This window comes from Bos indicus x Bos taurus, chromosome 26, assembly GCF_003369695.1.
Source record: "Bos indicus x Bos taurus breed Angus x Brahman F1 hybrid chromosome 26, Bos_hybrid_MaternalHap_v2.0, whole genome shotgun sequence".
Lineage (NCBI taxonomy): Eukaryota > Metazoa > Chordata > Mammalia > Artiodactyla > Bovidae > Bos > Bos indicus x Bos taurus.
Genome location: NC_040101.1, coordinates 13,637,112 through 13,709,200, shown reverse-complemented (window position 1 = coordinate 13,709,200; position 72,089 = coordinate 13,637,112). Strand labels below are relative to the sequence as shown.

Below are 72,089 nucleotides of genomic sequence, written 5' to 3'. Positions count from 1 at the left end.
ATTGTTTGCTCAATGCCAGACCCCACAGCCCCACCCTGGAAGCCCCATGAGAACAAGGACTTTGCTCTCATCTCTAGCAGTAAAACCTCAAAGTCCAATAGCATGCCTGGTCCACATAGTGGGTCTACAGACATTTGCTTCACAAATGATTGTACGATCCTAGAAATGGCTCTACTCACAAATATGGGTGGCTCTATGAAGCATTAATAAAGCTGACAAAGCAAAGTAGCTTTTGACTAAGAAAATAATAAGGTCAAAAATGTAGAAAATTATGAGCTCATTACAAAGAACAGATTCATCAAGGATTTACTCTCAAGGATCTATGACAATATTGTATGCAACCATTTCATACTTGTTTTAAAGTACTTGTAATAATTCTACAGGAAGTTCTTCAAGAGAAATGGACATATTAGAAGGAAAGTTGGGTCCTCAGGAAGAAACACAAAGCATTAAAAGTAGTAAAATTATTTTTTCTCTTCATTTCCTTAAAATACATATGAATTTAAAAAGCAGAATATAATATTGCAGTTTATAATGTATATAAATGTAAAACATGAAAATTATAGCTTGCAGGTTGGCAGTAGGAGAAACTAACAGATAAAGTCCTCTGTAAGTAAGATTTCCATATTTTATATGTAACCGCACAATAGTACGCTCAGTAGACTGTAAAAAATAAAAAAAAGGATTTTGTAAGCTTTAAAGCAATCATTTAAACAATGCAGAGTTATAGCTAGAACTAATAGACTATAGTTATATAACTATACACTAGTTAATGAAAGGGAATTCTCAAAAATATTTAAGTAAATCAGAAGAAGGCAGGGAGAAACTGAAGTAAAAAAGGGGGAGGTGACAATTAGAGAACAAATAAAGGAGAAAATAGACCTAATTTCAAGCATACTGCTATTTACATTAAACTTTAATGTTTGTTTAAATATTATTTTTGTGGTTTGGTTTGCTTATTTTATTTATTTATTTATTTGTGCTGGGTCTTCACAGCTGCAAGGGATTTTCTCTAGTTGTGGCAAGTGGGGGCTGCTCTCTGGTTTCGGCACGTGGGCTTCTCATTGCAGTAGTGTCCCCTGCTGTGGAGCACAGGCTCTAGGGTGTGCAGGCTCAGTAGTTGTGGTACTGGGCCTTAGTTGCTCCAAGTCACTTGGGATCTTCCCAGATCAAGGATCAAATCCATGTCTATTTCATTGGCAGGTGGGTTCTTCACCACTGAACCACCAGGGAAGCACCTAAATGTTAATGCTGTAAACATTCCACTTAAAAGAGAGACTGTCAAAACGAGACTATCAAACCGAGTTAAAAAAAGAAAGAGCCAACCATGTCCTATGTGCTTTACATGTGCTAACTCACTCAAGTCTTCTTATAACTATCAGGCTCTATGAGGCTGTGAAAGATGAAATATGCTACTGCCCAGCTCACACAGCCACTGAGGGGCAGAACTGGTTTTGAACCCAGAAGTGTGGCTCCAGGACCCACTAATCTAAAATGTACAGAATAATCCTAACTAAAACATTCAATCAGGATTTAACCTAAAATTGTGGTATACTTGTATTTTGAAGATAGGTGGAAGGGAGGGAGGAGAATGGGAGTAAGTATGAGATAATCTCATCTTGCACAGGAGAAAACTAATAGAAAAATGCCTAAAAATCATGATCCAATGGAATGCACTATATGTTTAAGGGACAGACATGGAGATACATTTCAGAAGAAAGAAATAGAAGAGGCCTCTAGCCAAAGGAGAGTTCCGCAGTGTGCAAGAAGGGCATGGAACTATTATTTTTCTTTTGTTTGGCCTGCTGCATACAGGATCTTAGTTCCCTGATCAGGGATCCAACCCATGTCCCCAGAAGTGGAAGAACCAGGGAAGTCCTGAAATTATTATTTTTAACTTTTTCCCTTATAGCTAGCAACTTTTGACATTTTAAAATTATTTGTGTTTATTTGGTCTGATTGAACCAAGCTTCTGAGAGGGCGTGGCAGGAGAGTGGACGGGGTGGGCAGCTGACGGGTGTGCCAGTCAGCACCAACTCACGGCCCCGGGCTCGAAACACAGTGGGAGCAGCAGCTGGTTTAGCACAAAACGCCAGGTAAGTGCGAGCTGAGCCTCATCCTGTCAGAGACGGGGTGGGATGAGGGCTGTGCATGCTTATTTAGATGGCGCAGCTGCCAGGCACAGCTGGGTGTTGAGACCTTCAGCCCAAGCTGGCTAGGTCTTCTAAAAGTAGTTGAAAAGCTGGATTTTTAAATCTTGACAACTAATTCAAACCATTTTGCACGTATTGCATAGGCCAAACAAAATATAACTGAGGGCCTGATTTGACCCATCTGTCACCAGCTTGCAATCGTGTGTGTGTGTGTGTGTGTGTGCGTGCATGTGTGTGTGTGCGTGCGCACTATAGTTAGGGGAAGGCCAATACTTGAAATGCAATGATCTGAGTTCATCACTCTCGGTTAATAGTACACCACTACACCATACCTTATTTATTGTTCCATGCGTGACCCCTTATTTCTATTTTTAAATTACATTGTTTATTCTTTATTCCCTGCTCCCACTGTCCACCACTACGACATCCAGTCCCTCCAACTGACTCAGAAACTTTCGTTTGTACATGTTCTTGTAAAATGCATACTGTTTTGCATGTAAATACTGCTGATTTAAATAAATAGTGCTATTATATAGATCTTCCTCTGTGCCTTGCTTTTTATCAGGATGATGTTTTTCAAGTCCAGCCATGTTCCAGGGCAGACATCTGTTCTGTTATTCCCAACTACTGCATGGCATCTGTGGTCCTCCCACCCCCGTACCCCCTTTTCCCAGTTGCTTCATAGTTCCACTATGAGAAACAATGCTGCAATAAATGTCCTTGTACCAGTCTCGTGAGAAACCTGTGTGAGCATCTGCTTGGAACATACCCTGAAAGGCAGAATTGCTGAGTCATAACTAAAAAGCCTCCTGTTGAGGGTGAAAGAAGAGAGTGGAAAAGCTGGCTTAAAACTCAACATTCAAAAAACTAAGATCATGGCATCCGGTCCCATTATTTCATGGCAAATAGAAAGGGACAAAGTGGAAGCAGTGACAGATTTTATTTTCTTGGGCTCCAAAATCACTGCTGACAGTGCTTGCAGCCGTGAAATTAAAAGATGTGTGCTCCTTGGAAGGAAAGCTATGACAAACCTAGGCAGTGTATCAAAAAGCAAAGACATCACTTTGCCGACAGGGTCTGTATAGTCAAAGCTATGGTTTCCCAGTAGTCATGTACGAGAGATGGACTCTTAAGAAGGCTGAGAGCCGAAGAATCGATGCTTTCAAATTGTGGTGCTGGAGAAGACTCTTAAGAGTCCCTTGGACAGCGAGGAGATCAAATCAGTCAATCCTAAAGGAAATTAACCTTGAATATTCATTGGAAGGACTGACGCTGAAGCTGAAGCTCCAATACTTTGGCCACCTGTTGCAAAGAGATGACTCATTGGAAAAGACTCTGATGCTGGGAAAGATTGAAGGCAAAAGGAGAAGAGGGTGGCAGAAAATAAGATGACTAGAAAGCATCATCAACTCAATGGACATGAATTTGAGCAAACTCCAGGAGACAGTGAACGACAGGGAAGCCTGGTGTGTTATAGTCTATGGGGTCGCAGAGTTGGACACGATTTAGTGACTGAACAAGAACAAGATATGCAGGCTTACCATGCACTGTCCTGCCTTCCAGTCTCACAGGCAGGGTAGGAAGGTGCATGTATTCCTACATCCTCACCAACACTTGGCATCATCCAACTTTCTTCTTTCCAGCCTAATGGAAAATGAAACTTCATTGCTCTGAGTCCAGTGGGTACTTCCAGAATGAACGCAAACAATTTATCTTGGGGACCTCAACAGACTTTAAAACTCTGTGTTCATCCTCAGACCCAAAAGGTAGGTGACTCTCCCCCACTTTATAGTTGACTCACTACACAACAAAAGGCAAAGTCAAAATCTGACTGTACCTCTGCAACTGTGAATTCCACCTATGCCAAGGAGGGATGGATGAGAACTGCCTTTCTAACCATTGTATTCCCCCATCTATTCAGTTCTGTATTCCAATCACGAGAATGTACTTCTTGGGTGGGAATAAATAAGACATACTTTCTACTATGATGTTTTGTCAAATTCAAAGAATAATCAAAGTTAGATAAGTAGAAGTCCAAAGCATAGTCTCTAAAATGAACTTTTTCAAGGGACTTAAAAAAAAGTCACAGTCGCAATTTGAGATGAAATGCACTATAGTCACAGAGAAGTTACTCTAATAAGAGCATATTATTATTATCTAGTCCAGAGTCTTGACTGATGCTGTTTTGTCATTATAGAAGTTGCTTTTTTTCCCCTCCTTTTTGTGCAGCATAATATATCCCCCAAAAGTTTGGTACTTAAAAGCATTTTTCCCTAAAGCAGCAGGAGTGATTATCATGGATGATAAGTAAATTTGTCAGCATTAGCACAGCAAAGTAACTTTCATCAACCTACACGAGACTTGTCTGAAGGCTCGAGGGCTGTTGCTGACTCACAGGCTGTCAGTTCTGGAGCTGGGCTTTCGGGTGTATGCTGTGTTTTGTTTTCCATTCTGCCGTTGTGAGAATATTGTGGGTAATTTAATATTTTCTAAAATACTGAAAGTCCTTTTAATTGAATAAATTTACTGAAAAACTTAATAGATTTAAATGGTCTTATGAGTCATTTTTGAGGAAAGATTGATTTCTTTAAGAGGATCCAGCTGTAACTTGCCTGAAGCATTGTACAAATTCTTCAGGAGAACTGATGACTTTTTCCTTGTCAGCCTAGTTGAAAATGATACTCAATAGTTCTATTTATCAGTGGGGAAAACGTGTTTAAACACATTCAGAATGCTGCCCCTGTTTTTATTAAATCTAATCCTTCTGTTTTCCTTGTTAAGAAGGTTTAAATATAAACACAATCAAATTTGTTCTATGTGAGCTGTTAAAACCCAACAGTAATACAAAGAGGACCAAAATAGCTGAATCATAATTCACATTAGAAACACAACTGCCATTTACTTATTTATAGGACAGAATGATAACACCCAAAGAGATTAAAAAAAAAAAAAAGAATGAGGAAAGAACCTGGCCGCAGTTAAAACTAGTGAAATTGACTTTGGTAATCCTAGACTCTAGATTTCTCAGGACAGAGACCAAGACAGCCTTCTTTATAGACTCAGTTCCTGGAAATGAGCCTGTCTACCAGGAGGTAACTTACTGAAATTGCAGCCACCACAATAAATAACATCTTCTTCCTACCTGAGATGCACAGAAGAGTCAGACAGCTGGAGACAAAAATACCAGCTCTGTTCAAGATAAAGCTAAATTAGAGGGCATGGCAGCATTGTGAATACAGAGTGGACTTCTGAATCCTTCACCCTGAATTAGATGGAGTTGGCCACTCAGCTCCGGGCAACTGGAGGTCTCCCTACAACTGGGAGCCTGAAAGTTCACTGCCCCCTAGAAAGTCGCTGGAGCTGAGGAGGTGCGGCTCCTTTCCCAAACCCGCAATCAGGTAAGCCACATCCATTTTTTGGCAGGGGATTGGGTGGAGAGAAGCTGGAAGTTTTCCAAAGGCCTTTATCCTTCTGGAAGCAGAGTGGGAATTGTTACCCCTCTACAGAGACATACAGGCTTTCCTGGTGGCTCAGTGGTAAGGAATCGATCTGCCAAAGCAGGTGACTCAGGTTTGATCCCTGGGTCAGGAAGATCCCCTGGAGAAGAAAATGGCAACCCACTCCAGTATTCTTGCCTGGGAAATCTCATGGACGGAGGGACCTGGAGGGCTGCAGTCCATGGGGTCTCAAAAAGAGTCAAACACGACTTGGTGACTAAACAACAAATAGAGACATGCCCTGTGGAAGTGAATGCCTCGTTGTTGTTTAGTAGCTAAAGACCAGCTCTTTTTGAGACCCCACAGACCAGACCGCAGCCACGGGGATTTGTGGTTTTAAAACTATATGGGCTTCACTACTCAACTCTATTCTTGTTGTGGTAACTGGAATATGTGTTAGCAAATACCCCTCCAAATTTAAAATTCATCTCATTCTTTAGATCCATTTTTTAAATCTGCCTTCTATTTAGATTGAATCATGTTATTCAAAGGAATTGCTTGGTCATACTTTCATTTATATATTTTCATTTTACTTCGGTTCTGTATTATGACTTATTCTACTCTTTCTCTAAGCTGTTGCTAGGGAAACTCGGGAATTCTAAGCATAGCTACTTGAATCAGGACAATGTTCTTAATGACCTTAATTGGCTAGGAAGAACAATCCTTGTTATAGTGTTTTCTATTCTGTTTTGGGTTTTAGAATTTCCGGATTGTGACAAATATTAAACAAACGATCACTTTGATTTGGGATTTCCGGCTCAGATCAAAGTCACCATTGTCAAACACTTAAAGAGAGGTGATGACACCAGGGAGGGCTCTGTGGTATAGAATGCAGACATGCAGGCATGGGCATCCAAGGGCATTTTTTGCAGAGTGGCTCCCCTGAGGTTCAGATCAGTACGGAAGACACCTGGGTGTCAATGCTCTGCAGGTGTCTCCCCTACACTATGGTCTTTAATTTTCACACAGTTCCTTTTGTATCATCTTAGCCCTGGGTTCAGATCAGGATGGATTGCTCAAAACTGAGCTACTCGAATTACATCCAGCTACTCCTCTGGATGTTTAGAAGGCATTTTGTAAAAAATAGAAGCGAAGAATGTAAAACTTTAGATGTGCAGTTTTAGAGCTGGGGGATCATCAAACGTACTAGCCCTCCAACCCACATCCTCGATTTATGAAATGAGGAAACAGAAGCAATCAAGGTTAGGAACTTGAACAAAATTACGAAGCTCATCAGTGACCAGGTCAGAGCTAGAACTCAGTTTTTCAGATCCTCTGTCCATCTTTCATCATCTCTGCTTCTCAACTGTAGGGAACTTCCAGGAAGAATAGGCCAAGAGTCAAGAGAAGAAGGCAGTGTGACTGCTACCTTGTTACCTGATTCTGTGTTTAGTGCTGAAGTATTTCACCAGGGTCAGCAGTTAAGTTGTAGACTGCACATTCTGGCTGCACATTGACAGCATGGCTGTCTCTTGGTCCTCACATTTTTCAGCTTTTATTTCTCTTCACAATACACTTTATACTAAAATCCAAGCCCACTCAGAGAAGGCAATGGCACCCCACTCCAGTACCTTTGCCTGGAAAATCCCATGGATGGAGGAGCCTGGTGGGCGGCAGTCCATGGAGTCTCGAAGAGTCGGACACGACTGAGCGACTTCACTTTCACTTTTCCCTTTCATGCATTGGAGAAGGAAATGGCAACCCACTCTAGTGTTCTTGCCTGGAGAATCCCAGGGACAGGGGAGCCTGATGGGCTTCCGTTTACGGGGTCGCATAGAGTTGGACATGACTGAAGCGACTTAGCAGCAGCAGCAGCCAACCCCACTGGCCAGATCAGAACACAAATCTGTGAAATACAGGTAAGAGGTGATCCCTAAGTGTGCTTCCTTGCTTTAATGGGCCCAGAATGTAAGTCATTAAATTAGCCTTGACTATTTAAGGTTTATTTGTTTGGGGTGTTGTTTGGGGGATCCTGGGGATTCCAGCAGAATGATAGAAAAGTTTTGGTATTAAATTTCAAAGTGTGAAAGTGATAAGGTCAACACCAAGGTGAGAAAGGGTGGGAGGGCCCCCAGGGAAGAAGAGGCAAAGACACCATTTACACACACACACACACACACACACACACACACACACACACACACACGTGTGCCCCAGGGATCAGACTGATTACAAACATCCACCCGGCACTCCTGTTTGAAATCTGTCTGGAAAGGCACAGGGCAGTCCCAATCGGGTCCTTCTGATTTCTGAAAAGGCCATCAGCACATTCCATCGCAGCTAAGAACTGGACACCTTGGCACAGCCACAGAGCCAACTCAGGGCAAAGGAGGGTGGGAAAGGCCAAGGATTCTGACAAGAAATTCATGACAGCCCCCGAGGGGGAAAAAGGAAAAACCCACCCAAAGAGGCCCAGGAAGGAAGGCTTGACCAGGTGGCACCGCTTCAGTTAAATTAGACAAAGGGAGGGGGAGAGGGAGGGGGAGAGGGAGGGGTCTGAAAGCAGAGACACCTGGGGAGCCAAGGGGGGTGGGGCAAAGGTTGAGAAAAACAAGCCACCTGGGACCCTGATGGAAACACTCTCCAGCGGGATGAGGTGTAAAAGAGGCAGGTCAAGGAGGCTGGCGGAAACCAGAGGGCAGAAATGGAGGACGCAGAGGGGTTGGCACTGCCCATCAGGCAGTCTGCTGTCAGTCAAGAGAGGTCAAAGGAACTAGGAAGGACAGGGATATTACTAAGAGAATGTCCTTACCTGGGAATAAGAAGGGATAAATGTCAGGTCAGGAGATGGCACAAAGTACAGGAGTCTAACCTAAAAATGTCTTTTTTCTTCTTTTTTCTCTCTCTCTTTTTTTTTTTTTTGGCTATAACTGTTTACAAACAGTATGATTTTTTAAGAATTGAGGTATCATTCATTTACAATGTATACATTTCTACTGTACAGCAAAATGATTTAGTTTTGTATATGTAGTCGCTAAGAGTCAGGGATGACTGAGCGACTTCATTTTCACTTTTCACTTTCATGCATTGGAGAAGGAAATGGCAACCCACTCCAGTATTCTTGCCTGGAGAATCCCAGGGACAGAGGAGCCTAGTGGGCTGCTGTCTATGGGGTCGCACAGAGTCAGACATGACTGAAGTGACTTAGCAGCAGCAGCATACATATGAAAAACACTGGACTGGAAGAAGCACAAGCTGGAATCAAGATTGCCGGGAGAAATATCAATAACCTCAGATATGCAGATGACACCACCCTTATGGCAGAAAGTGAAGAGGAACTAAAAAGCCTCTTGATGAAAGTGAAAGTGGAGAGTGAAAAAGTGGGCTTAAAGCTCAACATTCAGAAAACGAAGATCATGGCATCCGGTCCCATCACTTCATGGGAAATAGATGCAGAAACAGTGGAAACAGTGTCAGACTTTATTTTTGGGGGCTCCAAAATCACTGCAGATGGTGACTGCAGCCATGAAATTAAAAGACGCTTACTCTTTGGAAGGAAAGTTATGACCAACCTAGATAGCATATTCAAAAGCAGAGACATTACTTTGCCAACAAAGGTTTGTCTAGTCAAGGCTATGGTTTTTCCTGTGGTCATGTATGAATGTGAGAGTTGGACTATGAAGAAGGCTGAGCGCTGAAGAATTGATGCTTTTGAACTGTGGTGTTGGAGAAGACTCTTGAGAGTCCCTTGGACTGCAAGGAGATCCAACCAGTCCATTCTGAAGGTGATCAGCCCTGGGATTTCTTTGGAAGGACTGATGCTGAAGCTGAAACTCCAGTACTTTGGCCACCTCATGTGAAGAGTTGACTTGTTGGAAAAGACTCTGATGCTGGGAGGGATTGGGGGCAGGAGGAAAAGGGGATGACAGAGGATGAGATGGCTGGATGGCATCACTGACTCGATGGACGTGAGTCTGGGTGAACTCCGGGAGTTGGTGATGGACAGGGAGGCTTGGTGTGCTGCGATTCATGGGTCGCAAAGAGTCGGACACGACTGAGCGACTGAACTGAACTGAACTGATACATATACATTCTTTTATGTTCTTTTCCATTATGACTTATCAAGGGATAGATTGAACACAGTTCCCTGTACTATACAGCAGGACTTTGTTGTTTATTCATTCTATATATATAATAGCTTGCATCTGCTAACCCCAAACTCGCATTCTATCCCCTCTCCTCCTGCCCTCTGCCTTGACAAACACTAGTCTGTTCTTTATGTCTGTGAATGTTTCTCATACAGTATAATTTTATGAAAGTCAAATTAGATTTTTTTTGTCTCCATTTTTTTTTTCATTGAAAAATTTCAAACTCTCTCTGAAGAGTTGAAAGAAAAATGCACTTTTTACTCATATATCCTTCACCTGGATTTACAATTGTCAGCATCTTACTACATTTACTTTTAGCTGTCTAACTGTAACCTTTTCCCTGTCATTTGAAAATAAGTTGCAAACACCAAAATGCTTCATTTTCAAATTTTGTAACATGCGTCTCCTAATAATAGGTCATAACCATCAATATACCTGGGAAAATTAACATTATTTAATATCTAGTTCATATTTAATTTTCTCAATTGTCCCTCAAATATCTTCTTTTTGGCCATTCTTTCCTAATCCAGAATCTAATATTTGGGCAGTAATATTGTCCAATACATTTAGGTTTTATTTCAGGAGCAAGTTTTAATTTGGAGCAAGTTTGTTGTTGTTGTCAGTTGTTTTCGTAACACTGAGGTTTTAAAAGATAACTGAGTAGAATAAACTATGTTGTGGATTTGTCTGACTGCTTTATCATGATCAGATTAAAATTAAATTATCTTTGGCAAGAATTCTATGCAGGAGATACTGTCTTTCCTTGAAGGAAAACACACCTTAAAAGTTTCATCTCACCATTTCTTTACAAATTACATTGATGTCGTGGTTTCACCAAAAAAACGATTTTCAATAGTTATCTTAGTCACAAGCAGATCTTTAAAGTAGTTGTTAAAAAGCCGGCTATGAATGGAACACTGATTTTGATGCTAAAATTCCAGGCAAAGAAAGCAACATGGTAAAGAAAGGCAATTCTAGAACTTCACAGTCCAACTCCTACAGAAAATTAAAAAAGAGATTCCTGGACTGAATTCTACCAGAAATGTATCATAAGAAGCATGATGAGCAGCATCTTCCTGTGGTTCTCCAGTAGAAGCAGCATCAATCTTCACGGAGAGCCAGGTCACAGGGATTCTGTGCTTTGACAGGAAGGGCCCCATGTGTTCTGGATGCCAGATGTGAGTGAGAAAGCTGGTGGCTTGGCAACTGGAGGAGTCTGACTCCTCTTCTTGACCAGATGGTGAACCACTCACTTCAGCAGGGCAGTGGTTTATCTGGGGCTCTGATACAGACTCCCAAATTATATAAGGGTGGCTAAAGTCTACAATCAGGCTAATAGTCAAATATTCCTAAATTAATCAAAAGATGTATCTTATTTAATTCTGAAAATGGCACATGCATAGAAAACTAAAACCAAAAAGGATTTGTGAGAAACTAATCTGTCTCCTATGCAAACCCAATTGTATTCTTCAGAAGTAACCACCATCTCAATATTCTTCCAGAAATGTTCGTACATATGCGTACATACCCATACGTATTTTAAAATGCAGATTACTAGTGCTCTCTATACTTTTCTGTTGCTTTTTTCTTACCACTTCACAAAGTAATCGGGTATTTTGGCACACCAGCTTATGCAAGGATCTCATGCTTTTTACTTGCTGCATAGTATTCCATTAGACACCATCATGTGTTTGACTAGCAGCCAATTTCTAGTATTTTGTCATTATCAAGAGTGTTGCAGTCAACATCCTGAAAAAATTCATGTTGGTATACACTTTCAAGGATATTTGTAAGATAAATTCCTGGAATAAAATTGCTGGACATCAAAAGGGATGTGCATTTAAGATACTCATAGATATGATAAAATTGCCCTTCAAAGAGTTTGTTTCAAGTTACACCTCAAATAACCCCTTCTCTTGGCAAGCCTGTGCTTTAACACAGCTGAGTCACCTGACAGGTGAAACATGGCATCTCCCTTGTCTTTTCTAATTTGCAGATGTTCATAAGGCTATTTGGATTTTCCTTCTGCTTGCCTGCCAAGTATTTTCCGAATGGTCTTTTTCTTATGGGTATATGAAGGCTTTTTATATTATAGAAAAATCAAAACTTGTCTGTCATTTGTGCTGCCATGTATTCCCCGCCTTTTTTGCCTTCTGATTTTGTTTGTTGGATTTTTTGGTGGTGTTCAAATGTTTCAAAAGTCATCTGTGGTCAAATATATCTATCTTTTCCTTTATAGCTTTAGATATTGTGACATGAAGAGAGAGGCCATCTCCACTGTAAACCAAACAAGATAGAAAAAAATTCTCACAGTTTTGATACATCTCATATTTTATGTTTAAAATTTTAATCCATATAGAATTAATTTTGGTATAAAGAATGAGGTATGGATTTGAGCTTGCATTTTTTTCCCAAATGGAATTCAGTTGCCTTAAGTCTATTTACTGACTGACCCACCTCTTTCCCATTACTTTGATGTCTGTTTTTCATCTTTTGAAGGTAATTATTCTCAATTAAAAGGCTAGATCAGACTCATTAGATCCTGGGTATGAAAATTTTTCAGTTAGTTTATTCAATTTAGAAGCTACTGGCAAAAAAATTCCTTTTATATACAATTCTAAATCCATTCAGCAGATGGTACTTATTTTTTCTCCAAACCAAAAATTCATGTGTCATAAATGTTGATGAAGTGTTCTTAAATGAAATTTACTCCCATTCATCTTTCATTTCTTAGCAATAAGGCTGCAGTCCAAGTGGAGAAGGAAAATGAATTCTCTGCAGTGCAGAAAAGGATAACAGACTATTTGCATCATTACCTTTAATTACACAAGAATTGGTCCGTTACTGGAGATTATGCTGTGTTTTTTTGTTTGTTCCAGTCTTGCTTGGGATACCTTCCAGGTCTCAACTACATTAAAAAAGTTAATCTCATGGGTTAACAAAGAGAGTCATGGAAAAACTGCACGTGAGTTTATCATTAGTTCTTTATGTTACCAGATACGTCTACTGTTAACTCACTTCTAGGATCTGTATTTGTCAGATGACTTGATTTCTACCCTCACAAGAAGGTAATATTCAAGTGCAATCAGTTGGTGCTGCTAAAATAAACTTGAGAATACTTTGCAGGCTGCTTCAACTTGACTAGTCCTTAAAAAGATTCAAAAATGCTCCTTAAAAAATGGGGGCGGGGAGGGCATATGGACTTCATGAGCCCTAAGCAGACATCATTGATGGAACAGAATCCTATTTCCACTTGTCCATTTTGTTCACCTCTATGTTACCATTTAGAACAGTCCTTTGCACATAGCAGATATTCAGTTGGTTGAGTGGAAGGATGGAAGGAAGGATGGATCAATGGGTGGATGGGAGAGTCCAGATGTAGGACTCACCAACTTCCTTGACACAGCAGCAACTGTTGATGGAGCAATTAAACACTCAAGATGAAATCTATTTTCCGTACTACACTGAGGTTTTATTCTTGACTCATTTTTCCTGACTATTCAATGAAAGACATGTATGTTAAAGAAAGCACTTCAATCAGAAAAGCCTATCTTGCTTGGTGTTCTCATCGAAATGCATCATGCTCATTTTTGCATCATGATATAATAAGAAAACTGTTTTTATATCTCGAGTTTCCATAAGTCTCCTAAACAGAAGTGGATCCATGTACTCCCTGTTTCCATTAGGGACCACTCAAGGTTTCTTTCTCTCTCATTAATTACAAATATAAGCCAAATGAGAATGGGAGCTCCTCCTTTCATCAAGGACAATGGAAAGTGTTTTTATAATAGCCATGGTTGCAGTATTTTAAAGTACAGATAATTAAAATCTCAGCATGCTGCCATCCAAATCATATACAACAAAAAAGTAAAATCTTCTTACACCATATTTCAAAGCACCAGCCACTTGGCTCCGTCCTCCCCTTCCTCCTCTAACAGGCTCTTCTTACTCGGGACCTGGAGTGTGACACATGGCCTGTAAGAGGGAGCCGGCACCAAAGGTGAGCAGCCATTTGGTTCTGTTGGGCTTGCATACAGATAAGCAGGGAGTGTACACAAGCAAACAAACAGCGAGAGTGGCTGATGACAAGCTCTTACTAAAGTCAGGGAAGGACTGAAGAAGTTGCTTCTTACATTTTGGTAGACTGCCTGTAATTTAAAATGAACATTTATTTCTGCCTGTTCCCAGTTTACACTGTCAAGGTTTTGGTAGTAATCATTTCTCCTCTAGATTCAACTTCCACTGCTTGTTAAAAACCCTTGCTTTTATTCATTTCAAAGGAGTTGGCTTCCTCAGGAGATAACATCACTGTTTATAACAGATATTCATAACAACCATATGGACCTTAAAAAATCATCTGATCACTCACTCAAAAAATATTTATTGAGTACCAACTAAACACCAGGCACTGTGCTACATCAATGTCAGGGCTACAAGGGCTAGAGAGGCTATATATTCTTTGTATATATTTTTTAAATTACTAGTAGACTTAAAAACATAGACAAATAAATGCACAAGACTGCGGATTGCTGGAGGTCAGCAAAGCTCAGATAGAGCACTTTGCATGCAGTAGAAGAAATGCCAGAAAAAAAAAATCATTCATATAATGTCTCATCCCACAAGAGGTTTGAGGTGATTTACAAAGATATATGAGCTTCCCTCCTAGCTCAGCTGGTAAAGAATCCACCTGCAATGAAAAAGACCCCAGTTCGATTCCTCAGTTGGGAAGATCCCCTGGAGAAGGGGTAGACTACCCATTCCAGTGTTCTTGGGCTTCCCTGGTGGTTCAGGCAGGAAAGAATCCGCCTGCAATGCGGGAGACCTGGGTTTGATCCCTGGGATGAGAAGACCCCCTGGAGGAAGGCACGGCAACCCACTTCAGTATTCTTGCCTGGAGAATCCCCATGGACAGAGGAGCCTGGTGGGCTGCAGCCCACAGGGTTAAAAGAGTTGGACACAACTGAGCAACTAAGCACAGCACAGAGATACATACAATTCAAAACGATGAAATAAATGAGTCAGTGCAAAGTAATATGGATATTAAAATAATAAAGGTGGGAATAAATTTACCATTTAGATACACTTTCTGAAATTCATTTAGTTACTCAGGAAAGCCAACCACTAGTGATTGCAAAATGGAAGAGAAATGTAGGTGAAGCCTATTTAACATGATTTCTTCTGCAAATAGGAAGAATTTAACGCACAGACAAATAAAAGGCATTTGTAAGATGATTGACTGTACTACATAATGGTCATGCTCAGCGAGAACACATGGAAAAGGTATTGTTATTGAAAGAACTGAAAATTATGCTCTTGTAAAGAAACACTCTTTTATGTGTGAACAGTTGTATTTTCTACTGCAGGACACAACATGCTTTTTAATTAAAGCATGCATCAAACTAAAAAAAATAAATTAAATGATTAGCCAGTCTGTGGAAATCAACAGAAGGGATAGTCCCAACCTACTTTAGATGGATAATAAATAATAAATACCTAGGTGTCTGAAATCATGTTGAAAAGAGTAAGGATCAGACAAAAGGTGGAAATAAGCTAGTATCTAAAAACAGTGAGTTCTATGCCATAGTTAATCAGAAATTAAGATGTGGTTGATTGCTGTGGTCTTCTTAAGGCTTTGACAATTGTGTCTGGGGGACACCCACGAGTGAGGTCACTCCTACTACTGTGACACCAAAAGATAACAGTCACTAAACAAAGAGAAGGTTTAATTTTGAGGACATCTGGTTTAGACATTAGAACACAAGAGTTGAAAGCAGAGAAGGCAGGGCTGAAGGGTGAGCACCAGGATTAAGATTTACCATTGGCAAGGCACTCCTGTGGCCTGGGGTGGGGGACTAAATTTTGTCCCATATAGATATCATTCTAGCACATTTTTGAGGCAAGCAGCAGCATGACAGGTGTCTAGGCTAGACAGTTCATCAGGTGGTGTGACCCTTAAATAACAAGCCTCCTGGAGTGAGCGAACCTCCTTAGAACCACTCCCGGCTAACAGGTGGGTTGACTAAGAATCCAGGTATCTACAGGCAGCTGAGTGGCTGAGAAAAGCTATCAATTTTTCACAAGCTCCCTTGCTCTGGGGAGACCCACCCATGGTGCCAACCTGCCCCCATCCTTCACCAATTCAGAGGAAAGAAACAAATAGCTTCAACCGGATTAAAGTTCCCTCCAGCACCCAGCTCACTGTTTCCAAGACTACCAAATTTAACCTGATGCTCCTCCCAAACCTGTCCTCCAGGGATGACCCCAAGACACCCAGGTTGTCCTCGTCATGGTTTCCCTCTCTGGTCCACTTCACAGAGCAGCCTGCTTGTCCTGGTTCCCACACGGCTGCCGCTGGTACTCTGCAGTAACTTCTCACACTTAGTGAAGGAAGCACAGAAGCACAATTCTAATCAGTACTAATGCCAATATTTTTATTTAAAATCTATTCACTTAAAGTCGAAGTGACATCTTAATGCCATTCAGCACTGATGAAAATGCCACTCAGCATTGATTCACTTGATGAAAGTGAAAGACGAGAGTGAAAAAGCTGGCTTAAAACTCAACATTCAGAAAACTAAGATCATGCCATCCGGTCCCATCACTTCATGGCAAATAGATGGGGAAACAGTGGAAACAGAGACAGACTTTATTTTCTTGGGCTTCAAAATCACTGCAGATGGTGACTGCAGTCATGAAATTAAAACATGCTTGCTCTTTGGAAGAAAAGCTATGACCAGGCTAGACAGCATATTAAAAAGCAGAGACATGGCCAACAAAGGTCCATCTAGTTAAAGCTATGGTTTTTCCAGTAGTCATGTATGGATGTGAGAGTTGGACTATAAACAAAGCTGAGCACTGAAGAATTGATGCTTTTGAACTGTGGTGTTGGAGAAGACTCTTGAGAGTGCCTTGGATTGCAAGGAGATCCAACCAGTCAATCCTGAAGGAAATCAGTCCTGAATATTCATTAGAAGGACTGATGCTGAAGCTGAAGCTCCAATACTTTGGCCACCTGATGAAAAGAACTGACTCATTGGAAAAGCAGAGAAGGCAATGGCACCCCACTCCAGTACTCTTGCCTGGAAAATCCCATGGATGGAGGAGCCTGGTAGGCTGCAGTCTATGGGGTCGCTAGGAGTCGGACATGACTGAGCGACTTCACTTTCGCTTTTCACTTTCATGCATTGGAGAAGGAAATGGCAACCCACTCCAGTGTTCTTGCCTGGAGAATCCCAGGGATGGGAGAGCCTGGTGGGCTGTCGTCTATGGGGTCGCACAGAGTCGGACACAACTGAAGCAACTTAGCGCAGCAGCACTGGAAAAGACTGTAATGCTGGGAAAGACTGAAGGCGGGAGGAGGGGATGACAGAGAATGAGATGGTTGGATTGCATTACTGACTCGATGGACATGAGTTTGAGCAAGCTCCAGGAGTTGCTGATGGACAGGAAAGCCTGGCATCCTGCAGTCCATGGGGTCGCAAAGAGTCAGACACAACCAAGCGACTGAACTGAGAACTGAGAATGCCAGTCAGCAAAGTAATTTGCCCAGAATAAGAAAAGAGCTTCATTTTTGTAAAGACTTACTGCTAAATTTCCGACATTTTTTTAAATTAAAATACAAGGATTGTCCTCACAAACTCTTCCTGAATATTTCATGTGTTTTCTGCTTTATTTGCTGTGCATATCTTCACAGTGTGTGTATTTTTAAGTACTCCTAACAGATGGCTTCAAGTGCTACATATTATATAGCATTAAGTGAAGAGCTTGGTAAACAAATGAGTCAAGGATTAAAATATTTTACAGCTTACAAATCATGAAAGATGTTCAATAACAGTATATTAATAAAAAAAATCTTTAAATGTAAACATAAAACATTCAATACCGCTATTAGATCGGTCAACTGTTTATGACGAATTATTTCTTAAAAGTGCTAGTCCTATACAGTTTCAGATTATAACCTAAATTAACCTGAGGTTGGCAACTAGTTTTCCTATGAGCCTGGCCTACTCCTGCTTTCTCCATCCAATTCCCCAAGCTTCTCTGCCATTTCCCCCTCATTAATGCCTCCTTCCTAACTGCTGCTGCTGCTGCTGCTGCTAAGTTGCTTCAGTCGTGTCTGACTCTGTGCGACCCCATAGATGGCAGCCCACCAGGCTCCCCCATCCCTGGGATTCTCCAGGCAAGAACACTGGAGTGGGTTGCCATTTCCTTCTCCAATGCATGAAAGTGAAAAGTGAAGTCGCTCAGTCGTGTCCGACTCTTCGCGACCCCATGGACTGCAGCCCACCAGACTCCTCCATCCATGGGATTTTCCAGGCAAGAGTACTGGAGTGGGGTGCCATCGCCTTCTCCGAACTAGGAAAGGAAATGAAATTCGTAAGTCAATTTGTAACCATTTGCCCAACTTTAGCAAAATTTTGCTGAAAGAAGTTGAAAGCGCAGGTTTAAGTTGAGAATTGAGAATAATCAGCTGTGATTTTAATGGCCTATGCTCTGTAGCTCCTTTTCTGCAAGAGACTAATCTAGTGGTTGGCACTAGTTTCCACTGAGGGTTTGTGTGATGATTGAAACAAAGACCAAAAAACCAGGTAACTTTTGCCAGTGTACAGATGTCTTTGAATCCATTTTACACTCTTAACTTTCTAGCCATTATTCCATCGAGGGATAAAAACCAATGAAATATTCTGCTACTGAATGTTTCTCTCTCGTGTGAAAGAAAGTGTTAGTCGCTCAGTCTTGTCCTACTTTTGAGACCTGGTTAACTGTAGCTCCCCCCAGGCTCCTCTGTCCATGAAATTCTCCAAGCAGGAATACTGAAGTGGGTAGATATTCCCTTCTCCAGGGGATCTTCCTGACCCAAGGATGAACCTGGGTCTCCAGCATTGCTGAAGCGACTTAGCAGCAGCAGCAGCAGCTCCAGCATTGCAGGCAGATTTACCACTGAGCCACCTGGGAAGCCCTCCTCTCTCACACTACCCTTATTTTAAATTGTTATTTTCAACCTAGTACGTAATGGTCTTTTCCTAATCATCCAACGTTTTCAGAATCTGATGCAAGATCTAACAAGACTCTTACATTTCATTCTCGATTTCCGCAGACATGAGAACTCGACTCAGTTTTGATTGTGAAAATAATGTAAGCTTTTTATGAACGATTTGACAAAATGATTATAACTAGCAAAGTTACAAAGTGCCTGTTAAATAAAACCTCTCACCTTCAGGTCACAAGTTGGCTTCACTTGCATCAAGGTTCACTGCCCAATTTCATACATACCTTCAAAAACGTTATTCTACTGCACTCCATATGTGGCTGCGTTCTGTTTCCTTTCTATGCTAATATTTTATACCTCACTTTTCCAGACGTCTGTGGGGCTGAGAAGGATGCCCTCCTGAATCAGCTTGGCCACCACATCAGAACAAAGGCAGGCACTCTGGCAGTTTCACATTAAGGCCTGTGTGCATTTTTGCCTTCCCCATCACAACAGCAAATCTTACTGCACAACAATCACTTAGAAGCATCAGCAGTATGAACTATGTATTCTGCATAATGTATTGTGCATATCTTATAAGCAGGCTATCTATGTTGTTTCGTCAGACAAGTTTCTTTAAAACACAAAATATTCACATCATCAAAAAACTAGGAAAAAAAAAACAGAAAACCAACCAAAACATGTTCATAAATAAATTCAGGACTGGCAAGGAAAGTTGCTTAAAGTTTCAAAAAAAAAAAAAAATCTCTAAAATATATTAAGGAAAAAGGGAGTGGGTCTCTATCTCCGTGGTACTCAGATTTGAATATGCATTGAACCACCTGCAGTTCTTGTTAATAGAGCTTTCTGGGTCCTGTCCCCAGAGTTTCTAATGAAGTGGGTCTGGAATTGGGCCTGAGACTCTACATTCTTCCAAGTTCCCAGGTGCTGCTGCCATTGCTGCTCTGGGAACTTTGAGAACTAGTGATCTCACCAACCACCTTTCCAGATCTGGTTGGCCAACTCCTTTAAAAGTACAGTAGAATTTTAAACGGCTGATGTACAAAATCAAAGAGACTATGGAATCAAGGACCACTGTATTTCAACAGAAAAATGTGTTTTACATCCCCAAATCACATCACACACACCACACTGACTTTAGACGACTGGAAGCTGTCACATACCATATGTGGTATGACCTTAACACAGGGCAGTATTATGTGCTAAACTGACCGCTGGGATACTTAGTTTTTACCAAAAGGCAAGACCATCATAAATGACACTGAAGAGTCATAGATACCACAAAGGGGCCTGTGTCAGCTCCTAGGTTAACATTCTGGAAGGCTCTAATCACCAGAGCAGCAGTCCGTGGACTGTCAGTCAGATTACCTGTACTGCCAGGCTCAAGGGCAGGTGTACCTAAGAAAGGCTTTTTCTTTATTGCTGTAAGAACATCTCACATGAGCTCTACCCTCTTAACAGATTCTACGTGCACAATACAGTATTGTTAACTGTAGGCACCATGCTCCACAGTGGATCTCTAGAACTGACTCATCTTACGTAACTGAAACTTGACAGTCCCTGCAAGCTACCTCCCGCCTCCCGCCTCCCGCCTCCCGCCCAAGTCTTGAGCTGTGGTTGCACATCACACGGGCCCCGCATGCCCCTTGGCCAAGTCAGGTTTTGATTAAACACAAGATCATCTGTGCGTGAAGTAAACAAGTACACTCTGCACTGTTCTGATGATTATGATAGTGGTACATCAGAAATAGGGATGCATTGGACTTCCCCAGAGATCCAGTGGTTTAGACTCTGTGCTTCTAATGCAGGGGGCACCAGTTCAATTCCAGGTAGGGGAACTAAGATTTCACTTGTGCTGGTGCAGTTAGAAATACTTCTTAATTAAAAAATAGAGATTCACTTACGAAGAGACTGTACTAGTGGCCTGCAGTTTTTTTTAAGAACCAGTTACTAACATTTGGACATCATATTTCACATAAGAATGTGTATTGTCAGTCACTGAGACCATCAGGTTTAGCAACCCTGGCCTCACGTTCATTTCTGTCTGGCCACCATGAGCTGGGGCTGAGCAGTTCAGTTCTCCCACACCGCCACTATTCCCAGTAACACCCCCTTCTCCTGCCCCTGGCCTGCCTTCTCCTCCACCACATCTATCCGGCTCTATAAACATTTCAGTTTACCAGCCCTGCACCAAGGTTGTGGTATAAATGAAAAAGTTTGCTGGGAACTGTAAATAACCATAATCTCTGTCTCATGCACTTTTCTGTCATTCACCAGAGCATGAGAGAATGTGACATTGTAATAGTGACCATCTTTACTCCCCTCCAGTTTTTTTTTAATCATTTCCAAACTTTGGTTCTATTATTAAAAAAGTGGACCATATCTCACACTTAACAACACACCACTGAATACCTCTGAGACAGAATTAGATTTCATGCTTCCTAGTGACTTTTTAGTATGTCTAACAGATGATGAAACCCTTGAAATTTCAAGAATAAAATTTTAGGGGTATAAGAACAGAATCAAGCACTTCTAGTTCATGTAATTATAGGTATATAAGAATGTGGCTTGTAAACATTTGTACAATCATAAAAATGTGAAAATATGACTTCTGTGTTATCATGTAAAATCATTTAGGGGGAAATGTAGAATGCTGGGCATCCTACAAGCTTATTAGTTGAAAAGCTGAACAAAAACATTTCTGAGAGGCACTGCAATAGAGCAAACCTACATGGAAAATAACCACTTCAACAGAATAACAACTCTCTACTCCCAAATTACCCCAAATATCTGTCTCAGAAGACTAAGGAAAATAAATGTGAGTGCTAGGGACAGGCAGAAAGGGGAATGACCTGGAGAAATACTAGAGGAGGTGATGAGATATATTAAATGGACCTCTAAAACTGAGGACAGCTAGGGGTGAGGAAGGTATTCTGTCTGCAGAGAACCCCCTATTCCTTACCTTCACAACGACGACGTGTGGATCACGTCTCATCTAGAATACAACCACTCAACATACTGCCACACCCAGCATCATCCCACGCCCTTCGATTCCTGCTGCCCTTGGATGGCATTCCTGCTGCCTGGGATGGACAGGTGTCGTATACCTGCACTGCAGGCTGAGAAGGCTGGAAGTGGGCAGGAGTTAGTGGTCTTTACCAGGACCTAGACTAAAAACTGGTGAGAAATGCTACGGGACGGCCAACTGTAGTCTACTGTTGCGTTCCAGAAGTAGATATTGTTAATCATCTTCGATTTCCTCTGAAAGCTTGTACAGTCCTTACCTTAGAAGGCTGTTGTGAAGAATAATGAGATAATGCATAAAGAGAAGGCACTCCGTACAGGTCTCAGATTCTATACAAACACTCAAGATGTAATTTTCCACCAAATTGTTAAGTTCTGTCCCTGTGAGGGGATGATGTATTTATCTATGAAGGGCTGCTGAACAGTGTCCACGCTGAGGTATAAGCCACTCTCTCAATGACTTTCCAAAACCATTTTCATAGTGAAACGAGTCTGCAGGTATTATAGAATCCTTGCTGCGACACATCAAATGATAAGACATCCAAGTACTGCATTTTTAGAAGACAAGGAGGTCTCATGGACAAATGCATATTCATGCTGTTCTATCTACAATAAGAAATTATGACAACCAGATCAAGATTAAACACTTTTAATCAACTATAATAAACCAGTAATCATATATATTATATAAAAATTCTGATTCATGCATCAGATTACATAAATTACACAACTGTCACATTATGTAATGTTTACATACTTTTCAGTTTGTACCTGCAAAAATGTATACAAGTTATTAGAGCATTTTCCTTAGTAATTGTAATACTCCTCAGTTATAAATAATGCTAGTATCTTTCAAATACCTGCTAAATATATACATTTCTAGATCTGCAGCATTTTTTTGTACCTCAAAATACAAACCACCTAGAAGAGTTAAGATTATAAGCCCAATGTATCATTTGTTACAGACTTCAGTTCCATTATAAGAGTGGATTTTTTGACATGGAAAATAAATGAAATAAAATGTCAACTCTAGTTTAATGCTTGAAGAGCTTCTACACTTCTTATTAAATACATCAGAAAACCCTTCATATGCAGATTAATTAGTTAAGGTGCTACCTATTGCATATTAAATACTTCCAATGAGTGCATCTGGATTATTAAAGTTATAAATCTGTGAAAATGGGGGCTTTCGGTGTGGGCTGACAGACCCTTCCATCTACAATCATGAGCCAGCAGCACTGCGATCCTTCTCCTTTCACTTCAAAGAGATCGAGGAAATGAGCATGCTTCAAATTTCACTTACACACGCGAGGGACACCAACCGTATCTATAAGACATATGAGCACACAGACATCACAAAGTTTCACCTTGTTTTGCAAATCCAGGGTAGGCTGCTTTTTCTAAAAAGCTACAGAAGAAAATAAAAGCTCGAGGGTAACAATTAATAGATATATTAAAGGCAGCAATTTTTTTCTTTTTTTTTTTTTTGAGCTCTCTTTGCTGAAGAACAAGCACTCTTACGAGGGTGGAGGAGTTGGTGAAGGATGAGAAGAAAGCAAGTCTGTGACTAACGAGCTGAGTTTTACTTTAGGTTTCCATTCATGAAACCCCTTTAAATACAGGGCAACATTTTCACAGCTGGAAAATTACAACAAAATCTTCATTTGCTGTTAAAAGCAACAGACATAGTTATGTATAATCTATGGATATACATGAATACGTGTATTCATTCATGGGAGGATGGCAGAACTAGGCTCGATGCAGAATACAGCAGCAAAAAGCAATACTTAAAATTGAGTTGTGAATGGGGGACACATTATTTTATATACAATTCTAAGATTTACTCCCTGGTATTCAATAAATGAACTTGAAGCCTAAGTGGTAGGAGTGTATGTTCAATACTTTGAAGCTGAACTTTAGAATTTGGAAGGGAGCTGGTTGTATAACTACACTATTTAAAAAATATTAGCAGAGGCATTTTTAATTACATTAACAGAACTGTGTTAGCTTAAGACAGGTTTGAGACTATTACAAACACTGCAATTAAAAAAAGAATCCTCTTTTTTGTGGAATATTTTTGAGCATGTCTTTTTTAAGCATAAAAGCAGAAGTAATCTCTGTCTATAAGTCTATTGTGCTGTGCATTAATGAGTATATATGTTTTATTTCCATGTCTAAGTTACTAAAAAAACATACCATTTTAATACTTAAAAGTTACAGTTTGGAAAAATTAACCAATGTGATCTTTTGGCCTTTTTTCTACAATGCTAGAAATTAATACTACTCCACTTGCACTTCCACTCACAAACACAGGAAACACTGGCATGTTTACTCAGGAACTCATTTTTACTTTTCGTTTTTAGTTCATTATATTGACGAATTGATTATGAAAATACAGAGTAAGTCTGACTCTAGGTCATGAATGAAAGAAAGTTCATAAACATCAGAAAAGAATATTTCAGGCAGTGATAAATGCAGATTCAGTTTTCAATACAGTTCTTGTCTCAGAAAAAAAGATAAAAATATTGCAGTTATAGCCAAATCATTCACCAAGGATAAGTCTAATCCTTAACAGTTTTCACACAGGCCAAGATTCTCTCCTTAAAAATGAATTTCCTCATTAAAAAAATAGTAGTCCCTGAATCATACTTTTTCATGAGCTTTGTTTACATAAAACATATCCCCAGTACAACATTGGTATCGTGGGTCGTTCTATAGAAAGTAAATTTGGCCAAAGCATATTAAAATATCTGCAGATAATGTCATAATACTGAAAACACATGGATTCTAATACTTTTAAAAGTGTAAGAAGAGCCTCAATTATACTAAAACTAAGAATTGTGCAACATTTAACAAATGTTAACTAAAAATGGCACCATGTTAAAAAATAAGAACTACTAAGACCTCAAATGAGAAAATAAAATTTTACACCAGACCGTGAGGTTTACTACAGAAATTTAGAAGTGAAGGAAAAAGTTGGAAAGAGCTATTTTTCCTTCTCTTTTTCCTATTAAAAATTATTTTTTGTATTAACATTTGGGATTTTTTTTTTCAGAATTTCAAAATTTGTGCTCTCATAGGAAAACTAAAGCAATTCAGAAAAATACAAATAATAAGGAATTTTAGCTTATGAATATAAACCTGGCCAAGTATTATCTGATTCAAAATATTAAAACTGAGCAACAATTACATGTGCTTTGTTATTTAACTCTCAATGAAGTCTTAGTAGAGACAAATATTAGACAAAAATGTATTTGGTAAAAGATTGGGGAATACATGTCTCCGTGTATACAGGTGAACTTTTCATTGTAAATTTCCTTTAGAAGAAACAGATTTCAGTATTACACAGTATGTATTTCAGACTTTTAAAGTTAAAAAATGAGCAGCAGATGATTAGTAAAATTTTTATATCACTGTTTTTCACTTTAAAGACTAATTTTGTACAAATATATAAAGAAAATTCATGAAAGCGGTCAACATTTTGGGGGAGCAGACTTTAAAAAAAGTTGACATACAGTTTTGTGAAACTGATTTATTTTTAAAGGGTTTTAAGTATGTGGAACAGTATAAATTGTCATCCTAGTAAAGATCTGTTCTAAGAACTCACCCCTCCTTTAGTAAATCTTACTGTGGTTCAGAACCCAAATGCAACCATCTGTTCCATTATTTATGTAACTTGAAACCAAGCCTAATTCATCATTCCTAGAATTTGCTCATTGCTCTGGGTTATCAGGCATCAGAATGATCACCTACTCCCCCCCGAATTATCTTCAGATACAACTTCCTAATATTTCCTTTGATAGTATTTTAAAGACATTCAAAATCTCAACAAAACAAATCACATTTGCTTATCTTCTGCTTAAGGCTTAAACAAAGCTCAGATATTAAGACAAAAAACTAATTAAAAAAACTCATGCTGTTGTGAAGTTAATGAAGTTTCCTAAAATACATCATTCTTTAAAAAGGGACTTTGGGTCATTACTTTGGAAAAAGAGAAAGGATCTGATGGTAGAATAATATATAGTAGCAGCTTATTTTGAAACCAAGGTTCATATAGTCAAGAGTGATTTGAAGCAGCTTCTCTATAACAAACCATTTAGAGTATTAATAGCAATGCTGATTTGTTTTGCATCGACAGAGCACACATGTATTTCCAGATTAAGAAACCCTAATTGGTATCCTATAATTTTAGAGGCAACCAGTTGTTTTTAAATGTTCTAAAAACACACGTATATATGAGGTATATGCACGTATTTTACATACAAAGATACATGAACATCTAGATATTCATGTACACATATGTGTATATAAAATATGAAACCTTTTTTTTTAGTAGTGTTTATAATGATCAGTACTCCTGCAGCTAAATGTCTATAAATTGACTTCTGAGAAACCAACCACAGTTTCAATTTTGCTTTACGAGAAACCTGTTCCTGAGGAATACGTCATGTACTTCTGAAGATACTTCTAGGTCTAAGAGAGATTAGTGGGCCAGCACCAGCACCTAAGTGAATCCTAAGGAACGGCTTATTCACGAGAATCTGGCCCATTTTCACTTTAAAGGTTTAAATTATTGAGCTCACTTCAAAGGTCACTCTTGATAGTCCCTGCTAATATTTACAGGTGAAATCATTTTTCACAATGAAGGAGAGTACATAATGAAACCTGATAGCGTGGTCTCTTTTTCAGTACCAAGCTTTTCTATTTTTCGTCCTCTTTCTTCCTTCCTTTCTCCTTCCCTCCTCCCGCCCCTGCCCCCGATTATAAATGCAGTACCACTGGCTTGTTAAGTATTGGAGAATTTGCCAGCTTTCCTGGACGGCTCGTAGGGCACTCTGAGAATACTGGGCGTCTCCTCCATCACCCTGACCAGGAGGTTGTCGATGTAGTCCTCCAGCTCCCGGATGTGCGAGTCCTTCCTCCTCAGGAGCTCCTTGTGTTTCACCAGCTCCTGCAGTACCTCCTCGTAGGTCAGACTTCGATAGCCTGCAGTGGCGTCAAAGGGGTTGCTCTCCTAGAACAGGATGAAGACGGTCACTTCAATAGAGTATCAGGGGCAGATGATGAACTATTTTGAACTTCAACTTTTTTCAAACCCTCGTCCCTATCCTTGGCAAGAACCCGTGTGACAGTTCACAGCGTGTCTAGCCAGTTCTCCGGAGAAGGCAATGGTACCCACTCCAGGACTCTTGACTGGGAAATCCCATGGACGGAGGAGCCTGGTAGGTTGCAGTCCATGGGGTCTCGAAGAGTCAGACACGACTGAGCAACTTCACTTTCACTTTTCACTTTCATACACTGGGGAAGGAAATGGCAACCCACTCCAGTGTTCTTGCCTGGAGAATCCCAGGGACGGGGGAGCCTGGTGCGCTGCCGTCTATGGGGTCGCACAGAGTCGAACACGACCGAAGCGACTTATTAGCAGCCAGTTCTCAGGAAAGGACTAGAGCAGATGTACCCACGCCTTGATTACAACTCTAAATTCTTCTAAAACCATTTTTTACACTGTGTACAAATATCCTAGTGTTAATAAATGACCATATAATTTAAGATTAGATTAACAAATAAAATGTTCTATAATAAATATAATTTAAGAAGACGAAACCAAAAGATCTGTAGGAACCAACTGTAGGAAATATAAGAGGCTATTGAAAACTAGACCTTTGGACACTTAGTTCTCATGGAATTGCTTCCACCCAACTAGAGTTTAATGCTATGCCTTTGCCTCTTTATTGAAGATGGTTGTAAGAAACAGCATTATCAACTCTGCTTCAGATATTGGTTATGAAATGTGGCTGGTGTTCAGAACTACTATATACTATTATATAATGATATTATTATGTAATAATAGTATATAATAATAAATCCATGGGCAACCCTTGCAAGAAGCTCCATGGGATAACTACTATTTTAACTTATAGGCAAATAGACCTTTTCCTCCTCTGAGAAACTAGTTTATTTTTCTCCTCCCAGTACTAAAACCTGTATAATTTATTTCCCTTTTTGCCCTGGTTGTCAGGAAACTCAGAGTTCCACCCCTATCATGCTAACAAGATTAGTATATCTGCACTGTCTGCCACTTCACTTATTTTGTTTAATCTTATTCTGTTGGTGAAAATTCTTTTAACACAAAGGTAAAACATAAGCCAAAAAGGCACTGATTAATGTTTATTATAAAGCATCCTAATATTAATAGAAAGTATTTCTCAGGAATTTCATCCAAAAAGCACTGTATCATCATCTATTTAAAGTGTGTAATACTGAGATTTTTCATTATGCAAAATGTAAAGTAGCAATCTTTATGGCATTTTATATATACTTCTATCACTACATTCAATGACTGGAATTGGTGTTCATCACTTTCTTTCCAAACATTTCCTTTTGGCTTTAAAGAAAATACACTAAAATCCTGAGGAAATGGACCTTGCTCTTAAGGACTAACAGTATCTAATCTATTCAGTAGAGGACTGAGAACCAGGACCGATAAATATAGATAGGTCTTTTTTTTGTGTGTGGTCATAGAAATTAAATTTGTATTCATTTTTTAGGCTCTATTTTAATTTGCTATGCATCCAAGAGTTTTCATCAGTAAAGTCAAAGTGTAACTTTTCATCCCCTTCTCCCCCAGCCCTGTGAGTGTGCTGCACCAAAGGCATAAGCAAGAGCACAGGTGCCAGTATGTTTGTGTTGGCCAAGCACACTCCCTTCTCTAGCTAGGATAAAAGCAAAAAAATATTCTGGGCTGAAAACTTCTCCAAGCCACAAAATCCCTAAGGTGTTTTAGAGAAGACACAGCTTGCACTAGACCTTCAAAGATTCTGGAAGGTACAAATGCATATGGCAATCTCAAGCAGTGGGCTCTGCTTGTTCAAAGGAGGAAACAAAGCTCAAGGCCCAGGGGTCAATAAAGGTGATCAGCAGAGTACGGCTGGGAAAGAAGGTTCAGGGCAGGGCACAGAGACAGACAGAGGTTGAAATGGTGGGTTCCAAACAGGCCATCAAGGATGTCTAATGCTACCAGACTTAGTGCTATGGGAAACAGAGCCTACTAAAGGTTGTGGAAGAGAGGAAAGATGAGTAAAGCTAAATTCTAGCAAAATGGTATAGCAGTGGGTAAGACCATTTGGAGGGACCATGATTAGTTACAAAGTTATTTAACAGTATGTGGTACAGGCATCCTCACTTGTGTCTGATTCTTTGTGACCCCATGGACTGTAGCCCACCAGGCTCTCTGTCCATGGAATATTCCAGGTAAGAATACTGGAGTGGGTTGCCATTTTCCTAGCCCAGGGGATCTTCCCAAGCCAGGGATCAAACTCGAGTCCCCTGCATTGGCAGGTGGATAACACTGTGCCACCTAAGAAGTCCCCACTTAATAGTACAGACACAAGTTAGTAAGAGTCTCTACTAGATTAACAGAATAGAAAGGATGCTAAAAGGAAGTAAGTTTAAATTCTGTTAAACATATTAAAAACAGTGTATTTTACCATTAGAAACTGGTACAGATACAACTTTATGAGTTGTACTATTTTTGTCCCCCAAACATTTCAAAATATTGTTTTACTACAACTAAAGGACAATTCTGGAGATATGCCGGTTTACTTTGTAGTTTCTTCTCTTTCAAAGCAATTAACCTTTTGTTAGAGTAAGTACACACACATATTTATAAGTTTATCTAATTGGTCATAAGTAGTCTAGAGATATAAAAGTTATAATTTTCTAAACACATTCTTATTGACATTTATTACACTACGCATGTTTCTGAAAAAAAAAAAAAGGTAAGAAATACTGTAGAGGTAAGTATATTTAAAACATTAATTGAAAATAAGCTACTCTCTTACTTTAACCAAAGTAATTCTGTACAAATTTGAGACAGAAACCCACATAGGTCTCACTTTTCCTTCTCTCATAAATGAGACGTTCTCCAAGTTCCCTTTCAACTCTAACATCTCCTGGTCTACAAAGTGATTTTTCTGAACTGCATTAAAAAAAAAAAATAATGTCCAACTAATGTGATTTCATTTTTCTAATACAACATTTACTGAAAAATAGCAGTTCTGAGAACTGCAGGGATTAATGAAATTAAACTAAATGAGATTCATTATCAATTGATTATTTTACTTTTTTTCTTAATTTAACATAGTAATAGTGTCAGATTGAGCCTCTCTTAATCAAATTATACATTTATGAACTGATTTCTCCAAATTAATTAAGTGATAATATACACTTAGAAAATCATTTATATTGTTATATTTAACACTATACCAGCACTACCAGAGAATGTAGCTAAATTTCTCTAAAATGGGGATTAAAAATATCAGCAAATTCTTTTATTTTGACATAAGTAGCTTAAATCATGCCACGATGCAAGTCAATCTAAAATTTAATCTCTCAAAATAATCAATTATTATCCCACAATATTGTTTAATACTTTATAGCCATAATCTGAAATATACAAATCCACTAACTGGCTTATTTTTCTCTTCACAATCATCTTGGAAATACACTTCTGAGCTTTTCAATAAATTTTCCATTTGTCCTTTTATGTGAAAATTTTACCCCAAATTTCTTTATCAAGTTTCTATGCCAAAAAAACAAAAATCTTAGAAACACATGTACTATAAACTATGTTCTGGAAAATAATATAAAATAATTAAAAAGTTTTATGCCTAGCTCCAGATTTATCTTGTATTTGAAAATCATGTAAACCTAATTTTAAGCATAAGATTCTTAATTGACTAAATATACTCAATAAATACAACTATCTTTCTGTTTTTTATATAATTCCAAATAAAATAAAGATAAATGCATACAATAGGAAATAAAAAATATTTTCTAGTTTCAAAAATTATTTTGCTTAAGAACTCTCAGGCAAATATAAAAATAAATTATTTTTTCAAAAGATACCTTCAATACTATTTTTGGAAAAGCTAAAATTGAGAAATCTCCAAACTGGTAAAGACTCAAATAACTTAACACAGGCCTCCTAAGTACTCAATATTTTTCCTCTAGCACTCCATATAGATGGCACATATGTTTTTAAGATGTCTTCTTATATTGAAATTTAATGTAAATTTTTCTCCTCTATTCCTCTTTCATAACCAATCTTTTTTATTACTACCTTACCTCTGTTAAAAATTTCCATACGCAGATATAAGAAAATAGGTATTGGGTGAGAGAAAAGAATTACTACATGAAGCTTTTTAACTGGAATTTTAAATAACTGTTGTGCAAACGACTTTGAGAATTACTAGTGATCTATTTTTACTTTACTCATAGTCTAGCCTCTTAAACTAGGAAATGTATATTTTTTACAATATTTAAATTTCAACAAAAGCAAATTATCAAGACTCAAAATAACTGAAGATTTAAAGAAAGGTTGTCCTGGTAACCAAATATTGGTGGGGTACTAACTGACATCCGAAGCAACTAGAGGAGAGAGAGAGAGATAAGATGAAGGCTTGGCATTCTCTGATCATCTCATTATTGTTCTAATGAGGAACTTTGCTCTGGGAATATCATCTCAGCTACTTTCACATCTTTTGTCCTACTCCCTTCATCTCCCTTTCAGTTCTTAATTAGGCCTTAAAGAGCTCACACTGCCCTTTCAACTGGCTACTGCTCCTGTTTAAACACTGCGCTTTCACAGACAGGTGTTGGCACCAGCATGTAAGACATACAAACTTAATTACAAAATACTACGTCCAGAAGGGGGAAAAAATATAACTTAGTGCATGGCTATTATTGGAGAACTTAATGTAAATTACTTCAAACATCTTATAATCTTCAACATAAAACTTGTTCAAATACTTTTTTTCAACAACGATCAGTAGGAGGATGAGCTTTCTCCTCTTAATTGTATCTTGCAGTAAATTAACAACACCTAGTAATCCTTTAACTGTCATTTAGAATAGTTAGTATTCCAGAGAAAAATAATCACACATCAAGGATTCTTTTATCACCTTTAAATCCCTTAACTAAAACAATTTTCACATTTTATTTCTTTAAAGAATTCTAAGGATGCTTTTGCAGCAATAAATTACAAGATTTGGAAAAGTACATTTACAAGCACACAGAAGTTGTAATTAAGGTTACTTAATAAACAATAGCTGCACATTCAATCGATTTTTTGATGTTGCATTTTGTTTGAGATTAAGTAACTGCCTGATAGAATTCATTTTACTATCTGATCAAAGGCTGACTTCATATATTCTGACGTTTCTTGCCAGAGTGCCATAATATAAAGACTTGAGTATTTATGAAACATCAAAACGTACAAATCATTTACATAAAACAGTGAAAACACAGTACAAAGTCCTCTGCTTCTATAATGTTTCCTACCATTTTAAAGACAACTATGTTTAGAGTGGTTTACACAACACTATGGTTTCTTCTAGGCCTATCACATCACAGAAAATTGTGATATGTTACTGCTTTGAAAAATTCTTATTATACATCTGGATCACACACGTTAAGGACAGATGGTTCAAACAGCAACCACCAGCCGCTTGGAATAAGAAAGTTACTCAGTGAGAATGTAGTTTCCTACCAAGACATGTGCCCATATTTTAGAAAGTAACTTATTCTCTAGGTTTAATATAGTATTTAGAATTGACTGAACATGTTACTGAACCTCTGAACAGAGATGGAAAACTGAACTTGAAATAACAATGAAATGAACTTAAAATATCTGAATAATCCTTGCAAAATATGCGAGTTAATTTAGCAGGTCGATACCAAGTCTGTTAACATATTTGGTTTCATTCTGACTTAGAAGGTAAATGTCCTACAGGTTCTTTCAAACACACTTTCCTGGTTAAATGGATCTCTTGCCAGGAAGCTTTCCCTATTGTTAAATATTAACAAGCAGTTTTATTTTTCCTTCAATCTTAGTCACAACAATAACAACAAAATGCTAGTTTTCTCCACATGCTCTTATTTCATAACTATTATAATGCTGACTTTGACATATAGCTTTCTTATTCATATTTAAAGAGCCTGCAAACAAAATCTGTATATTCTAAATGAACTTCAATTTTAACTAAAACTGTTTGCTTATACTTCCATAGATCATACCTAAGTCATACCCTATGGTATATTTTGTGTTTCTTCTTTCTCTGCAGATTATTACGCTAAACCATAATCTGTAGGTAACGGAGGGATTCACGGAGATGGAGGCCTTTTTAAGAATGTGCCGCAGACAGCCAGCCAGCGTGTGGCTTGGTTTTTGGTAATTCTTAAACCCTCGACACAACTTACCGGAATCTTCCTGAGGTCCTCATGACTTGTCGGATTCACATGAAAACTGAGCAATAAAAGACAAGCATAAATGTTAAAAGCTTATCACAGTCCATGTGGGAGGAAACATGAAAGCAGAACATTTCAACCAGCACCGCAACAACAATTTCTAAACTCCTACACCACCTGGGTGACTGACATTTAATCCAGGATGTAAAAGAAAAACAAGATTTACGCAACATACTATACTTTTAAACTTTGAGGGAAAACCCTTCAGTTAATACTAGAATTGAAGAACTGTATCTTTAAATACGTAGTTTCTAAACATGTTTAAATATAAGCAAATTTACCTAGTCAGCTACTTTATAAAATTAAAGTTTGTAATATTATTATTCATTTAATACACATGCACATACCTTAGGCCTTCTGAGATAAAACTAAGGAGACTTAAATAAATTTAGGGTGGGAAGCATGTAGAATGAAAAGAGTTGAAGCCATCTTTTAAAACAATTATTCCTATAGGTGTTAGAAAAATTAACCTTTAAACATTTTCCTATCAAGGAGAGAATGAATTCAGAGCTGTGTGAACCATTTCTGTCATTAATGGATTTCTAAGTAGCTGGTCTTCAAAATTTAAATACCCAAATGGACCAAAACAAAATGGATTTCTTCCATGCAGAGGATGAAAACATCACAGCTGAATGTTATAATCATTTTCCTCTTTAACACGTGTCCATTAGGAAGGGGACTGCAACCAAAAAGAAGCTAAACTTCAAAGCCATCTGCTGAGTAAATATTTCATCGTTGCTATTCAAGTTTAATTTTTACCCAGCACTTAATGACTATTAGCCATCAGAACCTCTACAAAGCATTAATGTCCTAGGAACGTTTTTAATCCCCACAGCCCCCACAAAAAGACTTCACTGTAAAAAGTATATATATATATATATTTATTTATTTATTTTTTCATTATCTGTGCAAGTAACTGGAATCCTTTGAAGAAACTCACTTTGAAAACTTTTGACTGCATGCATGAAAAGTCTGGGCACAGAAAAATATCTATTTTCACACGGAAAAATATCTATTTTCACAAGTATATGTCCCAAGCTGTAAATCCACAGGGCATGTGTGCATGTATGACCACCTTGAGAGAGTTTCTCATATATCCAAGGTTTCATTTGTTATGACTAAAGGTTTGTGGTAGTAGCTACCAGAACTGGTTGCTGACCTCTTCTGCCTAGAACTCCTGTGGATAAATTTGGCATCTCAGTAGAGCCTGGTGACATGGTAGGGAAGATTGAGACATGTTTTAAATACCAACGATGCACCATTTACAGGCCAGTTTGGCTGACACATTTTCTCATTCCCAGTACTTCACTATCTTTATGGTGTTCTGTGTGGTCCCAGACTGGAGTCCCTGTACCGGCAAAGCCTCAAAAGTCTGACAAAAAAGTGGCTTAGAAGAAAACAAAAACAAATCCAAAATACATCATCATGTGTACCCCTAGGCCCACAGTGGCTCGGGAGCAGCTGATAACACATGTGGTTCCCATCCTCCCCGGTTTCTGGGCCAAGGAGGTCAACATCAGGGACCTCAGGACTCTCTCTTCTTGCCCATTATCTCAGTGTGCTGTTCTCTGATATGTCAAGAAACGCATTCTGCGGTGGCTTTCTCCATTCGACTGTGATACTCTGGAGGACAAACTGATGGGCTGACAGCACACCACAGTGGTTACAGGCAGAGAGGTGGTGGTGTGAACTCAAATCCTGCTTTTTCCCTTTACACACTTGCCTTTGAGTGTGTCTGGGTTCCCTCATCTGTAAAATGGGAATGCTAACAGGAGGAATGCAACAGTCCCATGTAGGACTCTTGGGAAGATCAAATGAGATGATCCCAGGTAAAACACTCAGCACCGTGGCTAGCAGACAGCACATGTTCAGTAAATTAATTTATTGAATGAATATTTACATATCGCTTATACTGTGCCAGACATTGTGTTTAATAATAAGCACTTTAACCAAAATTAACTCATTTCATCTTCATAACCCTTAAGGTAGGTATGATCTTCATTTTCAAAAGAAGGAAATGAGTCACAGAGAGGTTAGGCAGCTTCTGGGAGGTGGTACAGGAGGTGAGTGGTGGAAGTGACACAGGCCTAGCCCTGTTTTCTGCTCATGGATCCACTTAGTGAGCACCGGCTACACCGGTGAAGCCCTGAACACACAGGGCTTGAAGCATGAGACACACAATGTTTTGAGTAAGCACACAGGAGATGTGCCCCTGCAGGCGGAAGAGAGCACTCCTGAGTTAAATTCCTGGACCCCCTAGAGGAAGGAGGCATTCTAGTGCAGCAAATTAGCCAAGGAGCATCTAAGTCCAGGAAAAAGTAGGACTTAACACTGCATGAAAGATAGGCTTGGCAAGCCAGAGAAAGAGCACAGGGAGGCCCTGTATTGTCTGCTACTGCAGGACACCAAGGAGACCAGCACACAGGCAGCAGGATGGGAGGGAGCCCGTGAAGGGTAGTCATGTAGGGGATGAGGCCCCTGGAGCTGATCCACAGAGCAGCAGGTCACTTCTGACGAATTTCATCTTTCATAAATGCTACTAGATGTTTCATAGGGGTTTCCCTGGTGGCTCAGATGTTAAACAGTCTGCCTACAATGCAGGAGACCAGGATTCGATCCCTGGGTTGGGAAGATCCCCTGGAGAAAAGAATGGCAACCCACTCCAGTATTCTTGCCTGGAGAATTCCACGGAGAGAGGAGCCTGGCGGAATACGTCGATCCCATCACATCCTTAAAGAATAAACAGTATTACAGCTGTATAAATCTCATTACATGTCTCAGGAATGCATTATTAGACTAAGAAATAGAAATGCTCATATTATACTTATTGTAATAAAAGTTTTAAAGGAACAAGACATTTAGGACAAAAATTTTACCAAAATCACAAAGCTAATAGTATGTACAATCCAATGGCACTAGCCTATGGGATGAAAGTGAAACTCAGAGACAACCTGCAAATGGTCTGTGAATTGTCAAGAATGGTCACAACTGGAAGGGAAGGAGGTGTGGAGTGCAGAGAGCCCTGGTCTTCGCCATTGTACCTGTGTGTAACCTGAGCGTGCCCACACTCGCGGCCCAGGCAGCCATCTGAGGCCAGAGCTCTGGGACTTGAGGCCAAAGCTCTGGGACTGGCCATTGTCTGAAATCCAAAGGCAGAACCTGTCCCCTGTGGTCGGCTTTATATTCACAAACTGACGTGTCAAACACACGACCAACCCAGTCATTCACAGCTGCCTTTTTTGATCTGTCCTTAAGAGGGGAAAAAGAGTTAACTGAACTGGATTGAATTAGCCTGGGGAGAAATAAAATGTCTCTATTTATCGACTTGTGGCGCCGATTTGTGATACCTTTCCCCTTGCACTGCTATCCTCGTGTCAGACAAGACACTGAGGAATATAGGCTGGCTGCTCAACTGAGTTGTTGACAGGTTAAGGAAAAGGTTTTTTAAATCAGGTGTTAAAATAAACAGACATGCTCATACTGAAAAGGTCTTACACAAATTTAAACTTCACAATTCAAAAAAAATTATTTTTCAAAATCAGGACTATTAAGGTGGCAGCAGGAGATTTTAAAGTACCTTTAGACCGATAAAAACGTGTTTAAATTCATAGTTTAAAAAATGTTTTAAACTAATAAAATGCTTTACGTTAACATTCTGAGGTTTTTAAGTTTAATAAAAGCTTATTTTTTTATCTTGTGGTATTCCCAAATTTTAAAGAATTTTTAATTCACAGTACTCAAATATATTTCAAGGGATCACTACTGTCTCTTCAATAACGTCACAAAAATTTACTTTGAAGTTAGGATAAATACGGAGTAAGTAAATTAGTGAAACTTAAAACTGTCCTTCAATTTCTGCTATGGACTAGCTTCCCACAGATAAGCCAGAAAAGCAAACCAACGTTTATAAAGTGATAAAACTACAGAAATCACTAAGGCATTTGGCAGTGACCTGAGTTTTTTTCTTTATCATTCCTTTTCTCTTTTTAAAACTCCTTTTGTTGTCTTTTGGAGTGAGAATACCTAAGAAAGGGCAGATACAGTTAACAGTGAAAAAGTTTATCAAGACAAAAACAAAACAAAACCAAACCCACAGAACAAAGATCTATTAAAACTGATTAACTAGCTGCCTTGTCAGTGTAAGACAATACAAACTGTGGAAATCCCGGCTCTAGAATTTTATATCTTTCAAGGAGAAGTCATATAACAACACTTGAAGCTCTTCTGAAGGCATTTAAAAACAAGTATTATTACATCTTCCACAATACATCTTTCCAAGATGTGTTTCTCTGGAGTTACAAAGCTAAGTCCATTTTAGCCTACAACTTGACCCATTTTGTATTTAAGAAGTGAATTCAACTTATCTGCAAAATTCAGGAGGTGTCCTGCTTGTCTGGGAGGGAGGGTCAAAGAGAGGAAGGGGAGTAGAGGAGTAACTTTCTTAAAAACGCCATTTAATTCCTGACACTGTACAGGAAGTAAGTACCACTTTACTGCAGAACCCCTGACAAGAATTCTCTTCAAGGGAGGGTACCCTAATATTGATCTTCCTGTTTAGTTGAGAGAGGGGGCTCTGCAGACCTGGAGCTTCATTTGCGGGAGAGATGTAGTTCTGGGGGAGGGGTGTAAACTGAGAATTATAATACAAACCCTTTAATGAGTGTGAAAAGAGGAAAAGTAAAGTATGCCCTTTACAGAGAAGCAAGGGCAGGAAGTAATGGCACTGGTCAAGCCACAACTGGGATCACTGGACTTTAACCATGATACCAGGTACCTTGGAGAGCACGTTACACGCTACCCCACTTAATCCCTGAACATTACGGAAGAGGAAACAGGCACGGCCAAGGTAACAACAATGCTCAAGGTAACACGGTTACTAAGGGGCAGAGTCAGGATTCAGAGAAAAACAGCCAAAGGTCACCATCCGAGCTCTTAGTCACAAACTGCACCTCCCACACAGGGTTCCACTGGGAGCTGAGAGAGGCGGGTCTCAAGGCAGCCAGCACAATTCCTGAGCATTCTTCCAATCAGAATGACTGAGAAAAGTGCAAGACCCAGACATTCTTACAGACAGAACAAAGGCTGCAAATTAACAGGTACTGAACTTCTTTGTCTGTCCCCTCTGAACTCCCCCGCTCCATTCTGCCCATCTCTGCACCCAAGATGGCTGATCGCTGGAAAGTTCGTCACCTGGGCCCCTCGCCCACTGGTTTCCAGCTGTGCTTGACCACTGGGAGATACTTGCAAGAGACTGGAGGACAGAAAGAAGGGGTCTCAGCCCCATGGCACCACAGCTCTGCCAGTAGCTTCTGTACAAACAGCCACAGCTGTCCCTTCACACTGTGTGTGGCAGTCCCTTCCAGACACGGCAGGTCCCTAGTGCTACAATAGCCTTCCTTGGTGTCCCAACCCCAGCCAGCCCTCCATACGCGGTCTCTTCATTCAACTTTCTTCAATTACTCACTTTGAGTGTGTCATCTGTTTCCTGCTAGGAATTTAACTGATGTAAGAATACACAATAAACGCCATACACTGTTCACTCAATAATTTAAAATAAAAAAGAAAGAAAACCAAACTGCAGTTCTGAAATGGTATAACTGAAGTGACTGGGATTTGACTACTACTACTATACTTTATTATGGCGCCTCCCAATATATAACACATTTTCATGAACAGAACTCCTTTAAACATGTTTCCCAAGGAACAGGAATCCACACACTGGAATACAGTCTCCCACAGTAAGATCTCATAGGCGAAATCCCATCTGATCATCGCACCTTCGGATTCTCCCGCTCCCTTGCTCCTATCGGACCCGCTCTGTGGACCCCCAACATCCCAGGTGTTTCCTAATCCGTCTGCATTTACTCACCCCTCTCACCAGAGCATACTTAGCCCATCATCCCTCAGATGTTTCCTCACTTTCATTTTGCCAATCTCTAACTCCTCCCAAGCCCCTCCTGCCGTCTTTGTTACTTCACTGACTCACCTTTGTAACTAACCTGAAACACATCCTCACCACCGCTTTTATGAAGGTTAACAACAAATCACTTTTATTTACAGCAACAGCCTCATTCTCTTTAACCTCTCAGTTCTCTTTGAAGAGTATTCTCTCTTTCTAAGATCTGTGATCTGTGATGGCCTAAATTTTCTCCTATGTTTCTGATTACCTGTCATCTTCCTCATTCTGCCCTAGGTGGAAGACACTAGCTATTTCTAAAGGTTCTGCTTTCAAACTTCTTTTTCCACTCTACCTTGGTGATTTCGTATCTTCCCTCTACTTCAGCTGCCACCACTATGTGGACTGATGACGGCTGCATCTTTAATCTTCAACCACAACTGCTGTATCCTTTGTAACAATACCTCCTTTACAAAAGTCTGTTCAGTCTCAGACTGGGTATATTACTTGCGCCTCAAAGTTGTCCCTAGCCCATCATCACCTTGACTCTTCTATCAGTTCTGTCTGACTTTCCTCTTCTGGTACAAAAAGGTGAAGTCTTGCCTCAGAGGCACCCCTGACTCCAGCCTTCAGCTTGCATGCCTCATCAGCAGGCAGCCAGCTTCTCCCCACTCAGCTTCTGGACGTGGATCTCTCATTGTTTCCTTGCTACTCATTTCCAATGTTGGTTACCCTTCTGCTCATGAGACCACATGACAACCTACACTAAAACAGCCTGGACCACAGTAACAGCTTCCTCTCAGGCTCTACCACCCTCCTTCCATCCCATCTAGCTATGCAACAGGCGTGGGTAGGATATTCTAAAGCTCAAGTCTAACCTCGTCATCCTTCTTTCAAAGAACTGGCCTCCCACGTCCTCCAGGACAGTAACAAAATTTCTTAGCCTGGCTTTCAAAGCCTATTGTGCTTAATTATATCTTTTCAAACTTACTGCCCACCACTCAGCACCCAGGTACAACCTATTAAATTGCTCTACATTTCGTATATAATTTATTCTTAATTAGGAAACAAAAATTTCATTACCTATTTCAAAAAATTAGGATTAAAAGAGATTTAAAATGGAACATTTTTTTAAATGACAAAGTGCTAAATCCAATGTAAATTGTATGATCCTAGATACAGACCTTACATCCTTCATAAAAATTAACTCAAAATCAATCACAGACCCAAATGTAAAGGACAAAATTACAAAACTCCTAAAAGATAACACAAAGAAAATGTAGATGATCTTGGGTATGGTAATCATTTTTCAGATATTACACTAAAGGCATGATCCATGAAGAAAGAAAAAATTTACAAGTTGAACTTAATTAAAATTAAAAACTTCTGCTGTACAAAAAAAAAAAAACTGTTAATAGAATGAAAACTCAAGTCACAGACTGCGGGAAGATATATGAAAAAGATATCTGATATAAAGGACTGTTATCAAAATATACAAAGAACTCTTAAAAGTCAACAATAATAATCCGATTTAAAAACAGGCCAAAGATTCCAAGAGATCTCATCAAAGAAGACATACAGATGGCATTAGGCATAAAAAGATGTCCAACATAAGCTACCGAGGAAAAACAGACGCAAACAACGAGATACCACCACACACCTACCGGAAAGGCCAAAACCCGCCACAGCAACAGCACTAAGGCGGACGCAGGTGTGGGGCGGCGGGAGCACTGACCACACAGGCCAGCCCCTGCGCCCGGTGTCCACCCAGAGGAGCCGAAAATCACGTCCACACAAAAGCCTGCACGCAAATGCCTGCAGAAACTTCATTCCTAACTGCCAAAACTTGGAGGCACTCAAGATGTCCTCCAGTAGCTACGTGGATAAACTGGTACGTCCAGACAGTGGAATACTACCCAGTGCTAAGAAATGAACAGATAAGCTCTCAGGTCAGGAAAAGAACGTGGAGGAACCTTAAGTGCACGTCACTAGGTGAAAGGAGCCAAGCTGAAAAGTCTACACAGACTGTACGATTCTGACTATGTGACCTTCTGGAAAAGGCAAAAACTATAGAAAGAGTAAAAAGATCAGTAGTTTCCAGGGGTCGGGGAGGAGGGACCAGTCAATAGGCAGAGCACAGAAGATTTGTACAGCAGTGGAAATACTCCATATGATACTATAAAGATGGAGGCATGTCATTACACATTTGTCAAAAGCCACAGAATATAGCACACCAAGAATGAACCCTAATGTAAACCACAGACTGTATAGTTCTGATGTGTCAATGTAGGTCCCTCAGCTTTAACAAACATTTACCACTCTAGTGGGGAATGTTCATAATGGAAGAAGCTGTATCTGTGTGATTGTAGGATGATACGGGAAATCTCTGTACCTTCTGCTCAATTCTGCTGTGATCTCAAACTGCTCTATAAACAATTGTTTTTTAAGTCTGCATTTTGGGTATTTATCTTAATCCCTGAACTCTCTATTCCTTTCTACCACAGGCTCCTTGAAGAAAGGGAACAATATCTCAATCTTTTCAGTCCAAACATCTGACACAGTACCTAGGGTATGGCAGATGCTTAACAAACGTATGTTGAATAAATTAATAGCCAGTGCTTAATAAAAATTGAGCTAATAATTGACTGAATAAATAGGTGATCAATAAAGGCTTCAACAGGAAATAATCAAGTCCCCAAAGAGCAGAGGAAATCAGTTTTCTCAATAATGAAGATCACTTTGATCTAGACCTGAGAGCGTATTACTCGGGGGGCGGTTCATTCTTTTTAAGATATAATTACTCTGATACTTAAAACTGTCAATATGAATTGAAATAAGTTTCAAACTGGTGACTTCTAATAAAATCCATTCCACTAGCCAGTTTACCAACCAGGTCTACCACTTTGGGTATTTGATCACAATACAGATTAAATTGAAAATTCTCTGGTAAATCCTGAAAACAATTTATAGAGGTTCAATGTTAAAGGAGTTCAAAGAATGTTAACAATTCCTTTTATAAAAGCCTTTAAAAATGAAGTGCTGGTAGAGAGATTCCACTAAAAAACAAAACCTTCGGCACATTTCAATTATGTCTATTACACATGCAAATAGGGCTTAAGAGTCAAGGTGCAACTCAATACTGCTTTTTTCCTTTCTTTTGAAGGGGGAGTTGGGGGAAGTGAGTACCAAATCAAATTAATGTTACTAGAGATTAAAATACTCCATTCTCTCTCCTGGGACTGGGCATGCACACTGATACCTGGATGGCAAAACAGAACCTAACACATAAATGTCCGTGGGGATTAACAGTAATTTACTTATTATTATTCTCACAGGGTATCTTTTATGAGATCTCGTAGGCAAGATAATTAAGAAATTGTGGTCAGTGACACCACAGATCATGGACAGCAAACTCAGACCTAGCTGCTTCTCTATCATGGTATAGAAATCTCTATGTTATAAACAAAGTCCTAAAACATTGAGGACTGAAGGATATCCATGAAATTAAGGCATGTTTCATCAAGAATATTATGTTTGATCAAGTTTAACTTATGGTTTTTTCCTGGTGAAAAAAGAATTAGTTATAAATAAAATGTAGTTAAACTGAATAGCAGACAACAAAATAAAAAAACAGTCGATCAATTTACGAATTTCCAAACACAAGCCCTATGAATTCTGAGAGTTTGCCATTTCTTTAAAACTAAGCTTCTCAAACTCTGTTCTCGTTAGTATTCTGCCTGATGCATGAGAATAAATGTGACAACAAGCATAGATTGCCTTGACATCTAAAATTTAACTTAAAAATTCAGGTAGATTTTTACATTTTATTCCACACCATAATCATGTTTGTCTTAACACAAAAAAATCTTTTCTCCTTAAATTTTGAGGAACCTTGTCAGTCTGGGAAATTGTGTTGTGATTATCCTGTTGCTCTGAGTAGACCGTGGCCCACTGTCTGCCATATATTCACTGGAGTCTTTTTGAGGGTATGGGGAACGGGTAGGAAGCAAGTTCTGTTTACTCTGGAAGCCCAACAGTGAAACTGGGCAGGAGTGATGAGAACAAGGCACCAGGGCCCTTCACAGGGCCAGACCCAGCACAGGCTCTCTCTGTGATCAAGACCAACCCAGCCTTGATCAGCCTTTTCCTGACAGGCTGAAGACAATCTAGGCAGCGGTAACTCTTCCATGAAAGAGGGGACAAAAGCAAGTTGGCGCACAGTGCCCCTGGCCAAAAGTACCACAAGCTGGCTCTGCACCCACGACAAAGCCAAAAACAAAGTCCAAGTATTAGCTGCTCAGTGTGACTCTTCAACTCTATGGACTGTAGCCCACCAGGATCCTCTGTCTATGGGATTACTCAAGCAAGAATACTAGAGTGGGTTGCCATTTCCTTCTCCAGGGATCAAACCTGGGGTCTCCTGCATTGCAGGCAGATTCTTGACCGTCTGAGCCACCAGGAAGCCCAAGTTCTGGAAAAGAAGCCTTGGCACCCTCTGGTCACCAGGATGGCCTCCAATGTTCAAGAACATCCTGCAAGGGGTTGTGGCCAGAAAGCACCTGCTTCCTTAAACCATCATCTCTGCAGAGCTTTCAAGACGAGGTACACGAGGCCACTGGACTTCCTGGGGCCTCTCCACAGGGTGACACAAACCCCAGGCTCGGTGTACGTATCCTCCTTGGAAGCAGAGCTGCTAGGGTGACTGGGAGATTCCTGGCTATGCTACACCTTAGGCTGAAAAGCCCAGCCTTAAGAAGTCTTGGCAAGTTAAGAGCTGGTTTTCTAGGACTCTAACATTGTGTAATTTTGCCAGAAAAAAAATTATTGTTCCATGTAAAAATACTTTCTAGCCTCTTCTTCCCAACAAGAACTTTTAAAAGAAAATAACATTTATAAGACAAGTACCCACTTACTTGGTTAGAAGGGATATACTACTACCTGTGTGAATTTCCTAAGGCAGGGAAGCCTTTTCCCAAAGCAGACTCAAAACTTTGAGGAGTTTTCCATAAGCAGCAGTTATCCTTCTTACTCTGATAGCTTTGAACAATTTAATTTGAACTCAGTCATGTGAGTTTAGAAAAACTCATCAAGCTTTAAGGTTAAGCCACAGCTTAGATATTTACCCTGCACTGTTCTTATTAGTGTTATGTAATAATTTCTGAACACGGGATTATACACTGCCTTCAAAGTCATAAATTTTCTACTTAAATAGGGAATATTTTTACTTAATTTCAATGTGGTACACAGTTTATTTCATCAAAGATTATTACTGAACATACACATTGAAAAGAATTTTTATGTCTATTTCTTTTTACCAAATGTATGTTCTTTATCAGTCAGCGAAAAATATGAACTCCTAAGTTCTTTTATGATTTATGATTTTTAAAGCTGAGAATATAGTTACTTGTAAATAATTTAACTTATTTAAAGCAATCGTTACTAGATTCTATAGATGCTTTGTAGTAAGACCACAGCAAGAGCTACCATTTCCAGCTTTACCACGTGGCAAACCTACCTTTAGCACTTTATGGTGCCTAACATCACGTAATTTCTTCCATAGCACCAAGGCTGTTATCCCATTTTACAATGAGGCTTAGAAAGGCTAAGTAAGGTCAGACAGCTATTCAAGAGACTCAAATCCAGACCTGAGTCCTAAACCTGAATTCTTGATACCTATCCTATACTTGCTTTAGGATATTCTACTATGACTATATTTATACTTTTACATAACACTGAAAAGTCCTCTGGTAGAAGTAGTTAATCAAATATATCTTATGACTCAAACATGAAGTTATATCTGGTATGATCTCCATTTTTAATTTATTTGGGAAACTTAATTTCTTTGAAAGTGAAAAAATCTACGTGAAACAATATATTGTACACCTCAAGTAAACAAAACATGTGATTAACCTGAATATCCCCATTCCCACACCAGGCTCCATAACAAAGAGGCTGTTATTCTTAACGCAGAGCTGCTGCAGGGCACTCACTAATTGGCTCCTGGTAGCCTAAAGGAGCAAACACACTTCCTCAGGAACCTACCAGGCAGGGAACGACAGACTGAGACGAGACTCCAACTAGAAAAGCAATGGTAAAATTACTAGGTAGTTAGCAGACAACTAAAGATAAAACAGTATATAGTCACTGTTATAAAACATTCTTTCAAAATGCATCTCTCAATTTTTAAAATAAGCTTCCTTGCTATGTACTAAAAACTACTCTGTCTACTCATTCCCCAAGTTGAAAAATCTCGTTCAGTGGTCAAGAACAAAAGTTCAAAGGCCTCTTCCTTGAAGAAGCACTTCCCAATCTCTAGCAAGCTCTTCCTCCCTTCTCATAACAAACCGTATTCTACACAGTTCACTCGGCCTGGATTACTGGTCACTGCTTACACGTCCCACTCCCTAGCTTAGGAGGCTACTTGTAACCTATGAATCTCATCTTCACTCATCCACCTCCAGCCCCCGTAGAGTTTTACAAACATGTTTGTTGAAATGACCTTTAAAAATTGGCAATTTGAATTAAGTTTTATTCTGGGTAAACTGACCCATGTAATTGCTATTAAGTAGTATTAGCACTTTGTCAGAAAGATATCTAAGCTTAAAATAAATATATAAAATACATAAAACATTTTTATTTGTTGTACACTATATTTAAAGTAGTTACATAATACTGTACTTTAATATTTATATTGATTTGAATACATTTACATTATAATTATTATCTGTTATATGATGTGTGTGCATGTGCGCACGCTCAGTTCACTAAGTCATGCTGGGATCTTTGCGATCCCATGGACTGCAGCCCGCCAAGCTCCTCTGTCCATGTAATTGTCCAGGCAAGAATACTAAAGTCAGTTGCCATTTCCTCCTCCAGGGGAATCTTCCCCACCCAGGATCGAACCAGCATTTCCTACATCTCCTGCATTGTCAGGCAGATTGTTTTCCATTCAGTCACCTGGGAAGCTTCTGTTATATAATACTGAATTGTATTAGTATATCAAATCAAAGATAATTTATATTTAAAATATAAGTTCAAGGAGACAAATGTCAAATGTCTGAATCCTAATATTCTTAGAAACTAGCTAAATGCATATAAGGAAGATGATTTCCAAATCAAATTAATTGCTTCCTATCAATTCCAAATCAAATTAATTAATTTCTATCACCAGCAGCTATTTAAAACACTCTGGCCACAGGTAACACTACCACCACATGTTAAATATATAGAAATAGCACCTGTATTTAAAAAATTAAAGCTTTATTGTTATGAAGGGTAACCACAGGTGATGTGGACACAGCAGTCCAAAAAGAAATGCTCTAAACATCGAAGCAGGAGGCCTACAAAAGCGGTGCACAAACAAGGGAAAAGCATAAAAGAAAGAAAAGTTATTCTTAGTGAGAAACTGACAAAAGGGATCCCAAGGGGCACGACTTGGTAAAGCCAAAGCCACTGGAGAGAAATGCATGGAGTAATAACAGTGTTAAGGTGAATACACTTTAAATGCATTAAGTCCATAAGCAGTTATAGAAATGTGCATTCCTGAGTTCAAAGAACCTGAAGTATTTTCCAGGTTTCAAAAACAAACTCTCATGAACTGTTATTAGGTTGATACTAACTTCCTTGTCTCCAATAACTCAAAATATGTAAGTCCTATTCTCTAAAAACAAAATTCTAAAATAAACAGCATCACATTAAAAACACAAAAAACTCAAACCTCTTCATCAAGACTGGAATGCCAAGTTTGATTCAAAGACTAAAGATCTGACATTGCTACAATACAGTTCTTACAGTACTGTGATTCATCAAATTTAAGACATTGATTAAAGACATATCACTTAAATGATCCTCCTCATTTTTTCTCCTTTACCAGTCCCCCAACATCCCTCCCCTACACACACACACAGGCAGAATGGTCAAATCCCATCTATGTTAGTCCAGAAATGTATCTCAGAGATGTTCCCTTCTTTCCATCCTCACTGCCAAGTGACCTCAATCAAACTCTCACCTCAACAATCATGGTAACTTCTTAACTTGTTCTCTTGCTCCAAGGCCTCCTCCCTGTTGCCACTCCTGGCCCCAGGAAATCCCCATGCTACAGAATACTGAAGATATTACTCTGATGGTATCACAACCCAATGTAAAAATCTTTCATAGTACCCCAATGCCGATACAATGCCAGTCCTTAGCATGGAATTTAGACCTAATTTTTATGTGCCTGTTTTGATGAGCTCTTAGAGCAGGATTTGTATCTTAATAACCTCTGCTATCCTTATATATAGCAAATACGAAAGTGAAAGTGTAGTTGCTCAGTCATGTCCGACTCTTTGCAACCCCATGGACTGTAGCCCGCCAGGCTCCTCCTATATTCCAGCACAAGACCTAGTTCTAGCTTATTCATCCAAAAATAATGAAAACTGAAAACATCATTTGATTATGAGATCTGAAATTCAGAAAAAGTCATTCTGATGGACTTGAGCAGACAACACAGAGGAAGCAATGGAATGAATTAGAAGACCTGCAAGGGCTTTCTTCATATTCTTAACCTTTAGAGTATAGCATGTTTTAATAAAGGCTTACAGACTGGGAGTTTTCTGAACCAGATCTCAACTCATACCCCAACAATTTCAAATTTACATAGGAAATAATTAGACCAAGTATCTGAAATTGAGACCATCTAATCTCAGACTTAAAGGTACCCTAAGAATATACGGGAGGGACCCTTACAGTATTTTGGTCACCTCATGCAAAGAGTTGACTCATTGGAAAAGACTCTGATGCTGGGAGGGATTGGGGGCAGGAGGAGAAGGGGACGACAGAGGATGAGATGGCTGGATGGCATCACTGACTCGATGGATGTGAGTCTGAGTGAACTCCGGGAGTTGGTGATGGACAGGGAGGCCTGGCGTGCTGCAATTCATGGGGTCGCAAAGAGTCGGACACGACTGAGTGACTGATCTGATCTGATCTGATCTTGCGTATTACGTAAAAGCTAAACTGATGGAAGACAGTCCTCTCTGGCCTAGATCCTGACTAATTTAAAGCTCAAAGAAAGTGGACTGCCCATTTGGAACAGGCAGTTTTAATCAACAGCCCATAGGTGAAAAATAAACAGAATAGTCTAAATTTAGAGCCTGGGGGGTTACAGTCCAGGGGGTCGCAAAAAGTCGGACACGAATGAGCGACTACGCACAGCGCAGTCTGAATCACAGAAGTTACGTCCTTCCAATGTATTGTTCTCAAAGTTCATTAATGGCAATTAATGAAGATTATTAATCTATATGTAACAAGCTTCCTTGTTTGATTTTACAAAGAAATAATTATCTCAAATTCTATCTTAAAGCAAAAAATTTACATATTGATTTATAAAAATTAGTGCATTAAGGTCACTAGAATATAATCTTGTATTTTCCTATCAGAAACTTCAAGAACACTTACATTCTACATCTTGTATTTGATCATAACAACCTGTTCTCTTTAAGTATTGGACTCGCTATGTGTTATCCTGTGTCCAGTGCCTAAGAGCTCGTTAATTACCTAAACTATATCTCCATAGGTCTTGTTAATTACCCGTCTCCTGTCTCAGAGGACCTTGTTAATAACTTGTACAGTCTCTCTAAAGAGGTCCTAACAACACATTAAAATTAAAGATGCTTTTCTTTTAGCACCTGTCAAGTGCTGTAAATTGAGAAATTTTCACATCAGTTTATTAGCCTACAGTAGTTTTTATGGATTTTTTTTTTTTTTGGCTTGTTTTCTTTTCTCAACAGATTCTCTGTGTATCTCAATCTCTCAGCTCAAAATAATAACTTAGCAAAGTTTGTCCTTTTCTGTTAGGGCTTTTTTTGTTTTCAATTTTGAAGTCTATAAATATCAATTTGCAATAGTAAGTTAGCAAAAGGATAGCATGGTTGGTATCTTCAAATTAACCCACTGGGAGTTGTACCAATTAATGAGAGCTATTATAATGAGTATTAGGATGACAAAGGGTAAAAAAGTTTCAAGTCGTATCTGGGGAGTTAAGCATAAAAGTTCTAGTTAGTGTTAAGGGAACTAATCACATCACATATTTCAGGCTCCCAGTCATCCTTTCATTAGATACATTCTGTAAATCCCTGGGCACTAATGGATTAATGGCTCTAAAAATCATCTCAAAAGTTTTTGTTTTCTGTCTCATAAATGAAGCTACAAATTGTCAGCTGTGTAAAAAAGATTTATAGGCTGCCATGAATAACAGGCAGATTATCTTTAACATTAGACAAATATGGACAAAAAGTAAACACTGCTATTAAAATAAACCTTATGTGGGGTGAGGTTTATTAAACCAAAGACTGTGTTTTAAATTTAAATAGGAAAAAAAATGTAAGGAACATTATAAAAATGATGGCTTTAAAACTATGAATAAGGTCTTTTCTTTAGGATGATTTGTTTACTATAACCCTGAAAAATAAACACATGTCTATTTTTTAATGGACGTACTATACAACTTCATAGTCATTGTCACATGCTCAAAAGCCTGTGGTGATTTTCGCTGTGAAAATTAGAAACATATTTAAATATATACTCTAGGTAACTTTTTTTTTTTTTTGCAGTCTAAGAAAGGCATGTGACAATCATCAAAGATACTGGAAAAGACCCTGATGCTGGGAAAGACTGAAGGCAGGAGGAGAAGGGGACAACAGAGGATGAGATGGTTGGATGGCATCACCGACTCAATGGACATGAATCTGAGTCAACTCCAGGAGTCGGTGATGGACAAGGAGGCCTGGCATGCTGCAGTCCATGGGGTTGCAAAGAGTTGGACACGACTGAGTGACTGAACTGAACTGATACTATTATGCAAAATTGTAAAGTACATATGATAAATATGAGATCTTGATCTCAGACACTATGCACTGACCTAAAAAATAACTGGCTTAAGTTCAGAGCTAAGATGTGGACAGATTCTTCCACAGCAAATACTGCAAAGGGAAACACAGGCATATACACTCTAATAAAGTCAAGGATACTAGGAATGGAATTATACAATATACCATTAAGTTTTCATAGCCCAACTAAGAGTTTGTTTACATGGTTTTCACAACTACAACAAGGCAGAAAATAATGAAAGGAAAGCAGGTTCTTTGTGCAGGTCTTAAAGAGGATGTTCCCAAAACAAAATTCTCTGGTAAAAATACCTCCCCATAAGGTCTTGCTCTTCAATGAGCTGCCTCTAACCTCAAACAGCATTAGCTCATCCTACAGAGTAGGCTTATGTTCTCGACTATATATATTTTTTTAAATTTCAGAATAAGACACACTACAAATTTTTTCCTTGTATGAATGACTTCCCTTAAGCAGGAGAAGTTCTTCAGTCCTAAACTGGAACCTCAGAAGAATACACATCACAAATTCGAGGTTCTCTTCAATTTCTTACAGGTAGCGTACAAACACAAGCATGTTTTTTAAATGCTGTTCATCACGACTGATGCCTAGGTGTCACCTGAATCCTAAAAAACAATCCATCCACAGATGCCATAAATACTCAACAGTCAGACATTTCTGCTTGATCTTCAATGCCGACTATAATTTAGTTGTTTCTTAGCCATTCGACCAATAAATACTCCTCTCCACATCCCTGTTTTAGTCAAGCCGATCTCCTCACTGATCCCTCTACTTACTTAGGGCCCTGCGGACAAAGCTAATATGACTGTCTCTTCAACTATGAGTTTACCAGCACAACTCCTGATTCTTGTTCATATATAAGTACTTACTGAACTTTTATGAAATAGATGATGTAATTCAGATCAGTAACTATTAAGCCTGAGAATCAGCAGGAAGTCTTTTTTTTTAACACTGACTTTTATTTCCGGGCTTACCCACTGAAGATTCTAATTTAACCTTGCAGTAGGACTCAACTAAGATTTAAGCAAAACGAAACAAAAAACCCAGGTGCCCCTGACGGTCAGCACTGAGGATGAGCAGTGATCTGGGTGCTGCGCGCACGTGCTCAGTCGTATCTGACTCTTTGCCCGCGGGCTCCTCCGTCCCTGGGGTTTTCCAGGCAAGAACACTGGAGTGGGTTACCATTTCCTTCTCCAGGGCATCTTCCCGATCCAGGGATCAAACCTGCCTCTCCTGCACTGGCAGGCGGATTCTGTACCACTGAGCCATCTGGGAAGCCCCTGGGTGCTGCAGGCACCCACAAAAGAAGATACAGCACAACTGTTCAACAGTTTACACAGGTTAGTTGGGAAAACTAAAACCGAGACAGAATAAACATTGTTCGGCAATTACGTTCTATATCAGCAGAATTCCACAGGAGGGAACACTATGTTATCAATCAAGACAGGATTAAAGAGTTTTCAACATGAAGGATAGTCTGAGGACACTCAGACGAGTAAAGAGTGCATTCCACAGCTGAGCCAAGGAACGGAACTGGCCAGGCTTAGAGACCTCAGGGTAGAGAGGTGCAATAAGGAAATGAACCCACCTGGAACAGAAAGGTGAAGTTCAGTAAAAGAAAAACTCAATAGTTAAGAAAAGCCTAAAACACAATAATCCTTGACAATCAGAAACAGAAGTTTGGATCTGGTGTTGCAAACCAGTAACGCTGAAAGTGTTTTGAATTAGGCTTCCTTAAACAGAACAAGAGGCATTATGACCTAAACTCTAAATAACGATGCTATGTGCTATAATACATAAATGCAAACATCACAGTAATTTTACATTCTGAAAATTTATTATTCACAACAAGGTTCAGCAGTTGTTGTTATGAGGTGGCCTTTCACATGCATTCAGGGATTCTATCTATGGCTCTCCAAAGACCTCCATCTAGTTAGTACAGGTTCAACAGATTAGTTAGTACAGGTTCAGCAGATTATCTGTGTAAAAGGTCAAGTAATAAATATTTTTGACTTTGTGGGTCATACAGTCTCTTTCATAACTACTCAACTCTACTATTACAGCACAAAAGCATCCATAAACAAATGGGCAAGTTGCATTTCAGTAAGACCTTATTTCCAAAAACCAGGCAGCAAGCCAGATTTGGCCTACAAGCCTAGTTTGCCAACCTTCTGTCCAGGGTATGGTGGAAGCAAGGAATATGGAGGGCTGTATAGGAGGTTTTCATGGACTAGCCCTAAAACTGGTATACATCGCCCACTGGTATCTGTAGGGTATTGGTTCTAAGACCCCAGATTACTCAACTCTCTAGATGTTTAAGCCCCTTGTATAAAAAAACCTAGTATTTGCATGTAACCTACACACATCCTTCCTGTATACTTTAAATCATCTCTAGATTACTTATAACACTCAACACAATGTAAGTGCTATATGAATAGTGGTAAATACTGTGTAAATGGCTGCCAGCAAGCAGCAAGTTCAAGTTTTACTTTCTGGAACTTTCTAGAAATTTTTCCCCCAAATATTTTTGACCCAAGATTGCTCGATTCCATGGATGCAAAGAACCCAGGGATATGGAGGACAGACCATTCTTCTCTTCCACTAAGCCTTCAGTAAGCCAGAACTTGGTCACCTGTCCCCACCTAAGAGAACAGTCTAGCTGTGACTCTCTTCTTAAAAAAAAAAAAGCAAATCTGCTTTGGTGAACATACCTACCTATTTCCACTTTCCAGAGGGAAAATAGCCCAGTGTTGAAGAATTAATCATGAACAAATTATTGAAAATGGTATAACAAACATTCAGGAATATTGGTTTTGGGAAAGTTAAATATTGCTCATGTAAAAAAATCACTATTTTTTTTTAAATTATTTAACTGTAGGGTTAATCACGTAACATTAGCTGATACTGATGCTGCTAAATTACCTGTGATTTGTAATTAAAAACAGGAGCAGCAGCAATTTTAAAACACAAACAACTCAACACCAATAGTTAACTGATAAAACATTCTTCTGAAAACTCTAAGAATTCCAGCTACGCTTTCACATACACGTGCAGCAGGACTTCTACAGCATACCAAGTGTTAGAATGTTATCCAGACTTCTTAGAGCTGGCATCCAGGACACACACCACTGTGCACTCAAAGCCAGTGCTCTTCTCTGGGTCTGCAGCTAAACCATGCTTCCTAACTGGCTGCACTCAGGCTAGGACACGACTGAACACTGCCCAACGGAACACCGGCAGAACAAGGAATGGGTACCACTGCCAGGCCTGGCACATGAAGACATCCGCATGATCCTCCACTCTTTTTCTCTGCTGCGCAGCCTTGGGGGATGCACATTAAACAACAGTATTACAAGGAGCCTGGTTCCTGAGCAACCGTGTGGAGCCAAGAAACAGCATGGAACAAAGCACTCACGTGTCATGATAAGGAGGGATAAACTTTTACTGGAACAAGCCAATAAGATCTAAGGTTGTTTACTGCAGCTGGTAATCTATCCTATTATAATACAGAATTCTTAACAAACTTCAGAAATGTGCCAGTCAGAATGAGTATTACATTTTAGTAGTCCTTTAAGACTCATTTAGATTTCTAACCATCTTTTGTTGTTGTCGTTTAGTCACTAAGTCGTGTCTGATTCTTTTGCAACCCCATGGACTGTAGCCCACCAGGCTCCTATGTCCATGAGATGTCCCAAGCAAGAATACTGGAGTGGAATCATGTTTAGTTGTAAATAAAAATACACACATCTGCCTTTATGGATCTGTTTCTGGTCTATCAGAAAGACCTTCACAGCCCACACTGAGCTGGAAGCAGGGGGCTAAGGGAATGAGGGGATAATACTAGTATTTTAGGAAATCCATCTGCTATACCATATTCATTTATTCAAAACCTGCTTTCCAATACCTGCTACCTACCATTACGCTGGAGATTAAGGGTTAAAAGATGAATGAAAAGGAGGCTCTGTCCTCACGTTGTTCATGGAGGTGACAGGGGTAAAGTAGTCAGGTTACTGAACCGCAGGATGCCCACAGAAAGGCAGGCCTAGGGAGACCAGGCTGCAGCACAAGGAACAGTTACTTCTGTTCAGAGAAGTGGGGGTAGGTAAGAGGAAAGAGACTGAGAATTAGCAATTGCGGGGAAAGGGATTTCAAAGAGCCCTACTCTATGTTGAAGTAACCCAACAAAAACGCTAGCTCATTTCCTCTCTCAGTTTTACGTATGACTATGGGATCTATTCCAAGAACAGAAGCAAAATGCAGTAACTTTTGTGATTATAGGTGATTTCTTCAGCTCGACTTTACTTACAAACAAATAAAATCTCTAACTTTCAAGAAAGTGTTCCTTTTTTTGGCATAAGGAAAATTCTCCAGTTGTGATCACACACACTATTCAGCCAGAGAGTAACAATATGGTTCCCACGTATCTGAGATCACAGGGAACCAGTTTACTCAAAGAACAAAATTCAGTTCCACACCTACATATTTCAGCCTTCACTTTGTTCATCTTTCTCACAGACATCAGTCACAGGAGTCCCGAGGACTCTGTAAAGAGATCTATTTAGCGTTACTGGAAAAAAAATAATTCACAGCATGTGTCCTAGTGATGCAAGTCTATAGTTTCAAAAGTGCATTTGGTTTAGATGTTAAGGTAAGAAATCTAAAGTGTCCCATATAACTGAGGAATGCTACTGGAAGGAAAAATATGAACAGACCAAACTATCTTAACTATATCCTTTCTAACTCCACTTGAGACAAAGTTCTTTTCAAAAATTCAAACTGCACTATCTTCCTAGATCTATTTATAGTCAATCCTTCTATTAATTTATCTCTAAAAGATGCTTGCTCCTTGGATGACAAGCTATGACAAACCTACAGTGTATTTACAAAGAGACATCACTTTGCTGACAAAGGTCCGTACAGTCAAAACTGATTTTTCCAGTTTTGTACAGTCATGTACAATGTGACAGTTGGTCCATAAAGATGGCTGAGTGCTGAAGAATTGATGCTTTTGAATTGTGGTGCTGGAGAAGACTCTTTAGAGTCCCTTGAACTGCAAGGAGATCCAACCAGTCCACCCTAAAGGAAATCAGTCCTGAATATTCTTTGGAAGGACTGATGCTGAAGCTCCAACACTTTGGCCACCTGATGCAAAGAGCTGACTCATTGGAAAAGACCCTGATGCTGGCAAAGTTTATTGAAGCAAAAGAAGGGGGCGGCAGAGGGTGAGATGATTAGATAGCATCACCGACCCAAAGGACATGAATTTGAGTAAACTCCAGGAGTTAGCAGAGGACAGAGGAGCGTGGTGGGCTACAGTCCATGGGGTCACAAAGAACTGGAAACGACTTAGTGACGAAACAACAACAAACCCCTTTACCGCAAATGTTTTCCATTTACCACAAAGATGGTTTGTGATATAAAAAGGAAGAGTAACTTCGAAGGAATCTACAGATGTTTTTGTCTTCATAGTTGGCATCTCGTTGAGTATGAAGAAGAGAAAATTTTAAAATGAAAAAACCTATTGTTTTTTCACTACTTGCAATCATTTGATGCATATATCATCTTGCTGTCGTTCAGTTACCAGTTGTGTCCGACTCTCGCAATCCCACGGACTGCAGCATAACAGGCTTCCCCGTCCTTAACTATCTCTCAGAGTTTGTCCACTGAGTCCATGATGCCATTGAACCATCTCATCCTCTATTGCCCCTTCTTCTCCTACCCTCAATCTTTCCCAGCATCTGAGTCTTTTCCAATGAGACAGCTCTTCACATCAGGTGGCCAACGTATTGGAGGTTCCGCATCAGTCCTTATTCAGGGTTGATTTCCTTTAGGATTACAACTCTAATTTTGATAGACACAGCATTAATACTGAAGTAACCCAAAACAAAGCCTCAATTTGGCAAAACGCCACACTCACTTTTAAAACATTGATTTTTAAGTTCATGTAAATAGTCACATATAAGGCAATTAAAAATTCGAGGACACCTATTTTTCCACATACTGCCATAATTTAAAAATCATTTTCCTACCACATCCCACTGTTTTCACTTTTCTTTGACTCTACTGCTGCTAAGTCACTTCAGTCGTGTCCAACTCTATGCGACCCCATAGATGGCAGCCCACCAGGCTTCCCCGTCCCTGGGATTCTCCAGGCAAGAACACTGGAGTGGGTTGCCATTTCCTTCTCCAATGCGTGAAAGTGAAAAGTGAAAGTGAAGTCGCTCAGTCGTGTCTGACTCTTCGTGACCCCATGGACTGCAGCCCACCAGGCTCCTCCGTCCATGGGATTTTCCAGGCAAGGGTACTGGAGTGGGGTGCCATTACCTTCTCCCAGTCTCTAAGTTATCTCAGATAGTTCTTGGCAATAACTTGGTCCAAAAAAAGCTCAGTTAAGGGAAAAAAGCAACTACATGTCTATTTACCTGTGTAGCTTCTTAAGGCAATATGTGAAGTGCAGTATGTAAAATAACAAAGTGAAATATTTGGGAATAGCATATCAAAACCATGGCCTTCTCAATAAAATATTAATACCATATGATAAAAACATATTTCTTTGAAGTATAGTCTATAAAGAAAACTGAACAATACTTTCCAAAGCTACAGTGAATACCCATTTATTTTGGTAAAAGAAGACAAAAGAAATACTAGCTTTCCCCGGAAAACTCTAAATTCATGTTTTAAGAGATCAGAAGACAGGCAGGAGATCACAAGCCTAAAAGGGCAATTATTAGCACTATTTTCTGTTTATAGCGGGACAAAACAAAGCAACGTTCTTGACCAAAATATGACACGGCACTACATAAAACGTAAAAATATGTAAAACGTAAAAATATGACACGGCACTACATAAAACTAACAGCAACCGCTGTTACGGGTGCCCTATCTGGGGCCTGGGTTTACGCCACGCACTTTATCATTTATCGTCCCCCAATCCTACTGAGAACGTCTCCTTTTCCTTATTTCAAAGACAGAGATGCGGAAGTTGAGAGAGGTCACAGAGCCACTGAGGTTTCTCACTGGGGTCTGACCACCATACGTTCTTGCCCCGGGAAAGAACGTTTATGTTTCACGGCAAACAGTCTACCATGCTCCTCCATGATAGCTGCACAAGATTCCAATAGATTCATCTTATTTTTTGCTTGAGGTTTCCTTAATCAGCTATTCCACCATTCACTTCTGCAAAATGCATCATCTTACTTAAGCCATACAATTCCAACCTGTACTAAGGAACTAGAAAAGTACTATTAACTTAACTGAAAACTCCAGGATTTTGACAATCTAAACCTTATCATGATAGATTATTTCTGTAAGTCATCATTACAGATGCTCTGTGATGTATTTATAGCACTCCCAAGGTTCACTGGATTCCAATAAACATTACTCCAAACAGCCATTTAATAAGGATGTATGTATGTGCATGCTAAGTCGCTTCAGTCATGTTCAACTCTTTGTGACCCTATTGGCAGTAGCCTGCCAGGCTCCTCTGTTCATGGAATTTTCCAGGCAAGAAAGCGTGAGTGGGCTGCCCCGCCCTCCTCCAGGGTGTCTTCCAGACCCAGGGACTGAACCCACGTCTCTTCAGTCTCCTGCACTGGCAGGTGCATTCTTTACCACTAGTGCCACCGGGAAGCCCTTAGTAAGGATAGTCAACACCTGTAAAGAAAACCATGGCTTCCAAGGATACAGAAACATGACAGACTTCAAGTCCATGGAGTCACGAAAAGTTAGACATGACTGAGCAACTAACACTTTCACAAAAAAACATTAATACTTAAGCCAGTATTTCTTAAAGAATAGTCCATACGCTGCTACTGGTTCACAACCAATCAATGAAAAATAGTAACATCTAGAAACCCAACTCATCACTTAGATTTCTGGCTTGAATTAGCACCCACTGGTGATTCCCTCTCACCACACCTCATCAAAAGCTACATAGTTTTCTCCCTAAGTTTCTGAGAGTTTCTGGCCAGCATTAAGTAGAAAGAAATATAATGCGGTGGGGATTAAGAATCTTTTATCCTTCTAAGATAAAAAGTTCAGTTCCAAAGATGTACACACTGCCTGGCTCCAAAATTAATTATAAAAACAAGATTAGCATTTTTCTCAAATCAAGTGAAAGGAATTTAAAAAGGATATTTGATACTTTCAAGTATAATATTTTCCAAAATAGCACAACTTCCCCACGTTTAAGCTTACCTTGAAGATGGCATTATATTTGAAGCCCTGAATTTTGTTGTAAACGGATTAGTTGACTCATAATCAAAATAGTCCTGCCGATGTTCACTAAACGCATTAGGTGATTTCAAGTCACAAGGGCTATCGGCTCCCCCGTTGTTAAGTTTATCCGATCGTCTATCTTTTTTTCCAGTCACTCTTTCAAAGAGGCTGACTTTCTCCCTTTTTTCTCTCTTGTTTTCTTTTCTTACTTCAATTGATTTTGAAAATAAATTCACGCTGCTGTCCCATGATTCACTGCTTTCTTCAAATGGATTTTTCTTCCTTGGCAGTGTTGCAAATTTTTGGGGTAATGAAGCAGTCACATTTGTAAATGGGTCATTTTGTCTTCCGAAAGCCGATTCACCTGCATCCACACTGCTGTCAGGTTGGTTCATTTTAGAAGTATCAAAGCTCAGTGTTCTTCTGTGTGGAGACTTGAGACTTCCTGCAAACAATTTTGTAGTTAGTACATAATCAGTGACACATTATATCACACTATTTGACACATCCTGTGTGCATACTGCTGCTTTTAGAATGAGAGCAATTAGCTATTTAAAGATATTAACCTTTTAAAATAATCAAGGAAAACAATCTTAAAATGCTAAGGTACAGCAGTATTGCAGGCTAATAACAATTAGTATCTTGCTAGACAATTAGTAATTTACTCAGCTCAGAATGAAACAATCACACAAATTATAATGTCAAAACTAAAGGTTCTGCTCAGCACTATAGTGCTGTATAAATTCCCACTGTTCTTTCATCAGTAGTATCAAATTCACTTTCTTACTTCTGAACAGTAAGATTCTTTTCTAGGAAAATTCTGATGAAATGGAATATTCATTTATGTTTCAGGCTTCTGAGACAGGAGAAATAAGAGTTAAAAAAAAGAAAAAGAAACCAGGCCATGAAGAGAGACCAAGACTCATTTCTATTATCTAATTCTATAAATACAGGATTGAATTCAAACCAGCTCTGTCTTTAAATTTACCAATTTTGAGTATAGTAGGTACTCAATAAATATCTGAGGACTAATTTAGAAAATGCTAGCAAGAAACCTCAATTTTTATTCTCTAACTTTAGAAGTCAAAGTTTAAAAATTAGGAAGGTAGTTCAGATCACACGGGATCAACTATAAAGAATGCATACATCACTTACCACTTTCCGGAACTGCTCCAAAGGAATCTATCTGGCGGCCAAGAAGATGCGTTTGAGCAACGGCGCCAGACTTCAGCTTCTCCGAGCATACGTGGGCCCCAGTTAAATCAGACATTGAATGCGCTGAAGAGAGTCGCTGAGGACCCAAAAGGAAAGGCTTTTTTGGTTTAGATTTCATCTGTATTTCACTACTTGAAAATTCAGTATGGGCATCAGGCATGTGAGAACTTGGAATGATTGCAGAAGATGTATCAGAAAACGTCCCATCAGTTTTTCTACCTTTCATCTTATCTTTTAATTTTGCAAAAGGAGATCTTGTTTTGTCCTTCATTGATAAGTCAAACATACTTGCTGTCATATTGTTCCTCATAAATTGAATATTGACCTTTATCTCACCCCTGTTTTTGGCTCTTTTTCCTTGTTTGGATTCTAATCTAAACCACCTTAAAGAGAAGGAAAAACTGGGTTGTAATATGTAATGAAGAGAGGATTACCGAGCTCTGTTGTATACAAATTGCTTTTTAGGTAAAGTTACTCTACATCAAGGCAATCTAAGCATTGAAGGAGAAACTGTCAGCCAGAGTGCTTCTGGTTTTATTCATGGCTTCATTTAAAAAAACAGGGAGGTCTCTGCCATGTATCACATGCAGAAGGAATCAGTCTTTTTTGAAAAGCTATTTAGACACCTTTTTCTTTCATAATTTGAAAATCACGCATCAAAATTTCTTACCAATAATAGCTATTATGTTTCCATCTAGTCCAAGTGTGGCTCATGGCTGAAGAATATTTTTTAGCATTAAAAGACACTGAGGTACAGACCCTGAAATAATTCATCAATACATACTATTTTTGGGCACCATAAAATAATAACCAAACTTTTAATAAAATATTCAGCCTCTGAGCCAAAATAGTTCTTCTGTAAAAGCTATTAAAATAATTTTGTTAACATGGGAGACTACCCCATACAGTTTGTTCATCATGAAAATTGCTTACGATGTAAATTGTGTGTGTGTGTGTGTGCGCTAAGTCACTTCAGTCATGTCCGACTCTTTGCCACGCTATGGACTGTTGCCCGACAGGCTCATCTGTCCATGGAATTCTCCAGGCAAGAATACTGGAGTGGCTTGCCATGCCCTCCTCCAGAGGATCTTCCCCACTCAGGGATCGAACCTGTGTCTCCTGCAGCTTCTACATGGCAGGTGGATTCTTTACCGCTGAACCAATGGGGAAGCCCACAATGTAATTCAGATTTATATGAAATGGGTCAAAGCCTCTTCCTGAATAAAATATGCAAAATAAGTAAAGTGCAAGAAGTGACAAATGGTAATAAATCTTGTAAAGCATTTTTAAAGAAAAAAAGAAAGCTTAAGTGCTCCCTCTTAGAATCTGTTTCAATAACTTGCTACTGTGACAATGCCAAATAAAATTTATTTTAACTGGACCCAAATCTTATGCTTTTAGTCACTTGAGTGAATTACACTGCCCATTTTCAAATGATGTGTAAAATGCAAATTTTATTTTGGTTTATTTACAGTATTTTTATCCATGAAAACTTTTCCAGTTGGTGTCATAAATGGTCAGTCTACAGGGCAAACAGCCAAAAAAACTACAAACTCCAGCAGAGATGAGAGTTCCTACAATGTTTTCACATTACTTAAACAATGAAGAATAATATCCATTTCTGCAGACAGGTCATTATTTAAATACAGCTCTGCAAGTGTTAAATTTTCTTAAATAACTCAGATCTAATTTTACAGAATACACCAGAAGAAGCTAGCATTTACTATCAAGTGGAACACTAGTTTCAAAGATCTTTCCAGGCAAAAGAAAACTGGCACATAATATGTATGTATGTATGTATGTATGTATGTGTGTGTATATACACACCAGCTACATCTTAGAAAGTAACATGCAAGTGAAATATTTTCAATTTAATCAGTTAAGATCTAGCTGCATCAAAACAAGCAATTTTTAAAAAAAACAGAAAGTCTTAAAACAGAAAGCATTAACCTGAGAGCCTAAATAGAGAAAACCCTTTATTTGAGGCAAATGGTGAAATGTGAAAACTCAGAGACTAGAAACAAAAAATGACAGCAATAAACTCTGTGGAATAGAGAACCTTCAACAACACAAAGTTGAACACTCACAAAGCCTGAAAACAAAGTAAGGTTATATACCCAATTATTAACTCACAGTTTTGGAAAACAGAGCATTTTCGGGGGCGGGGCGGGGCATGGAATTCTTCTGATGGATGACCCATAAGAAATGCTCTGTTAATATTGCAGGTTATTCAGAAAATAGGTGAGTACACTTTGCAAGAAAATGTGCCCCCCCACCCGTCAAATCCCCAAACAAAATAGAAGCAAACAAAAACACCAAGTATGTCAGATCTGTGTATGTAACACAGCATAGCAAATCTGAGGGGAAAAAAAATCAAAAACAGAATTTTAGAAATGAGACCAAATAAATCATTTAGTCCAAAATCCTTATTTCACAGTAAAGGAAACTCAGGAACAGAGAATAAGTAGCTTCTTAATGTCAGACTGGAGTCAACAAGGAAAACAGACAAAGCTGACCAGTAACAGCTGCATGAAAATAGTAGTTCTTTTGTATTTAATGACCCACATATATGTTAATTAGGTTAAACGCATACCAGCTTGTATATCACAGGACGCTGTATTTAATCAGGAGACTCAATCACAAGGGCAACACAGGTTTTGTCTTGCTGGAGTGTAAGCTTCTTGAAGGCAATTTTCCTTGCACTAAATAAATGTTTACTGAATTTTCATTTCTAGAGCTATATTCTTAAAACAACGACACTACAACTCTCTGTATGTCTGCGTGTATGTTGCACCATTTTGTTCTCTGGTGAAGAGAACTGAAGCTTAGGTAAGCTTTAATGGATAAAAGCAAGTCAGTGTTTGAATATAAACTCTAAATACAGTCTTTTCCATCCTTCTTGACCAAAAAAAGTAAAACACACACACAAAAAAACCCAAAGACCCAACTGCAAAGAACTTTAACAAATATACCAACTTAAAATATAGGCATGACAAATAACTCGAGCTGCTTTGTTTGGAAAGTGATGTAACAGGGAAGTCTTAACGAGACCTTCAAGAATCATTCCAGAGACAGCACTTGTTTTCCCTGGCTTCTAAAAAGATAAAAGGAAGACACAGCATTTGAGGCTTAGTGGAGTAATGTTGATTTTATTTTTTCACCTCTGGAGTGCTAGATTTAAACTGTATATGGCCTCTGTTCAATTTTTGAGTGGGCACAGGTCCATGTTCAAAAACCATCACACATGTGGGAACTATTCCCAAGCAATTGGTGCTGTGTGGTCAGAAATGGGACAAGATTGGCAGGAAGGGTGCCAGAGGCCAGGACGCAGGTGCACCGCAGAGCGGCACACACAAGTCCTAAAACCTGCATGTGCTTGAGTCATACCTAACCTAGGCACTCGGATGGCTATTACTGTTCATGAGCATTAAAAACAAACAAAAACATCAACATCGCTCACTTCTGCTGTTAAAAAAGAAAAATCAATCGATACAACATAATAGCATAAATTACAATTTTACCATTCTATTTTTAAGTACTGTATTGTTTTCTTAAATCTTGTGCCCGAACCAACCCAGACGCCCATTAAAACGGGAGATACAGAAAACTTCTCTTTCCAGGTCCCACTCATGAAAGTGTTCTGGCTCAGGCCCTTTATCCCTCTCCTTGAAAGAAGGAAAAAAGCTTTTAATTTCAAGGTATAAAAATAAATCAAATGATACTTTTAGCTACCACACTTCTTTGCTTATCATGGAAGACAAGCTGTAAATCCTTGTCTTGAGTGTCAAGAGTAGAAAGTGTCACACCCAGCAGTTGCATGGGACTTCCAAATCAGCTGGTCACCTTCATCACCCATACCCATTTTCTAAAAAGCACTTGGGAATATGCTGACAAGGCTCAGCAATGTGCAGAATATTAAATATCTTTCTTGCAATACGCCAGTGGCTCAGGTCTGTCTCTTACTGGGCCAAATGTATAGTTGTGCTGCAAAAGGAAGCTATTAACTATATTAAAAAACTAGAAATATTACGAATAAAGAGGGCTCATCAAATATGTGGTCTCCATTTATCCACAAAGAAAATCTTAGGGATTTAATAACCTGAAAATCACTTTGAATGCAATAACATCACGAGCACTGTTGATAACATTTAAATGCATTTTCCTCCCCAAAAGTCCTAATCCGTTTTTTTTAGTAGCCAACAGAGAATTTCTGTAGGGAGACGACGATATTAAGAGTATTGCTTACAGCCAAATTTATTGTAACTGTGATGCTGCCAAAGATAAGGAGTAAAACAAGAAGAAACTTTAAAAGTGTATTCCATCTTCAGAATCCCTGGGTTCACAGTCGGGCCTACTTTCATTTGGAACATTTATATTTCAGAGAAGGCCTGTAGTATATCATTCATTAACATTAAAGTACTGTAAGTGCAGTATCAAATTTGAAGATGCAATAAACTTAAAAAGTTTACATTCAAAACACTTCTAATATTATTTAGTAAGGTCATCCAAAATTGGCAATTTGCAATAAATTAGTCAGTGATTATCTATTTTTCAGTTTAAATTTGATGAAGAACTCCTCAGAGATAACTGAATGCTACTTCATAGGTATCAACCAGTATTATTAAAATCACTCATATATATTCAACTTTACACTTTATTTAAACCATTTTCTCTCCTTCTAAAATATTTTCATCTCTTCAGTTTCCTGTGGCATTCCTAGTATTACTTATCTCTCTACCCTTTTACCTTACATATATTAAACCTTTAGGTCCTTAGGTAAAGACCTGATTAAAAAACATTTTTTCAATGAAAGTAAAAATTTCAATCAAGAGAAATCTGCAGGAACGTAGGTATACAAAAAACATGACATGGTTGTTTTAAAATATAAGAAAATAAGATCATCAAGAAAGTTTTTAAAAGCGTAAATAAATATCAGTTATAACAGCAAAGCTATTTTTGCAATGTGACACCCCCTTATAAATTCAACCTATATTTTTCTCCCATTAATTCCATCCAGTTTAAACATTCTTTCAGACTAGAGTAATAATAAGTTTAAGAAAGGGGTATCACTATCTCAGAAAACATACTATTTTTCAATTTAAGACATAATATCCTAGTTTTAACTTATATTATGGTTTTTTAAATTAGAATATATCTAACCTAAGTTTGGAAGTCTTATTAAAAAGCTCATGTTTTTACTGTATATGTCATTTGATCACAAGAATTTAATCATTGTTTCCAATCTGATAGCATTTAATCGGTCTAAACACACTGGCTTTGCAGAACTAACTTTGAAGTAACCATGTTCAAGAATGAGGATGTCTGTACATACTTTTAAAACTTTTTTCTTTTAATAGCTTTAGACTCCACCACGATGTACTACTGACCCTGAAATCAGAGCTAAAATAAAAGCCAACTGTGTTTACAATGCTGAAATAAAATATTGAGTTCTAAATTTGGTAATTCACCACTTGACAGCTTCAGAGTTCAAGCTACAAAATAAATTAAAAAAAAAAATATATATATATATAGAAGAAGGCATATTGGCAGATTTACTTTTCTAATGTTCCATTTTCTGAAAATTGTAATGTTTAAAGATTGTAATAATTTAAATTGATCAACACTACGGCCCAGTCCTCTTATAAGTAGTGAAACAATGTTAATTTACTTAAAATCCTGAGCAAAATATTCAATTATTTACGAGGTTTACCTCAAACGAGAGTAATGGATCATTAAAGACTCCACTTTAAAAAAAAATGTGTCTTCACAAGGGCTATTTTTACTTCAGATTTATGCAAATATGGTGCTTAAAACTGGGTCATATTTCAGTCCAAAAACCAATGCCCCAAGTAGACAAATAATTTCCAAGAACAGAAATCCATTCAGATAATAGCTAAGCTCCCCCCCAATTCAAAATAAATTACATAACTTACTCTGTTTTCCTTCTTTGTTTGTCCTCAAAGATGTCATTGAGATTGATGGCCACCTGCCCTAAAAACTTATCCAGACCCACCAGGGACCTGTGCATAACTATGAGGAAAAGGATGTATTTCTCTGGATTCCCCTGCATTAGCAGCCCAGGTAGCTCAAAAGAGGCCTCTTCCTTCCAGACTGGCTCAAGGGTTTTCTCAGCTACAGAGGTGGAGTACTTTTCCTTTCCCAGCTGAATTATAGTGTATGTGTCATTGGTGCCACTTTTGCCTTTTGGCTTAAGATCTTTGGCTTGGAGCACGGTGACCTGCACGTGGGTCGGAAACCACTTTTGGGCTTGCTCGGAGAGCATCATTCTGTCCTTTTTCTCTGCACCAAGTTCACCAGCGCAGGAAGAGCCCCTCCCGCAGGGAGAGCCTGATGCCTTGATCACTGCATCCTAAGGGCACTTAACGGAGGCAGGCAAACTCACAGCTGCCCGACTCCCTCTAGGGCTGAGGTCCAAACGCCTGGCTGGGGCAGCCCGGGGGCACGGCTGTTCTGTGGTGCCGGTGGTGGGAAGGGGTCCCCTTTCCTCTGGAGAAGCACAGGGGCCCAGCATCACCTGGCCGCGCCGTCCAGGCCTCGCGTCCGCACCTACACGCTCCGCCGCCCCCCCGCCTCGCCCCGGGACGGGCCCTCGGCACCGGCGAGCGGCTCCCGGGCCTGCCGGGCACCGCAGGCCCGGCCGCCAAGGCCCCGGCGGAGGGCGGCGGAGGAAAGGAGTGCGCCCCCACGCCCTAATTCTCAGCCCCTGGCCTCCCGCCGGCCTCCTCGCAACCGGGCCGCCCCCCTCCCGCCTCCTCCGCGCCTCCCGCTCGCCCTGCGCTAATCCGCGCGGGCCCAGCCGGGCTCCTCCTCCCGACCCCGGTAATACGAACCGCCGCCGGCTCGCGCGGCCTCGCTCCCTCTAGCAAACCTCTCCCTCCTCCTCCCCCGCGCCTCGGCTCCTCCTCTCGGGCGGGCGTGGGGGCGGGGGCCGATCGCCCGGGGCGGGGTGTGGTGGCGGGGGCGGGAGTGGAGTGAGACCTGGGGAGGGGGGCCCCGGCTGCCTCGGCGCGAGAGGACCGCGGGGCGGCGGGCTGCGGGCGCGCGGCTCGACCTCGCCGGGCCGGCGGCTCCTAGCACCGAGCGGGCGGCGACAGCACTTCCGGGTTCGCCTTCTCCATGTTGGTCTCGAGAATGCGACGGGGCGGGGCCGGGCGGGGCCGGGCGGGGCCCCGGGGTCAAGGGTCAGCAACTCCCCGGTTGCCTTGGTGACTGGGGGCGTGCCTCGCGGGAGCCCGGGAGAGCTCAGCGCAGATACGAGCGTTCGTCCTGCTGGTTCGCGCCAGCTTGGGGTTTGGCATTGCGCTGGGTGCTGGGGACGTGGGAACCTGCAGGAGCTGGCAGTTGTGGGGCGGGGGAGGGGTGGCGGGCCTCCGGGAGACCAATCTGAGAGGAGGCAGCCAAGGCCCGGAGCCTGCCTTGGGAGAGACCCATTTTCGATCTTTGGAAGCCGTCTTTGCTGTACCCTGGATGCCCAGTATCTGGCACCGAGTGGGCATTGGATGAATGATGGTGAAATGAATCAGTCACCTTAATAGGCCGAAAACATACTTTTTCCCACCCGCCCCCCCTTATCCACTTTTCTCTTTTTGAAGAGAGAAGGCTGTTGATTGGAATGACATCCCCAACTCAAATGACGGTAGAGGCAAGCAGATAAAAGATTCCAAATTAATTCGGGGGTTAATTATACCCTGGGAGGCACTGGGCTGGAGGCCGGAGACCTGGTTCTAGTCCCATGTCTGCCACCATCAGACTGTATGACCCTGGTCAGGTCATTTCCCCTGCCTGAACCTTGGTTTCTGCACAAGCAAAACACGTCTCCATCGTCCCTGAGACTCTAAGGACTCAACGTCCAAGAACTTCCTGGGCACTCAATCTGGTAGTCTGTCTAACTTCCGAAGCCAAACCCAGAGGTGATTCTGGTCGCATTCAACGAAGTCAGCTAAGAAAAGCAAACAACCTCCTTCACCAAGGGGGGATGACAATTTCCTTACCTGCCCTGAGGGCAAGGCCTGATGGACACCAGTACAGTGTTAAGAGGGAAAAAAAAAAAAATGGAGATGTGCTAATACTGCATTTTTTCCAAAACCATTCTGACTTCGCGGGAGAAGGGCAGGTAATGACTGATGAGTCAGGAGCCTTGTTTGATGTCCTGATTGCCAGAAATTCCTGTCCAGAGCTCACGATGAGCACTTAGCTTCCTGAGACAAAGAACTTAGATTCTGGGAGCCTGGATTTCCTGGTCCATAAATTGTCCAGAAGATTGCTACTACAGAGTTAGGAGGGTATTAAGAGATAATTCATGGACATTTCCTGGCATAGTATGGAACATAATTCTCAGCTTGCCTTTGTCCCTCTATTTCTCTATTGCAGGAGATATTTATATACTACACTTATTGTATTCTTCCCTGGTGGCTCAAACAGTAAAGAATCTGCCTGCAATGCAGGAGACCCGGGTTTGGTCCCTGAGTCAAGAAGAGCCTCTGGAGAAAGGCATGGCTAACCCACTCCAGTATTCTTGCCTAGAGAATTCTGTGGACAGAGGAGCCTGGCAGGCTACAATTTATTGTATTCACTTCTATTTATGTCTTATCTTCCCAAGGAAAGTCGAATTTCTTTGGATTGCCCTGTGTATTGAGGATCATCCCTTCAGAGTGCTTAGCAGGCAATAGACCTTTGTTGAATAACCCAGTGCCTTTCTCCATTTACAAGACTAATTTGGAGAGTAAAACAGTATGCTAGAGGTGCATACATATTTCCAACTAAATGACTACAAAAGTGTAAAGTATTACGTTTATCATTTTCAGGTGAGGTTTAAAACATTCCCACTTGAGAACATTGCGTTCTCCATGTTTTTGTTTTTGTTTTTTTTTTCCCCTCAGTGACCCCATGGATAATAGCTGCAGAACTTAAAACTCTTTAAGAAACAAGGTCTTTTCATTAAATATTTTTTAAGTGGAGATTTGGGAGAGTCCGATATATTTGTGTCAGAAGAACAACCATACAGTTGAAAAACCTTCGGGGGAGAGGGGATAACATTATATATTATTTAAATCTTGCAGAAAGAAGGTATTTGCTTGAGCCTAAAGAAAGTGAAAGTGAAGTGAAAGTCACTCAGTCATGTCCCACTCTTTGTGACCCCATGGACTTTACAGTCCATGGAATTCTCCAGGTCAGAATACTAGAGAGGGTAACCTTTCCCTTCTCCAGGGGATCCTCCCAACCCAGGGATTGAACCCAGGTCTCTGGCATTGCAGGTGGATTCTTTACCAACTGAGCCACCAGGGAAGCCCTGAGCCTAAAGAACAGCACCACAAATCTCAAAGCCTATTCATGTTCTAGCACATTCTTTCAGGGACCCACTGACACTTGCTGACATCTATAGATTTCATTTATCGGAAACCATGGTTTTTTTCGGTACTGCTTATGTGCAGTGACTGGTGTGAGTTCTCCATGAAGTAGGCAATCTAAAAAGAGAGATTAATTTGTTGGTGTTTAGTCGCTAAGTTTTGTCTGACTCTTTGCAAACTCATGACCTGTGGGCTGCCAGCCTCTGCCTATGTGATTTTCCAGGCAAGAATACTTGATTGGGTTGCCATTTCCTTCTCGAGGGGATCTTCCTGACCTAAGGATCAAACCCCTGTCTCCTGCACTGGCAGGCGAATTCTTTACCACTGAGCCACCAGAGCAGCCCTAGATTAATTTACCACCAAGATATTCAGGGACCCAAACTACAGATAAATCTTGAATCATCTTGAGTCATCTAGGATGAAAAGACCTGGTATCAGGTCATTCTGCTGAAAGTTAAAATCTAAAAAAGAGGCAGAATTTTTCATCTCTGAGAGACAGTCTATGAAAAAGCCATGTGTGGAAAGCAGAACAAAATCATCATACTGTAAATATTGCATCTGGATTCGGAGTGGGCAGTTGTTAGCCTTAAAGAAAAATATTCTGAGGAATTTTTAAAGAGTGCATTGGAATAATCAAGGGTGGAATTTCAACCAGGTTGTCCAGGGAGAAATCAATTGACACCTGAAACTTACAAAAGCAAAACAAACATCATAAAAATAAATTTAAATTTAGAATTGTTATGAATTGCATTTTTAAAAGTCTTCCTCTCTATTAAAAGCTGTAATTAGGTAAGCAATAGGCAACTGATTATAATAGTGAATGTGTGTTTCTGAAGAGCTTAAATTGTTTGGTAAGCTTTATGAATGATTACAAACTTGTTTACAAATATTTCATTCATCTGAAATATAGCCATCTCTAGGGTGGAAGTTGGAGAAGGCAATGGCACCCCACTCCAGTACTCTTGCCTGGAAAATCCCATGGACGGAGGAGCCTGGTGGGCTGCTGTCTCTGGGGTCGCACAGAGTCGGACACGACTGAAGCAACTTAGCAGCAGCAGCAGGGTGGAAGTTGGCAGTTATGGTTCACAGCAATGCAGTAACACACTCTAACACAATTCAGGGAATACTCTAAAGGCAACAGCTGAACAACTGGAATTACTAACATCTCTTCCTGTTGCACCTAAGTTTCTTTTGAGTTTTCCCAAAACTTGGCCAGAGCCAAAATTGTTCAGTTTTACTGTCTGGCAAGTTCACAAATTATGACTTAATGTTCTGAGCCATAATAAGAAAATAGTTTATTTTTGCCCCAGAGGAAGCAAATAAACAAGCAAATCAAAATGAACTAGAAAGAGTCTTTAATTGCATTTGTAAAAGTGGTTTCCCATAAGAAAGATTTTTTTCTTTTTTGATTATTTGTACTAAGAGTAAAAACATGTCAGTCGGGTCAAATATATGGTTGGCTCATTGTGAAATATAATGGTAATTATGCAAGATCTGAGATAAAAGTGGTTCTACAAAAATGTTTATTATCTTACAGTTTAAAGGTTCTTTTTACTAATTGAAAAATATACATGAACCAAAGTTTAGACAGGGAAAAAGGATTGCATATGTTGTAAGGACAACATACCTTACGAATGGACGAGAGTCACTTTTTAAAGTTATCCTATGACTGATGATATGTCCTGAAATGTTTGGTGAAATTCCAAAATTAAGGGTTTGGGAAAATAACATATCATAAAAGAGGAAAACGCTGAAATTTCTAACTTAACAATACTGCTGCAATGAATAAGAACTATTTGTTCAGGAGGTACAAATAATACTCTCCAGTAGTGGAGGATTTCACAGATGAAAATATTTACTAATGCTGCAGCTTTAATAAAATCCCACAAGGAGACTTACGCTAAACTTCATCGTGAAAGATCCCTACCCCTTCTTTGGGCATCAATATCTTTAAAATTGAGACTTAAATATCTATTGTAGGACAATAATAGTGCTCTTAGTTTTTAAATAGCCCATTGTATTAATAATGGCTATAAATAGCCATTATATTAAATAGCAAATATACATTGCATAACATATACATTATGTAACAGATATTGTTTTTCATATGGAGGTTCAGAGACACAGGGCCACAAGAAGCTTTCCTGATGTATCATTATAGTCTTCAGATATATGCACATACACACATGCTGCAAATATATATAAAATTTATACACATACGAGTGCATGCTAAGTCACTTCGGTTGTATCCCACTCTTTGTGACCCTATGGACTGTAGCCTGCCAGGTTCCTCTGTCCATGGGATTCTCCAGGCAAGAACACTAGAGTGGGCTGCCATGCCCTTCTCCAAGGGATCTTCCTGACCCAGGGTTTGAACCCACTTCTCTCATGTCTCCTGTACTGGCGAGTGGGTTCTTTACCACTAGTGCCAGACATTACTTTGCTGACAAAGGTCCGTCTAGTCAAGGCTATAGTTTTTCCAGTGGTCATGTATGGATGTGAGAGTTGGACTATGAAGAAAGCTGAGTGCCGAAGAATTGATGCTTTTGAACTGTGGTGTTGGAGAAGACTCTTCAGAGTCCCTTGGACTGCAAGGAGATCCAACCAGTCCATTCTAAAGGAGATCAGTCCTGGGTGTTCATTGGAAGGACAGATGCTGAAGCTGAAACTCCAATACTTTGGCCACCTCATGGGAAGAGTTGACTCATTGGAAAAGACTTTGATGCTGGGAGGGATTGGGGGTCAGGAGGAGAAGGGGACAACAGAGGATGAGATGGCTGGATGGCATCACAGACTTGATGGACATGAGTTTGGGTGAACTCTGGGAGTTGGCGATGGACAGGGGGCCCTGGCGTGCTGCAGTTCATGGGGTCGCAAAGAGTCAGACAAGACTGAGCGACTGAACTGAACTGAACTGAGTGCCACTTGGGAAGCCCTTGTACACACACATAATACGGCAAAACTCAGAATTATGTTAGAGATTCGTACGTAGATAATCTCCACATAATCAGTTGAAAAATAACTTGCAAAACTGATTTGAAATTATAATTGTTATAAACTAGTATTGGAGTTTTTGGTGATTGTCTTGTTTTCATCACTGATTAATTTGTCTCTGGGATTGGGCAGTGTAGGACACAGTTTGTGATGCAGGAGAAGCAGTGTGGTGTGTAGTTGAAAGTGCTCTAGTCAACAGCCTGGGTCTTAATCCCAGGGCTGCCTATTACAAGTTTCATATCTTTAGGGAAGTCATTTTCCTTCTTTGGACCTCTGTTTATTCATTTGTAAAGTAAGAGTCTTTAACAGGAACCACTTAAAGCATTCTCTATCATTTAATAATTCTAAGTAGTCCATCCAGAACACAAGGAAGCAAATTGCATTATCATTGTCTAATTGAATTTGCTTGGTATACTAATGCAGATTCCCCTTTTTATGTAATTTATTAATAAAGGAT

The 72,089-nt window shown here is 39.6% G+C and overlaps 1 protein-coding gene across 1 annotated transcript; it reads right to left on the bottom strand.

Moving 5' to 3' along the window:
• Nucleotides 1-22,384: 22,384 nt before the first annotated feature.
• On the bottom strand, nt 22,385-65,851 carry RAB11FIP2 (RAB11 family interacting protein 2). Its single transcript, XM_027529515.1, has 5 exons — nt 65,204-65,851; nt 59,211-59,653; nt 58,035-58,500; nt 33,011-33,056; nt 22,385-26,765 (listed from the first exon to the last, which is right to left on the bottom strand). Exons 1-5 carry the CDS (start codon nt 65,554-65,556, stop codon nt 26,538-26,540), a joined length of 1,536 nt encoding a protein of 511 aa, XP_027385316.1. The 5' UTR covers nt 65,557-65,851; the 3' UTR covers nt 22,385-26,537.
• Between the last annotated feature and the right edge of the window lie 6,238 nt (nt 65,852-72,089).

What these genes read in the sequence shown, in the direction of transcription:
- RAB11FIP2 (XM_027529515.1), bottom strand. Translation starts at nt 65,556, where the DNA reads ATGATGCTCTCCGAGCAAGCCCAAAAGTGGTTTCCGACCCACGTGCAG. An exon ending in TGGAGCAGTTCCGGAAAGTG is followed by an intron (nt 58,501 to 59,210) that starts GTAAGTGATGTA and finishes AATTGTTTGCAG; the next exon opens with GAAGTCTCAAGTCTCCACAC. An exon ending in AGGACCTCAGGAAGATTCCG is followed by an intron (nt 26,766 to 33,010) that starts GTAAGTTGTGTC and finishes ATCCTGTTCTAG; the next exon opens with GAGAGCAACCCCTTTGACGC.